The sequence below is a fragment of the Lactuca virosa genome, chromosome 6, assembly GCF_052849685.1.
Source record: "Lactuca virosa cultivar CGN04683 chromosome 6, Lactuca_virosa_CGN04683_v6, whole genome shotgun sequence".
Classification (NCBI taxonomy): domain Eukaryota; kingdom Viridiplantae; phylum Streptophyta; class Magnoliopsida; order Asterales; family Asteraceae; genus Lactuca; species Lactuca virosa.
The window spans coordinates 111822235-111894323 of record NC_136431.1 but is presented as its reverse complement, the minus strand read 5'-3'; the positions used below and the strand labels follow the sequence as shown (position 1 = coordinate 111894323).

Genomic DNA, 72089 nt, shown 5'->3' with positions numbered 1-72089 from the left:
TTCTCAGAACCGAACTCATCTCCTCAGGACCGAACCTCCTTTCAGGACCGAAGCTGTCAGGACCGAAACCTCTGCAACCGAAATGAACCGAGCCCTCGGTCCATTTCGCTTCCCATCACTTTCGGATCCGAGCCTCGCTTCCCTCCTGCCTTCGGACCCAAGCTCGCCTTCCTTCATCCCTTCGGGCCCAAGCCCCTTCCTTCGGTTCCCTTGTTGCCTCTCTCGGTCCTCAGCTATAGGAATCGAACCCTCGCAGGTTCGCTCCTATTGTCCGGTTTTCGACAACTTTCGCCTGTTAAGCCCGTTTTTGGCGTTTTTGACGGGGATTTTTCACCAAATTCATTTTTTTTATCATTTTAAACTCCCTAAACTCATATTTTATTCATTTTTCAAGGATTTATTAATTATAAATCATTATTTTACATTAAGAGAAATAGCGTAGAATGTCAAGTGGGTCAAATGTGCCCACTTGCCTCCATGTGTCATCTCCTCATTAGCCCAATCTTATCCACATCACACACACCAAGGTAAACATCCTTTCAACTTTGCAAAGTGCTCTAGCAACCTTCACTATATAAAGAAATCCCTGGAGGATTTCTTGGTTTACCTTGATCATTCCAAACTTACACACTTCTTAACCCCTCAAGAAAGCCTCTTTTTCTCTCTGCTTCCAACCACTTTGTGAAAGTGTTCTTGAGCTACTACTTCACTTTTTGGTATGTATTCCACCTAAACTCAAGTGTTATTCCATATTTTCATAACACTCTTGGATCATCTACACACATTTTAACACCAAAAATCGTTCTTAGGATCATCCAAGCTTTCACGTGTTCATCAAGTGTTCTTGACTTGATACTCCTCGTCTTCGACCTTCCACTCGTCAAGAAATCACTCAAGGTGAGTTTATATCCCTACATTTTCCAGTTTTCTTTAGTTTTCAGGGGGGGATACAAGTTTAAACACCAAAACATATTTGAAACTTAACTTGACAGCTTACAACAGAAACGTTGTGACCTGTTCACGAACTGTTTTACCCAACTTAAACTTAATATTTTTCAAAACTGTTTAATATGAAAATATTTCAGGTTTATACCTTTAAAATGACTACTTGAAAATCTCCATACGATGTTTCTACAATTTATGGTGATTTTTACAAAACTGCCTATCACAGCAGCAACAAAAATCGGACCAGGTTGTGAAGATGAACATTTTCACACTGGTTTGAGACCATCAAAAATTATGGGAAAATTTATGAATACAGTAGACTCTTTTTCTAAACTCTCCGAGTTTACGGATTCAGTTTTCGACTTACGATGATTTGTCTATAAATATTCTAAAACAGTGACAGTTAAGGGTAAAACTGTCAAAACAAGTTTAAGAGTTATTCACACTTTGTAACATGCTGAGCAAGGTGTGTAAGATTTACACTTAGTAGTTTCAATGTCATTTTTGTTGAAATACAAAGTCATGCATATCAAGGTTTCATTGAATCATAACACATCACTGATAAACTATAATAGGTATAGTTTGAACACCTCATTTAACAAAGAAACGGTAATACGATCGATTTACAAAATGGGTATTTCATTACAAACAACGTGAACTTGTTAATGACTAAATTTGTGAGACATTCACCTTTGGGGTACTCTTAAGTACCACAGAAAAGTCATGTAGTTATAATCAGAATCTCTTGGAGGGAGAGCGTGATAGTTGTGTATAGATCTATATTGGGTCTGACAAACCCGCACCTAAGCTGCTTGCAACAGCTAGACCGGCAGGTCTGGGGTGACAAATGTCATAACATTCCGACGCCTGAAGAACGTCGAGTATGAGGTCTTCGAGTTTTAGCATGGTTATAACAACTCACATGGGGAATTAACAAAACATACAGTTCACGGGGATTTAAGAATTCCACAAAAAGGAGTTTTATTTAAATATAAAACCACACATAAGTATGACGATTTACTTACATATACTAAGTCTTGGTTCAGTTAAGGCTACAACAAACCTTTTAGAAAATATTGGATTTTCTGGAAACAAACTTGTAACAAACTTTAAGGAACAACATCCATTTTTTTCATTCATAAATTGCTTATGAACTCACCAGCTTTAATGCTGATACTCTTTCAAAAACAACTTGTATTCTCAGGTATTCAGTAATACAGGTAACCACAAGATTTTTGAAGGCAAGACGCTAAGGCTCAAATTTCTTTTGAACTATTTTGACATCATATGTAATTTATTTGGAAGCGTGTATTTTTGCAACGATGTAACCTTTTAAATTATATTTATGATGGTTGTGTTTACTTTCTTCACTATGGTTATGATACTGAGCATGACGTCCTCCGCCCCCGAACATTTCCGCCGTTCCGGTTTGGGGGTGTGACAGTACCAAGGTCCAAGCTTGCATTTTTATGATCCTAAACACTCTAAACTGCCTGAAAGGATAACTCAAAACTCTGGAGTATTCGAAACTCACAAAGATCAAGATCTTGAGACAAAAAGGACATAACACTAAGCGTAATCAAGATCTAACAACGTAATCATCAAGATCTGAACTTTATACCTCGTAAAGATGCACTAAGATGCAAATAGTGCAGATCCAAAAGCTTGAGATCAACACCACAACTCCAAGGGCTTTCCTTCACCACCAAGAACACCAAAATATCACCAAAAGCTTGAAGATTTTGCATAAAAAGGTTTGGGTTTCGAGATAGAGGCTAAGAGAGGTGGAGGCTAGAGTTAAGAAAGGGTAAAAGGCCATAAAGATCTTTAAATATGGTCCAAACCCTAAAAATCAGGGTTTTCCCTTTGCGTGCGGATGCCCGACGTACATATACTTACACCCGGCTTTCATACGGGAATCCACATCCAACATGTTAAGAACCAATGTCCGGCTTACCCATCTGTTACGCCTGGTGTTGGGACCATTTTTGCAAATTTTAATGATTAAATGCAAAAATGAAAATACCTGGAAACTGGCGTTATATATATATATATATATATATATATATATATATATATATATATATATATATATATATATATATATATATACATACATATATATATATATATATATATATATATATATATATATATATATATATATAAGAAATTAGTAATGTGTAATAGAAAAACAAAAAGATAAAAAAAAAAGGGTAAAATGGTTTTTTTAAATTGTTCTGGGATGTGGCATGCAATTTTTTTAAACCACATGGATGCATCTCGTCAAATTTTCAAAAGTTGGAGTAAAAGTGGGAAACTGACCAAACGACGGGAACCACAACTATAATTTGCTTTATATTTTATGAAACAGTTATTGTCAAAATTTCAAGATATCGAATATTAGAAAACAATGTTTTACATAATTTTTATCGTTTTTTTTAATTTTTTTAACTGCATATGTAAACCTATATGAGGTTTCTCCGCCACCCTCTATCTCTGTATATACCAAATTAATAAATCAACACAAGATTAGTTCTCATCCCGTCCTCCAGCTTTTGGTGGCCTTTTAAAGGAGAATCCACCATTGTTAATCGGTGAACCATGTGAACAACGATTGTGATTTCATCCATCTAATATGAACCCATTCCGTACTAGGCTCGTACCACGCCATAAGCACAAATTTAGAACTCACTCCCAAAAGCTAGTTTGTAGGATGTGGGATCGTAACACTATCGCAGACAAGGGCTTCACTCGCAACTTTTGATGAGGGCTTAAAAAGTGATCAACCATATGTGTTTCTCCTAACGTTCCATAAATATTATGGGAAAAAATTCATTTATGTCATTGTATTATATAGTTATTAAGCTATACATTGAACCATCAAAAAATTTATACAACTTCAAGTTTATATAATTAATCAACCATTAGACAAATGAATTTAACATCAATAGAAATACTAATGAATCAATAACAATTACAACACACATTCACAAATATAATTCAAAGGTTTATCCACTTAATCAACCCTAATATCTTGTAATTTTAGGGATTGTTTGAAACACAATTCAAGAAATTAAATGAAAACACCCACTTCCATGTTGATTTTGGGGATGACATTCCTAAGCACATAAACACACTTTGAAGGGCCAATATATATGGTTTGGGCTAGGCATCCAATGTATAAATGAGTTAGGGCATTTGTGTTTGTATTTTGGAAGTCTTTTGTATATGTTTGATGTTTTCGGTCTAGGAAGCTTTCGGTTAAGGTGTGACCGAAAACCAGTTTTCGGTCCTTGTGGGTATATATAGGTTGTCAGGCTGTCAGATCTGAGAGTTGTTCATTTGTTGTTTTCGGTCCTTGAGTTGTATCAGACATTTCCTGGTGTGAATTGTATGCAAGCTCAAGTTTCACTCCATCTTCTACTGTATTTCTTCTTTATTTCTTATGCTTGATTGATCACTGGTGAAGATCCTTCCATCAAGGACCTTACAATTGGTATCAGAGCATATATGGTGTCAATCAAGTGTGTTCTTCAGCTTTTCGGTTTTCAAAGCTTTGTTCTTCACGTTCTCGGTGTCTAGAAACTTACTATTTGCTAGTGTTTTGAAGATCAGATCAGAAACTGCATCGTGTGGAATTGAAATCTGCCTGGAAATCAGTTTTTCATTGAATTCTCACTGTTTTCGGTTGGATCTTCATAAACCGAAAACATATATTCAACCAATTTCTGTCAGATCCAGTGTGTTTGGAAGCTTCTTTTGGTATTCTCATTGCGTGGAAATCAGAATCGAATCAGAAAACCAAGCTTTTCATTGAAATTTGTTAGTTTTCAGTTTGAATCTTCAGAAACCGAAAACTGTTCTTCAACCGAAATCCTTTGAATCTTCATCAACCGAAAACTGTTCTTCAACCGAAAACCACTCAACCTTCAGAAACCGAACACCGCTCATAAACCGAAATCTCTTAATCTTCATAAACCGAAAACCCCCTTTATCACCCTAAACCGAAAACCCTCTTTCAACCGAATTCATTGTTTTCGGTCATCATCTCTCAACCGAAAACCTTATCCTTTCATCATACCGAATTCCTTGATTTTCGGTCATCACTCCTCAACCGAAAACTCATTCTATTTGATCCTTTGATTTGTTTTTCAAGTTAATTTTTATTAAATAATAATAATAATAATAATAATAATAATAATAATAATAATAATAAAAAATTTAAAAAAAACAAAAAAAACAAAAACAACAAAAATTAAAAAATGGAATCTCAAAGCATGTCAGCTCACCATGAATTGGATGCCATTATGGGAACCACTTCTTGAATTCCCCGACTGTTATCTGCGGAAGGATTTCCAGAATGGAAATATCGGATTGAAAAGTACATCAAAATGGAAGATTTCAAGATTTGGCGAAGCATTCTGAGAGGTCCAATCCGCATCACAACAACATTGGAAGATGGCACAATAATGGACAAGCAAGTTGAGAATTACACTGATGATGATTTTAAGAGAGTCGAGGAACAAGAAAAGGCTCTTGCTACACTTACCATGGCATTATCTCCGGAAATTGCTCAAGGTTTCCGTGAGTATACATCAGCAAAGGCATTATGGGAAGCACTGATTGAAGTCTATGAAGGCAACGAAGACATGAAACAGAGTCGCCAAGCCATGCTGCGACAAAAGTTCAATATGTTTAACCATGTCTTGGGAGAAACACTTGAGAATCAGTTGCAAAGGTTTATCACACTTACCACAGAAATGAGCTCTGCTGGTGTTATGGTTACAAGATCTGAGATTAACAAGAAGATGCTAAACTCTCTGCCAAAATCTTGGGATATGAATGTCTCAGTGATTAAAAAGACCAAAGATTTGAACCGTTTGAGTTTGGCAGAAACAATGGCGATCATTAAGGCTTGTGATCTCGATGATAAGCAAAGGGAGATTAATCATGTTAATTCATACTCCACAGCAAATCTTGGGATCCAAACCACCAACAACACTGCTTTTTCAAGTTTCTCTACTCCTCAAGCTCCTCCAGCTCATGTTCCTCAAGTTCAATCCTATGTGACTCATCAACCTACCTCGTACATGATCCCTCAAATGCAACATCTTCAAATTCCTCAACCTCAAACTTTACCACAACAAGTTGGTTCTAGTGTTGGTTCATCCACAGCTGCACCCGTTCAATCTCATGGATTCATTTCTCAAGCTTTATCATTGAAAGAGAAGGAAGAAAATCTGGCCCTCGCCACTGGTCTGGTGAACTGTTACAATGTTTTTGTGGTCGGAGAGCTTTCCCCACAACTATCTTTTGCTGACCTAGACCAGATCCATCCAGAGGATGTAGAAGAGATGGACATCACCTGGCAAATGGCCATGGCTGTTTTCAGGGCAAAGCAGTTTTCCAAGAAAACCGGAAAGAACAATTGGAGTGTGAACTCTGACAAGAAAGTGGGGTTCAACAAAGGGAAGCTGAGATGCTACAATTGTCATGAGCCTGGGCATTTTGCAAGGGAGTGTCCAAAGTCAGACCGAAGAGAGAATTATGATCGAACCATGGTGCCGGTGACCTATGTCAACAAGGGATCTTCTTCAAGCAATCAGACTGCTAACTTGGCGATGGTGGCTCAATCCTTTGATTGGGAAGACCAAATTCAGGCTCTGAATATTTCAGGACCTGAAAGTGCACATCTTGCCCACATCAAGGATGGTGTGGAAGAAGAAACAGAGAAGGATCCTAAAGAAGAGATGATGAATCTTCAGTTTGCATTCATGGTGCAAACCACTCCAGAGCCTGTCAAACCCGAGGTTAGTGAATATGGTTGCTCTCAGTCTTGTATTAAAACTGTTAAATTTTTACGAGACCAAATTGAATTGATCAAGAGAGAGAACGAGGACCTAAATATGAGGGATATACTCTTAGGAAAAATCAAAAGCCTTTAAAAACACAATTAGAGAATAAAACAAAGGACTTTAAGAAACTACAAGAGGATTACAGCAACAAATGCGAGAACTATGATCATCTCAAAAGAAAATTTACTGCTGTGACCGCTGAACTTGACACATTGAAAAATTGTCTTGAAAATACTGAATTTATTTTTAACAAATTCGATGGGTCAAGTGAAGTAGTTGCAAAAATGATTGAGAAACAAATGCAGTGGAAGGACATTACCTGTGGAAACCAAAAGAAAGTAAGATTAGGCCTTGAGAGTGTCCCTCCTCCATTCAATCATACTTACACTGTTATTCCTCTATCTCAAGAAGAAATTAACAGAGAACCTTTCATGGTTTATGGGAAATCAGCTTCTGAACAAGCAACACGGTCTAATGATAAAATTTTGGATACTAACATTTCTACCTCAAGTGCAGATATGTCAGTAGTTCAGGGGGAGCATGAAGATGAAAAGTCTGAGTCGAATAATTCTGTGTCAAAATTTGGTGTTGAGTTTTGTGATGAGTCTATTTTAAATTCTAAAACTGATGTTTTTGTTTCTGGTGGTGTGTTATTTCCGAATGATAAAATTGAAAATAATGATGTTGTTTCTGATAAAGTTGCTAAATCTGATTCAAGTGTTTCTACATCTTCCACGTTTGCTACACAATCTAGTGTTTGTTCTTGCAAATGTGAAAATGCTAGAAAAGATAATAAACGCAAGGAATCTGACAAGAGCAGTACCATTTCTAATGATAATAAACAAATTTGTTTCAACTGTGGTACTGCTGGTCATATTGCCAGAAATTGTTTAAATTGAATGTTTGTGCATCACATGTCTAAAAGAGGAGAGAATGAGTCTAGAGGACGATCTTTAATTAGAAAATCCTCCAGAACTCGCTCTCGAGATGATAACTAGAAAACAAATCAAAACAAGAAAATGGCAGGTTTTCAAAAGAACAATCAGGTTTTCGATAAATTCACAAACAGTTTGCCAAAATCGACCCAAGCTAAGCCAAAGTTGACTTCGTCAAAGAGTAGGTCTGGATCTTCAAACTCTTCGAGTAGAAAATCCACCAGCTCAAAGCAAACTGAGAAGAAAGTTATTTCAAAACCTAATTTTCAATGGTTGCCAAAATTAAAATCTGATCAGTCATCATCCTCCTCTGTATCTGTTGAAAAAGAAAAATCAAAAGAAAAATTGAAAACTGAATCTGTGAAAGTTAAGGGTCAACCCAGGACTGTAATGACCTGGGTCCCCAAATCTAAATAATTCCGCTTATCGTGCAGGGACAGTTGCGGAGGAATGTCGTCAGACCATGGTATGTAGACAGCGGCTGCTCCCGGCACATGACTGGAGATATCTCCCAACTGCACGACATTCAGACATTTAATGGGGGATATGTCTCCTTCGCGGGCGGAGAAGGCGGAAAGATAATGCAGAAAGGAACGATGACGAACGGAGTGCTCAGTTTTGAGAATGTTAACTATGCTCCTGAGCTAAAGCACAGTCTGGTGAGCATTTCTCAAATCTGTGACAAGGGTTTCTCAACACACTTCACCGATAAAGAATGTCTAATCTTAAAGCCAGGCATTGTCATTCCGTAGGAGTGAATTCTAGTCAAATCTAAGCGGGATGGGAATGCCTATATTATCGACATAAACAGTAATGTACCCGATGAAGTTACTTGTCTCTTTTCTAGAGTCTCAGAACAAAACGCAATGTTGTGGCATCGTCGACTTGGCCATGCAAATGCAAAGAACCTGACCCAGCTTGCTAAGAATGAAATGGTCCGCGGTCTGCCTGTCAGAGATTTTATTACTTTTGAAAAATGTGTTTCCTGCGCTCAAGGCAAACACCATCGGAAACCACATCTGCCAAAGCAGGTCAACTCCATTAATCAGGTGCTCCAGTTGTTGCACATGGACTTGTTTGGTCCGGTCAATGTCCTCAGTATCAACCGAAATTCATATTGTCTCGTTGTGATAGATGATTTCTCTCGTTTCACGTGGGTTTTCTTTCTGTCCAACAAAGTTGGGATCGCTGACCTCATCAAGAAGTTCGTTGTAATGATTGAGAACCAAACCAACCACCAAGTGAAAGCGCTACGCACAGATAATGGAACAGAGTTCAAGAACGCTGTTCTTGATCATTTTTGCGCTGAGAAAGGGATCGTGCGTCAATTTAGCTCCGTTCGGACACCACAACAAAACGGTGTTGCTGAGCGGAGGAATCGAACGCTACAAGACGCAGCGAGGACGATGCTTTGTGATTCTAAACTTCCAATTTTCTTTTGGGCGGAGGCAATCAACACAGCTTGTTACGTTCAAAATCGTGTTCTGATCAACAAAGCCCAGATGAAAACCCCATATGAAATTCTCTATGGACACAAGCCATCTGTCAGCCACTTTCGAGTATTTGGCTGCCCTTGCACCCTTCTCCACTTGGAATCCAACCCAAAATTCAATGCAAAAGCTGATGATTGTTATTTTGTCGGATACGCTGCTCGTATTGCTTACCGGGTATACAACAAGAAGACGAAGCAAATTGTGGAGTCTTTCGATGTTCGCTGGCTTGAAGAGAATGAAACGGACGCTAGGGTGGGTCCTGATTGGCTATTTGACTACACATCACTATTCAAATCCTTTAGTGTGTCGTCTGATAACCAAGCTGGGTCTACCTCTGGCTCGAAGACTATCATTGAAGACGAAGATGAAGAGGTTGTCTACAGACCACCATTGGTTTCTGCTATTGATCCTCCGATGGTGTCTGCTATTCCAATCGCTTCTCCTGAGTCATCAACGCAACAATCTGCTCCAGATGCTGATGATACTCCTCTAACTCCGGTCGAAAGAGAGTTCATGAACCAAGATGCTTCCGTTGTCATTCAAAATTTGATGGACCTTCTCTTTCCCGATCAAATCGCTGATGAGTTTGTAGCAAATCCACAACACGAAGCTGGTACATCTACCGTGGACTCTTCATCAAATGAAGGAGCTATTAATATCCATACTCTTCCCGTTTCAGTCCATGACATTAGTCACGAAATCCCCTCTCGCATACAGCGTGATCATCCGATAGAAAATGTCATTGGCCAGCTGGGCGACAGAGTTCAAACGAGAAGTCAGAGTGGAGACGTCAACACATGTCTTTATTCTTGCTTCATTTCTCAAATAGAGCCCAAGAACGTCGAAATGGCTTTGAATGAGCCCAGCTGGGTGGATGTCATGCATGACAAACTGAATCAATTCGAAAAGCTCGGGGTTTGGAAGTTGGTGGAGCTACCTAAAGGCAAGAAAACTCTCGACACCAGATGGGTGTTTCGGAATAAGCAAGATGATTCGGGTGTCATTGTCCGTAATAAGGTGAGATTGGTGGTCCGTGGGTTCAGGCAAATTGAGGGTCTTGATTATACAGAAGTCTATGCTCCGGTGGCGCGCTTGGAGGCTATCCGTATCTTCCTCGCCTATGCTTCCTACATGAACTTCACCGTATACCAAATGGACGTCAAGACAGCTTTCTTGTGCGGCAAGGTGAAGGAGGAGATTTATGTTGACCAACCTCCTAGGTTTGTTAACTCAAAACTTCCCAACCATGTCTACAAGTTAGACAAGGCTTTGTATGGGCTGCATCAAGCTCCCAGAGCCTGGTATGCTACCCTCACACAGCACTTGCTCAATCATGGCTACTCACGCGGTACTATCGATCAGACCCTATTCATCAAGCATGTTGATCCACATCAAATTCGTGTACAAATCTATGTGGATGATATCATTTTTCGGTCGACGAGTCCTCAGCTATGCACAGAGTTCGAGGACATCATGAAAAAGCGGTTCGAGATGAGTTCTTTGGGGGGAAATGACCACGTTTTTGGGGCTTCAGGTCAAAAAATTTTCAGCCAGAATCCTTATTCATCAAGCCAAATATGTGGATGATATGCTCGAGAAGTTCGGGTTCAGAGACGCCAAACCTGCTTTGACGCCCATGGTGGAGAGACCACTGCTGACTCCTGATATTGAAGGCGAATCCGTAGATCAAACGTACTACAGATCGATGATCGGATCGCTGATGTATCTGACTGCAAGTCGCCCAGACATTATGTTTGCGGTCTGTCAATGCGCGCGCTACCAGGCTAATCCTAAACTGTCTCATTTTATTGCTGTTAAAAGAATTTTTCGGTACCTCAAAGGCAGCCCAAAACTGGGTCTTTGGTATCCGAAAAATTCCGAATTTGATCTTTATGCTTTTGCAGACAGCAATTATGGCGGTTGCGAGCTTGACAGGAAATCGACTTCCGGCGGATGTCAATTTCTCGGAGATAGGCTGGTGTCTTGGCAATGCAAGAAGCAGCATACTGTCTCGACCTCAAAAGCAGAAGCAGAATACGTAGCTGCATCTGCTTGTTGTTCTCAAGTCATATGGATCCAACATCAGCTGTTGGATTACGGTTTGAATTTTCAAGAAACCCCTATATTCTGTGATAACGAGGCTGCGATCCAAATTGCTAAAAATCCGGTCCAGCACTCAAAAACCAAGCACATCGACATCAAAGTTCATTTTATCCGAGATTGTTATGAGCGCTCGCTCATTCGGCTAGAACAGGTTCACACTACTAATAATGTGGCGGATCTGTTCACCAAGCCGTTTAACAAAGCTCGATTCGATGTGCTGGTAAACTTTTTGAAAATGATTCGCTTTGAGGATTAATTTTTGTTTAAGTTAGTTTAAATTTGCACATTTTAATTTCATTCTCACCCATGCACAAATTTAGGGGGAGAAATAAACAAAAACCAAACAAAAATTAGAAAATCAGAAAATCCAAAAACATTAGAAAAACAGAAAATTCAAAAATATTTATGTGAAGTGATGTGATGGGAAGTGATATGATCATGTGATAACAGGCAATTTTGGTCTGTGTAAAGTACCAAAGCTGAATTGTCTAGGCTCTGTGTTCGATGCGCTGGTAGGCACGAAAAGTTTAATGGACTTGACTAGGTACAGATGAACTTAAGGAATCTAGAGACTTGATAAATTCTGATCTAGATAGTTCCATTTAGCCTGACAATACGACGCTCAGATAGGTTGAGCAGGGAGATATACATGAGAATCCACCTGTCACATTAAAGAACCCGTATCTAGAACTGTGGTTTAACTTTTCCTCGATGTACGGATTATGTCCTTAATTCCGGTATTGACGGGGCGACTGGGGATTTTCGATAAAGTAGGTCTGTAGGAAATTATTTTCTTTCTCTCCTTCTGTTAGTCATATGTTGCCTCCTCTGTGTGATCGAAAGATCCGACCTGGATTGCAGCATATGCAACTCTATTTCTCTGCATCTTCTATCTATGCAATTCTTCCTATCTGTTAGCCACATGCTGTCTCCTTTGCGTGATTAACAATCCGACCTGGTACACAGCATATGCAACCTTCTACTTCTCAATTCCTCTGAAATTCTATTCACTCATATGTTTCATTCTCTGCGTGATTGAAAGATCCAACCTGAGTGTACAACATATGCATTCTAAATCTATCATTCCTATTAATAATAGTCTGCTCACCTAAATTAAGGAGTATCTCGGAAGTTCTTGATCATTGGGGTATGTCAGGAAGCGGGAAACATATTCTAGTACATCTAAAATTGAACAATTCTAGATTGTCTGTAGATCTCGCTGCTCAATTTAGGTGGCCAACAATATCCTTGGTCGTCGTCAGATAAATGGTCCTTAGTTGATTTTATCTAGTAACTTAGGATCAACCTGTCCTGTCACTAATAGCATTCCTAAAATTTGTCACATTTTTACGTGCTTAAGTGGACCACAATACCGGCGATCGACCAGATCTATTCATGAAAGGAGAGGTACTGATAAATTGAAAATGATTGTCTAATAACTTTGATCTCATATCACAAATGTTTATCAATTTCAAGATAGAGGATTAAAATTAGTTTGAATTAGATTTTAGTATTTTTAATTTTATTTTATTTTCATTTTTAGGATTGATAAATTTTAGAAATTGTTTATTTTATTTTTATTCTTATTTTATTTTTATCTTTTATTGGTAAAATTTAGAAAGTTTTATTTTTTATTTTATTCTATTTTATTTTAATCCTCAAAGAGTTTTATTTCTAAAAAGGTTTCGGGTATTGGACCTCACAATTTTTCGGGTGCAGCCCACCGGGTATGGATCTAGTATATAAAGAAAAAGGCTCCACCAATTTCTGTTCTTCTCTCTTTTCATTCTCTCTAACCGAAAGCCTCCAAGGATCCTCTCAACCCTCGAAAAAATTTTGTGTTATTTTCTCGAATTAACTTGATTTTCTTAAAGGTATGAAGATTCCGACCCCAGCCATGTATTTTTTATTGTGAATCGTCCGTGAAATCATGGCTAAATCGCGAAAACAAGATCTATCGGCGAGCTTTCGGTCCATCGGCTTTCGGTCCAAGCTTTCGGCTGAAAACCGGCTTTCGGTCGAGCCGGGCCGTTTTCGGTCAAGCCGGCTTGGACGGCTTTCGGTCGAAGCTGTGTTCGGTCCAATGTGGCTTTCGGTCTTCACAGTGTTCGGTCCATGAGTTTTCGGTCTAACTGCCTTGACCGAAAATCCATGTTTGACTAATAAAATTCAATTAATATGGCCAAAATTAATTGACATAATTGAGAGAATAATTGTAATTTATTATAATCAAATGTTTTCTCACCTGGCCTGTTTTGTGTAGATATAATGGCAAGTCTCAAAGTTGCAGAAAGTCACAACGTGTCCATTCTTCTTGATGATCCTCCAGTAGCACACAACGAATTCAAATCAATGATGCACGGGCTAAGGGAATGTTGCATCTTCACTGCACTAACCTGGAATCCAGTCATTTATCTGAACCTGATCAACGAATTTTGGAGATCTGCAAGCGTGAAGAATGGAGAAAATGGATCAACGATAATTGAAGCTTCTGTCAGAGGATACAAACTTGTTATCTCTGAGGAAGTCATCAGAGATATCTTGAAGATTGATGACAAAGCTACCTTCCCGACTGATATAGATCTGAGACTGGTTGATGAGTATCTCGAGAAGATGGGATACGAAGGTGTCTTTCCACCTACCCTGAAGAAGCTGTTACCTCCTTACTGGAGGTTTCTAGCCCACATTTTTGTCAACTGTGTATCTGGGAGAAAGGGTGGTTCAGACGAAATATCCTCGAGAAATACTCAGGCGATCGTTGCATTGGGTGCCGAGATTGACTTCAACTTCTCAAGGTTTATCTTGGAGGAGATGGTTTCTAATGCTAAAAAGAAGTCGAAGGATCAATTCCTGCTCTATCCAAGATTTATTCAAATCTTCATCAACAGCCTATTTCCCGATCTGGTCAAGACAGGAGAAATACTTGACTTGAAAGCCTTCGGACCAAACACTGTGACCCTAATCAAGCAGAACCGAAAGGGGAAAGTAATGTTCCAAGGGAAGTACCCTCTCGTGAAATTTGGAAAGTTTGCTGAACTGCCAGACTCTTCAGAATCCCATGGATCGTCTAAACAAATGTCAACTGATCAAGCATCGTCAGAATATGCAAATGTGAATGACGATGTTATCAATACGTCAGACAGTGAGATTGAAACTGTTGTTCCAACTGCCATTGTTGCTTCAGAGCATGATCTCACAAACGTGGCGGTTCAGAGTGACTTCAGTGAGGGAACTACAGAAGAATTCACTAAAACAAAAGGAGGAGAAGAGGATGAGTATGAGAATCTTGATCTGTCCGGTTACGACGAAGATGATGTTTCGATGCAGTTTACCGGACTTGAGCACCCTTTGTCAAATGAAAACCTCGATGACTTCCTCAACGATATCGATGATGGTGCCAATCAAACACCGGAGATAAGGGAGAAAGCTGACGATCGAGAAGTTGAGCCTCCGGTTACCGTTCAAGCGACTGATTCTTCAACTCAAAAGGACACATCATCAGGGATTCCTCCCCTTGATAATGTGGTTCCTACATCCGAGCCAATTACAAGTGATACTCAGACAGTCCTGACCTCCCAGCCCCCGATGAAAAGACGCAGAATTGATCCAAGGGTGGGAGTAATTTTTCCTGACCCAACACAAACCACAGAGACTCCTCCATCTACAACTGTTGCCCCTTCCTCATCTGTGCCTATTCAAGAAGGCCCCAGTTCTACTAATGAACCTGGTGGTTCATCTGCTGACCTGAGTTTGTCTCCTCCAAGGCCTTATCATGATGCTGCTTCTGTGAGATTAGCCATGCATTTGGCCCAGAATTTAAGTCCAACTCACTCCTCCTGCGGAAAAGGAATATCATTTGAGGAGAGTATATCTGGAGATGATGATGTCTCAGTTCCCGAGCTGAGAAAGGAGATTGGTGTGTTGAACCAGAAACTCATTGAGAAAGACCTCATGATCAGTCAGCACGACTCTCGTATTGCTGATCTTGAGGCCACCAATGCTCAGCTTATCATTCGCACCGATGATCTCGAAGCAGATAAAGCTCTGAAGACAAAACAGATCACCGATCTTCAGACGCATTTTGGTTTGTTGACCGCCAGCTATTATGATCTGAAGAAGAAGCTGGAAGAAGAATTTGGTGAAAAATTCAAATCATATGTTGATGAGCCAAGGGTCTATCTTCCCAATCAAGACGCTCCCGTAGTTCCACCTCCTACAAGAACAACCACAGTTGTCAATCGTTTTGACAAAGAACCAGCGCAGGCTCCAAATGTCGTGGCGTTAAAACGTGCTAAACTAGCCAAGTCTGCTGAAAAGGGTCAATTTTTATTCAAGAGGAGCTCGGATCAGAATGCTCCTGGGGATCAACCAAACATCACCGTTACGGATCTTGGAGATCGCTTCAGGGACGTATATGGTGATAGGTCAGGGATAATCTCATGGGGATTCCACGACACTCTGAACACATGGATCGTGAGAAGGAAGAGTGGAAATACCGAATTGTATAAAGATGCCCACGACTTCCACTCTTGGACCAGGGTTGATCTTATGGAGTTGTCTAATGCTCCTTTTTCAAATCCATCAAATGATCCCAAGGCGACACAGTTCAAGTTATTTTTGGAAGGTCAAGTGGCAAAGGGCTTTCCTTCAATGAAGACTGCAGAGTCCATTATCAAGATATACCCGAGTGTCATTGATCCCCAAACCAATCAGCCTCTTCAGTCTGTGATGTGGCCTGCTACTAATCAAGTAAAGCAGATCCCTATCCTTCAGAACCATCCAGATGGATCTCTAAAATCCATGCAATACTGGGTGTTTGATGAAACCACAGCTTCCGCTGTCATCAAACTTGAACATGGATGCATTCATCTATATGACAAGAGGGATCTGCTACAATTTGGAAGGTAGGATATTCATGATCTTTCTCATCATCAGATCAAGGTGGCTGAAGACCTTTTTGAGTCTGCTGCTAAGGAGTACACTTCAATGGTTGCTAATATTATTCAAAAGGAGATGTGGAATGGAGCTATGGGAAAGTCTGATGTGCTGCTGGTTGACAAAGACTGAATCATGCTAGCCCCAAACCAAGGGGGAGATTGAAGGGCCAATATATATGGTTTGGGCTAGGCATCCAATGTATAAATGAGTTAGGGCATTTATGTTTGTATTTTGGAAGTCTTTTGTATATGTTTGATGTTTTCGGTCTAGGAAGCTTTCGGTTAAGGTGTGACCGAAAACCAGTTTTCGGTCCTTGTGGGTATATATAGGTTGTCAGGCTGTCAGATCTGAGAGTTATTCATTTGCTGTTTTCGGTCCTTGAGTTGTATCAGACATTTCCTGGTGTGAATTGTATGCAAGCTCAATTTTCACTCCATCTTCTACTCCATTTCTTTTTTATTTCTTATGCTTGATTGATCACTGGTGAAGATCCTTCCATCAAGGACCTTACACACTTTGAATTGCTCCCATTTTCGTTTTCATGTTTACTGTTGGGTACAGTTTCATCACTATCCTTATTTAACCATGAAACATCCATAGTAGTTATTTCATCAAGCTCATCCACTGGTGGATTCGATTTCATCAAAATCATAACTAGACCCTGAAACATCCATTGTAGTTGTTTCGTTAAGCTCATCGAATGGTGGATTCGATTTCATCGGAATCATAACTAACTCCTAAAACATCCTTTGTATTTGTTTTATCAAGCTCATCCACCGGTGGGTTCTATTTTATCAAAATCAAAATCAAACCTTGAAACATCCATGGTAGTTGTTTCGCAAAGCTCATCCTCCTCCCATTTGGGATCATGATGTGAGTTTTAGAACATAAACCCACAAAACTTATCAAATTTGATATGAAAACATACGATGTATGCGGGTATGTGTTATTTTTTATGTTAGCTGTTGGAGAGAGAGAGAGAGAGAGAGAGAGAGAGAGAGAGAGAGAGTTGGGAATGGGGGTTGGGTGGGAGTTAGGAAGGTGGGAACCATCATTTATTTATAATCTGGAAAATTATAAATTGGTAAAAGGAAAAGAAACAATTAAAAGGGTAATTCAATCTTTTTATATGGACTAAGAGACCATCCGTGTCATTTTAAAAACTAAAATTTCAAAAGTCACAAGGATATAACCTATCATTTTTTACAAGTGACCAAAATGAGAAATTGACCAAACAATAAGGACCACTAATGTAGTTCACTATTATCTATATATAGAACAAATAGTTACAACTCATACCATGAACAACTCATTTAGACTACTTCAATCCTTCACGAACCTCCTTGCTGCTTCCTACCTTCATCTTTCAGCGACTCTACAATTTATACCTAGAATTACTTACTTCTACATTAACTGCATTAAAACAAATCAAATTAATTTATAACAAGTGTTCTAAATAATTTTACATTAACTACACTAAACACAAGCTTTATGTAGAAATGGCCAAACGCAGCCCTTACGGTACTGTCATGTCTTCTATTGACTTTGGACGTTCTCTTTTCCTCTTCTTTAACAGTTGGATTTCATATCCCGATTTTTCTGAGCTAATCATGAAGGTCATATCATTTTTTCACTTTATTGGGCCTCTGGATAAATCTTTGGCCACTAAATTGATAAAATTAAAAAGATGTCCTTAAAACATGGCGGGCACAGAATATTGAAAGAGAAGCAGGTGAAGCCCGATATCTTAAACAAAGGGTATGTGATTTATATTTAATTGCTAAATCGAGACCTCTTTCCGGTGTTGAACTCGAGAATCATATTGAATAGAAAAGGGAAATCCTCAAATTGGAACATCGTCAAAACTTAGACCTCAAACAAAAGCTACAATTCGTTGGGCAATTGACGGTGATGAAAATTCACGTTTTTTTCATGGTATGATCAATAAGAACCCTCAAATAACAGGATAAATGATCTTTCGATCAGCGACATTTGGTCAACTGACCCGGTGGCAATCAAGAAGGAGATATTCTCTTTCTTCAAAGATAAATTTGTGGAAAATATGATTTCCAGACCTTCCCTTTCCTGCAACTTCAATAAAACTTTATCCAAAGCCGATGCATCATTTTTTATTGAACTCTTTTGTCCCTCTAAAATCAAAGCAACGGTTTGGGATTGTGGTAGTGATCGTGCCCCTGGTCCTGATAGGTCCTCCTTTAAATTCCTCAAAAGATTCTGGTCTTCATTTGAATCTAATTTTCGTGACATACATAGGTTGCGTTTAGTTGTTGAAAAATGAGCCGTTTTCCGGAAAAATGTTCCAAGAAAAATGAGAATTTTCAAAACGCATTTAGTTCGTCTATTTTTTAAAAATTTTCACGGAAAATGAAAATTTTCCATTTTCTAAAATTATAAAGAAGTTGGAAATTTTTGGAAAACCGATAATCATTTTTTTCCATATTTTTCTAATTTCAAATTTTTTCTAAAATATAAACACGCACTCACTCCCACCCCACCCATCTCTACCTACCCCCACCTTAACACCCCCAACCCACCACACCCCTACCTACCCACACCCACCCACTCCCAAGCCCACCCCCACCCCTACAAACAAACACACATCCACCCCACAAACACATACCCACCCCCACCCCCACAAACAAACACACACTCTCATAAACACACACACACATCCACCATACTCAAACACATACACCCACCCCCACAAACACACACACACACACTCATACATACATACACACCCACAAACACACACTCACACTCACCCCCACACCCACAAACACACATCCACACACACCCACAAACACACACTCCCACCCACACCCACAAACACACATCCACACAAACACACACCCACACTCACACCCACAAACACACACCCACACCCACCCCACACCCACAAACACACACCCATACTCACACCCACACCCATCCCCACACCCATAAACACACACCCACCCACCCAACACAACTACCACAATCACCGACCTACCATCACCATCACCACCACCACTACCCCATCACCAGCACCACCGCCGCCGCCATCACCACCACTGCCACAATTTTTGCCTCCACCACTACCGCCTGTCATCACCACCACCACCGTCTCCATCATCAACACCATCACTGCCCCCGCCGCCGCCCCCAAACCACATTCATTGGCTTCGTGATTGGTGAGAGACCCAAACCACATTCATTATTGGGAGGAATATTCTGGATGATCTCCTCATGATCAACGAGTTGGTTTCATGGTTAAAAAAAGTCAAATAAGAACGCCATACTCTTCAAAGTTGACTTAAGTAAGGGATTTGACTCGCTGAATTAGACCTTTCTTGTTTCTACCATCGAGCAACTTGGATTCCCCCCTGGCTGGAACCATTGGATCATGGGCTGCCTTCAATCTTCTCGGACTTCTATCTTGGTAAATGGTGCTCCCACGAACGAGTTCACGGTGTGTAAAGGAGTCATACAATGTAATCCATTATCATCTTTTCTCTTTGTAATTGCTATGGAAGCCATCAAAGCTGTCATGCTTAAAGCCTGCAATTTGGGGATTTTTAGGGGTATTCATACTCCAAATATGGGTCCAATTATTATCACTTATTTTATGTTGATGACGCGTTGTTTGTTGGAGAATGAACATAGATTAATCTTTTAAACCTTGCTAGGATATTCTGTTGCTTTCACTTGGTGTCTGGTCTTAAGGTGAACTTCACACAAAGCAAGGTTTATGGGATTGGTGTGGCTACTTCTGATGTGGAATTTTTTTTCTCAAATCTTAAACCGTCAGTCTGCCACTTTACCTTTCACAAACCTTGTGTAACACCCTAATTTTTCAAACAAATTTTCACATTTTAAAAGCATACTTTCATTCATAAATATTATAAAAATCTCATTATATCACATATCAATCCATAGAAGCACATCCCAAGATCATAATGTATAAAAACTCCTCAAGTGTGTACTGATCATGCCGGCGCCTTCCCGCGATCCTCACTGGCACCTGAAACACATAACACAACACTGTAAGCACAAATGCTTAGTGAGTTCCCCAAAATACCACATATAACACATATTAGCCACTCGAGGCTATAACTTTGTGGGCCTACTGGCCCTAACTCTGTGGACCCTGTGGTCCTAACTCTGTGGACCCTCTGGTCCTAACTTTGTGGACCTTCCGGTCCTAACTCTGTAAACTCTGGAATACACACAACATAAATCACATAGAAATAATGCAGTGCAACACATCACATACATAGCATACAAGATACTCTGTCACATAACTCTAATTACCACTCTAGGTAAAGTATAGTGAGAAGACTCACCTCGGATAACTCGGTAAATCTCGAACTCTGAAATACTGCACTAGCCTCCGCCTAATCACATAATAATTACTCTAATTAATACAACTTCTAAAGGCTAGGCTAACCCCTCTCTATAAGTTCTCTAAGAAGGGTAAAAGACCATTCTACCCCTCTAATGGCTCATAAGTCCAAACACCGACTAAACCCTAAAAGTCAACAAAGTCAACTGTCAACATTGACCGGACTCGTCGAGTGCACTAGTGTGACTCGACGAGTACATGTGTGTCCTCTTCACCCCTGGTCCTCACTCGACTCTCTGAGTCAACCCTACACTCAACGGGTTATCACAAGTCGCAAATCGCGGGGCAACCCGAGTCGACTCGTCGAGTCCCTTATGGGCTCGGCGAGTTCCTCCCATGAAAACACTCATCTGACCTCCTGAGGTCAGATCTATTTCTCTAATCTATAGATCTGACTTCCCCATGACCAATAAACATGTAAAGGTCGAACCTTGATACACATGCAATGCTCCCAAGGCTTATTTTGGTGAAATCCCTTCTAACATGGCAACCTATGTCCATTTCCTTCATAGAACCACAAAAAGCAACATGGTTCAGGCTCTCTGGACCTCAAAAGGTCCAGATCTAGAGTTTAGCACTCAATGAGACACTATACACAACTAAACAAGCCATAAAAGGGTATAGAAAACCCTAAATTCAATGCCCTTAAGCAAAACAGAAGGATAAGATCAAATAGCAACCTCAAACTTGAAGATCCAAGCCGAAAACCCTCTGAAATGCAATCCTCTTGACCTCCCCTTGCTGGAAACACTTTCTCCTTTGCAAAATCACACCAAAAATTATCAAAAAGGCTCAAACTCTCTCACAACTCGCTCACAATCGCTAGGGTATCTCTCTCTGGACTGGTAGCCGCAAATGGAGGCCATAAAGGCCTTTAAATAGGGCTCAGGCCCTGAGATTTAGGGTTTCACTTTACAGCGCGGACTCGCCGAGTCTACGCATCGACTCGTCAAGTCCCTCATTAATCCAGACAAGAATTCGCGATCCTACTCGGCGAGTCTGAGCGCCTACTCGCCGAGTCCCTCCCTAAAACTCAAGGTAAATACTTAAAATAAGATACCTGGGAATCCGGATGTTACAATTCTCCCCCACTGGAATCAGACTTCGCCCTCGAAGTCTGGCTCAGCAAACAACTCTGGATGTTGCTCCCGCATCTCCAACTCTGGCTCCCAAGTCAGCTCGGACCCTCTCCGATGTTGCCACTGGACCTGCACCAAGGGCACCTCCTTGTTCCTCAGAACCTTGATCTTCTGATCCCGGATCGTGATTGGCCTTTCAACATAATTCAAGTTCACATTCACGTAAATATCCTCCAGTGGCACCACCGCCGACTCGTCGGCTATACACTTCCTCAACTGAGACACGTGGAAGGTATCATGAATCTGGTTCAACTCCTCAGGTAGCTCTAGACGATATGCTACCTTTTCCACCCTCGCGGTCACCCTAAACGGGCCAATATACCGGGGCCCCAGCTTGCCCCTCTTCCTGAATCGAATCACTCCTTTCCAAGGGGACACTTTCAGGAGTACGAAGTCTCCCACCTGGAACTCAAGCTCGGATCTTCGTCTATCCGCATAACTCTTCTGGCGACTCTGTGCCGTCAACAACCTCTGTCTCACCTGCTGTATCTGCTCGGTCGTCTGAAGCACTATCTCAGTGCTGTCCATCACGCGCTGCCATACCTCTCCCCAACAAATGGGAGTCCGACACCTCCTCCCGTATAACAACTCGAAGGGAGGCATACCAATACTTGAATGTTGGCTGTTGTTATAAGAAAACTCAGCCAACGGCAGATATGGGTCCCAAATTCCCCCGAAGTCCAACACACATGCTCGGAGCATGTCCTCGAGCGTCTGAATCGTCCGCTCACTCTGCCCGTCTATCTGTGGGTGGTAAGCGGTACTGAAATGCAGCCTCGTACCCAACTCCTCATGGAACTTCTTCCAGAACCTGGAAGTGAAATGTACATCTCGGTCTGACACAATCGAGATCGGTACTCAATGTCACGATACCACCTCCCTCACATACAACTCTGCCAATCTCTCTGCAGAAGAGCTCTCACTGATAGCAAGGAAGTGAGCGCTCTTTGTCAGCCGGTCGACAATCACCCAAATCGTATCGACACCCCTCACGGTCCTTGGCAATTTGGTGATAAAATCCATGGAAATATGTTCCCACTTCCACTGGGGAACCTCAAGTGGCTGCAACTTGCCGTGCAGACGCTGGTGCTCAGCCTTAACCCTGCGACAGGTCAAGCACCTCTCGACAAACCATGCTACATCCCTCTTCATACAGGGCCACCAGTAATCTTTCTTCAGATCCAAATACATCTTAGTGGCCCCAGGATGGATCGAGAACCTTGATCGGTGCGCCTCCTCCATCAAAGTGGTGTGCGTCTCGCCTGCATACGGCACCCAAATCCGACCCTGAAAAGTCATAAGCCTATGGCTATCGGTAACGAACTCAGGTACCTGTCCAATCACCCGTTCTCTCTTGCAGTTCTCCGATCTCACGGCCTCTGCCTGGGCCTCCCGAATGGTGTCCAACACCGGAGTCATCACTGTCAATCTCAAACAAACATCTCGTATCGGGGCACTCTCCGCCCTGCGACTCAGGGCATCAGCTACAACATTAGCTTTGCCCGGGTGGTACAGGATCTCATAATCGTAATCCTTTACCACGTCCAACCATCTCCTCTGGCGCATATTCAGATTGGGCTGATCCATCAAATACTTCAAGCTCTTGTGGTCCGTGTATATGGTACATCGAACCCCATATAAATAGTGACGCCAGATCTTGAGGGCGAACACCACTGCCCCCAACTCCAGATCGTGGGTGGGATACCTCGTCTCGTGAGGCTTAAGCTGCCTCGATGCATACGCTATCACATGCCCCCTCTGCATAAGTACTGCACCCAACCCTGATATCGATGCGTCACAATACACCACAAAATCCTCCATCCCTTCCGGGAGGGCTAACACCGGGGCTTCGCATAACCTCTGGCGAAGTGTCTCAAACTAGGTCTGCTGCTCCGGTCCCCATGAAAAAGCCACACCCTTCCGGGTCAAACTGGTGAGAGGCACGGCGATCTTGGAGAAATCCCTGATAAATCTCCGATAGTAGCCAGCCAATCCCAGGAAACTCCTGATCTCGGTGGGGGATCTCGGCACCCCCCAACTCATCACCGCCTCAATCTTGGTCGGATCAACCAATATCCCATTCTAGTTGACGAGGTGTCCTAAGAACTGGACCTCTCGTAACCAGAAATCGTACTTGGAGAATTTGGCGTAAAGCCTCTCCGACCTCAGAACTCCGATGATCTCCCTCAAATGCTCCTCATGCTGCTCTCTGGATCTCGAATACACCAGTATGTCGTCGATGAATACAATCACCGATCGATCCAACATCGGTCTGCACACCCTGTTCATGAGATCCATGAACGCTGTCGGTGCGTTGGTGAGCCCAAAAGGCATCACCACGAACTCGTAATGTCCATAACGAGTCCTGAACGTCGTCTTCTGGATATCCTCATCTCGCACCCTCATCTGGTGATATCCAGACCTCAAGTCTATCTTGGAGAACCAAGATGCTCCCTGCAACTGATCAAACAGATCATCAATCCTCGGCAGTGGGTAACGGTTCTTGACCGTTAACTTGTTCAACTCCTGGTAATCAATGCACATCTGGTGTGAACCATCCTTTTTCTTGACAAAAAGGATCGGCGCTCCCCACGGCGAGCTACTCGGTCGGATAAACCCCTTCCCCAGCAGCTCCTGAAGCTGTGAGGATAACTCCTGCATCTCTGGCGGCGCAAGGCGATAAGGCGCCTTGGCGATAGGCGCTGCCCCCGGAACCAAATCGATGCGGAACTCTACCTGCCTCTCGGGAGGCACGCCCGGCAACTCCTCGGGGAAAACATCCGGGAACTCACGCACTATCGGTACCTCATCGACCGACCTCGGTCTCTCTGCAGCTACTCTCGTATCCACCACATAAGCCACAAACCCACTACACCCCTGTTGTAGGCTCTGCCTCGCTCTAGCGGCCGAACAAAATGCTGACCCAGAACGGGTACCCTCGCCATAAACCGTAAGAACTCCCCCACTAGGGTCTCGTATGGTCACCATCTGTCGCTCGTAGTCGATAACCGCTCCAAACCTGCTCAACCAGTCCATGCCCACGATGACACAGACATCTCCCATCGCAATCGGTACCAAATCAATCGGAAACTCAACGCCGAAGATCTCGAGTACACATCCTCGGATCACATCAGTGGCATACACCGCTCTCTCGTCAGCTATGGAAACTCGCAAAGGTCGACTCAACGCCTCTCGACAGATACTGATGTGCTGACTAATGGCTAACGACACAAAAGACCGACTCGCACCCGAGTCAAATAACACCAAAGCAGGTACAGAACTCACAAGAAACGTACCTACGCATATCATAACATAAGCATAACACCATAATCTCAAAATAAATAGATGAAAGAACACATACCCGCCACAACATCTGGCGATGCGCGGACCTCCTCCGCTGTCAACTGGAAGGCTCTCCCGCGAGCCTTTGGTGCCTCAGCCTTCGTTGGCCGACTCTCTGCAGCTCGAACGGTAGCAGGGGCAGATCCATGTGATGCTCCCTGGGCTGACCCCCGCAACTGCGGGCACTCGGCCTTCCGGTGTCCTGTCTGGTTGCAGTGAAAACAGACTGCAAACCCCTTGGGGCAATCCTTGGCCATGTGCCCCTCCTTGCCACACTTGTAGCAAGACCCTGCTCTGCAAACCCCCTCATGACTCTTGACGCACTTGCCACAAGTGCGGCTCTTCTGGTTCCCTGATCTCGAATCGGCGGGTTTGGCCCGCTTGGCTGCCAGCTGGGACTGTGTCGGTCGCCGATCCCTCCCTTGAGACTCCGCCTCCTCCCTGGCCTGAGTCCCGAGCTCAATCTCCCTCTTCCGGGCATTTGTCTGAAGCTCGGCAAATGTCCGGTACGACGAGTTCGCCACGAACTCGCGGATGTCTCTCCTCAAAATGCTCAAATACCCACTCATGCGTGCCTGCTCGGAAGACACGTGCTCAGGGCAGAACATCGCCCTCTCATGGAACATCCTGGTGATCACTGTAACAGACTCGGTACCCTGCTTGAGGGTCAAGAACTCCTGGGCCAAACGTTCCCTTTCCACCGGGGGAACGTACTCATCACGAAACATAGCGGTGAACCTCTCCCAGGTCACCGTGGCAAGCTCTGCAGAAGAGTAGTGCGCTGTCACAAACTTCCACCAGTCCTTCGCTCCCAAGCGAAGCTGGTTCAGCGCGAACCGAACTCTCAGATGCTCCGGACAAGAACACGTATAGAAGCACCCCTCAATATCATAAATCCATCTCATCGCAGCGATCGGATCCTGCGTCCCATCAAACTCTGGTGGCTTCGTGTTGCTGAACTCTCGGTACAGCAACGAGTCACCCCCTACGGTCTCGCAGCAGCGACGGCTGTGGTGGCTGCAGCAACAGCAACATCAGTAAGAGCAGCGTAACGCTCGTCAAAAGTCTCGATCAGGGTGGTCTTGATAGACCCAAACATCTCTGGTATCTCGGCTCGGATGGCAGCAGCCACCTCCTCATGAATCAACCTACGGATCTCCTCATCACTGGTACCACTGCCTCCTGGGTGGTGGCGCGTCCCAACCATGATATCTCTGAAATACAACACAAAAGAAATCAGAGGCTCGCTCGAGTATACTCGCACTCGATACCCAACCCTACTTGCTCTTTAGTACCCTAAAGATTCTTACTTGGACTGCTCACCGATCCGGTGTTTCCAGTAGTACGGGCCCTTATACTACCTTCCACAGCGCATCGGTATTCACCCCAAATCCTCCTCCTAGGATCCCAGATCACAAGTACTCTATATCTCACTAAACTCAGGCTACTCTCCGGTAGACCACTCATAAACTCCTCGCTGCTACCTACTTACTCTCGAAGTATCTCATAGTAGCAATAACTCCTAGGCTAAGGCATCACAAATCAAGCCCACTCTAGTCCTAACCATGAATACCTAGCCTACTCTAGCATGCATAACATACCACATAATATCTCATAACACATAATGTAAGGGTATTTTGGGAAATCACCGTTCGGGCGCTGGCTGATCGTACACACTGCTCTGCTCTGCTCTTTTCAAAATCCTTTTACTCTTTTAGAAAATTTTTGTTTTATTTCGAAAAATTCCTCAAATCCTCAGTTTGAGTTCAAATGCGCTCGAAGGTGCATCCGAATCCCTCAAACCAAGGCTCTAATACCAACTTGTAACACCTTAATTTTTCAAACAATTTTTCACATTTTAAAAGCATACTTTCATTCATAAATATTATAAAAATCTCATTATATCACATATCAATCCATAGAAGCACATCCCAAGATCATAATGTATAAAAACTCCTCAAGTGTGTACTGATCATGTCGGCGCCTTCCCGCGATCCTCACTGGTACCTGAAACACATAACACAACACTGTAAGCACAAATGCTTAGTGAGTTCCCCAAAATACCACATAAAACACATATTAGCCACTCGAGGCTATAACTCTGTGGGCCTACTGGCCCTAACTCTGTGGACCCTATGGTCCTAACTCTGTGGACCCTCTGGTCCTAACTCTGTGGGCCTTCCGGTCCTAACTCTGTAAACTCTGGAATACACACAGCATAAATCACATAGAAATAATGCAGTGCAACACATCACATACATAGCATACAAGATACTCTGTCACGTAACTCTAATTGCCACTCTAGGTAAAGTATAGTGAGAAGACTCACCTCGGATAACTCGGTAAACCTCAAACTCTGAAATACTGCACTAGCCTCCGCCTAATCACATAAATAATTACTCTAATTAATACAACTTCTAAAGGCTAGGCTAACCCCTCTCTATAAGTTCTCTAAGAAGGGTAAAAGACCATTCTACCCCTCTAATGGCTCATAAGTCCAAACACCGACTAAACCCTAAAAGTCAACAAAGTCAACTGTCAACATTGACCGGACTCGTCGAGTGCACTAGTGTGACTCGACGAGTACATGTGTGTCCTCTTCGCCCCTGGTCCTCACTCGACTCGCTGAGTCAACCCTACACTCAACGGGTTATCACAAGTCGCGAATCGCGGGGCAACCCGACTCGACTCGTCGAGTCCTTTATGGGCTCGGCGAGTTCCTCCCATGAAAACACTCTTCTGACCTCCCGAGGTCAGATTTATTTCTCTAATCTATAGATCTGACTTCCCCATGACCAATAAACACGTAAAGGTCGAACCTTGCTACACATGCAATGCTCCCAAGGCTTATTTTGGTGAAATCCCTTCTAACATGGCAACCTATGTCCATTTCCTTCATATAACCACAAAAAGCAACATGGTTCAGGCTCTCTGGACCTCAAAAGGTCCAGATCTAGAGTTTAGCACTCAATGGGACACTATACACAACTAAACAAGCCATAAAAGGGTATAGAAAACCCTAAATTCAATGCCCTTAAGCAAAACAGAAGGATAGGATCAAATAGCTACCTCAAACTTGAAGATCCAAACCGAAAACCCTCTGAAATGCAATCCTCTTGACCTCCCCTTGCTGGAAACACTTTCTCCTTTGCAAAATCACACCAAAAATGATCAAAAAGGCTCAAACTCGCTCACAATCGCTAGGGTATCTCTCTCTGGACTGGTAGCCGCAAATGGAGGCCATAAAGGCCTTTAAATAGGGCTCAGGCCCTGAGATTTAGGGTTTCACTTTACAGCGCGGACTCACCGAGTCTACGCATCGACTCGTCTAGTCCCTCATTAATCCAGACAAGAATTCGCGATCCTACTCGGCGAGTCTGAGCGCCTACTCGTCGAGTCCCTCCCTAAAACTCAAGGTAAATACTTAAAATAAGATACCTGGGAATCCGGATGTTACACCTTGTCTTACCGGTTGGGTCAAACATGTCTCTTATAAAGCATTGGAAGCCAGTGAGTGATTGACAGATTGACAGGCTTCAATCCCGTCTCTCATCATAGAAATCCAAATCTCTTTCAGGGAAGGTGTCTTTTAGAATACCATTACTCTCTACCTTTCTAAAAGACACCTTCCCTTACAAACTGGAATCAAGAATTGGAGATTCATTTGAATGGATGTGGGACTGGAAAAGGCCACCATCATCAGATTTGGAGAAAATTGAATTATCTTGCTGCAACTTAATACTAGAGAACACAAATCCCACCGACTCAAGTGATAGGTGGAGATGGTTGGCTGATAGCTCGGGTTCTTTCTCGGTTAGCTCCTTATGCCGCCTATGGGAGTCATATTCATGCGTTGATCTATCATACAAGCACTTTTGAAACAATTTGGTCCCAATAAAGATTAATTTTTTGGGTTGGTGTGTGGTACGTAATCGCCTACCCTCCAAGGTAGAGATCTCTAAACGTGGGATTGTTGTACCTTCGAGTCTATGTGCTTTTTGTGGCGTGGCAGAGGAAACCAGAATTTATCTCTTCTTATAGTGTCGATGGGTAAAACAAACTTGGACTTCATTGGAGTTTTGGTGTGAAATAAGGATTGATGAGATTAATTCTCTTGAACAACTTCTATCTATCTCACACTGCTTCCTATAGTCCCCATTGCAAAATAAAATCACTCATGCGGTTATTCTAACCAATCTTTTGGTTCATTTGGCGGGCAAGAAACGATCGTGTCTTCAATTCGAGTGTAACATCGCCGGTCAAAGTTGTTGGTTGAAATAAAAGAAAATGGGTTCCCTTTGGTAAAAAACAAAGGTAGAGGGCTCTCTTTAACTTGGGAAAAATGGTGTGCATCCCCTTTCATGGTTCGATAAATGGATGGGTGGGGAGGGTTTGGGAATTCTCCGTGTTATTTGGTGATATGTTTACTGCAGCAAGTGTCGGTTTGGTGTGTGTCTCGATTCAATGGGTAGACATAATATATTAATATAGGATATTGTTGAAGTTAAACATTTTTTCTAGGGTGTGTTCTTTCGTGGTAATTGGGGTTGGGTGGATGAGGTTTACACTTGGTGTTGGTGTGTGTGTTATTGTTAATCATATCTTGCTTGATCATATTGGAGTTCTCATGCTGACCTGTTGCTGCTTTCAGTTGCTGTGTACCTCCGGTGCTGCTGATCTGTGTGTTTTTATTTCTCTTCCTTTGTGCTTTAGTTGGTTGTTTTCTTTATTATGGATTCTGCTCTAGCTTTTCCTTTTTTTTTCTTTCTTTAGTATGTTGTAATCTTTTGTGGTCCAGCTCCCCGCTGGTTGCTTCTTAATAAATTTCATTGTTCAAAAAAAATTAAATGCACTAAACAAATCAAATTTATTTATAACAAGTGTTCCAAATATATTCATTGTTTCCAAGATTAGTTTGATTAAGAATAAAATCCATAATTTCAACTTTCTCAACCGTTATTCACTTATTCTCTAGCAACCCAGATCCAAGTTAACACAAATATGCCAAAAGAGCTTTGGTGCTAAAAAAATTAGCAGTTTTGAACAGTTGTAGATAAGTAAACGCTAATAAATCATCATTCTTGAAACATATTTCTCCAAAAAAGTTCATTTTTGTAGAGTGTAGCATTTTTACAATATCAGTGATCAATTTGCAACAAAAAGTCATCGACCCATTTACTTTTATCACGATACATTGTCTAATGTGAACATAACCGAAAAGATAAACAATTATTTCAAGAAGATGAGTTCTTCGACTGGGAGTCACCACCCGAAGAATTGCTCTGTACTAGTGAACACCTGTTTGAGGGTGAATCAGTGAAAAAAAACAACATCCCCCTGAATGTTCTCATCAAATAAAGTGACAATTTGGGGGATCGGAGGCATGCTCACATCTGAAACCCCTTCAAGAATCCGTTCCACCATACTCATGGCAGGCCTACTCTCTGCCTCATCTTGGATGCACCAACACGCAACTTTGCAAATTTTTATCACTTCTTCAACACAAGCTTCCCTGTTTAACCTTGTGTCTAACAGGCTAAAGATATCACCACCCTCCATAAGAACATTGGCAACCAAACCTGGGAAGAATGTACTCCTTGAATCTTCACAATGCCTTACATTTCGCTTTCCATGGACTAATTCAAAAAGCATCATTCCATAGCTATAAACATCTGCTTTAGCTGTGACTGCAACCCCAGATATCCATTCTGGCGCTAGATACCCTATTGATCCCCTTGTAGTTGTCAAAACCCTACTAAAGTCTCGACCAACAAGCTTTGCCAGCCCAAAATCAGCGATTTTTGGTTGGAAATCAGCATCTAAAAGAATGTTATCTGGCTTTATGTCACAGTGAATTATACAGTCTCTTCACTTCTCATGAAGATAAACCAATCCTTTTGCAGTTCCAAGTGCAATCTGGTACCTTGTTTTCCAATTTATAAGAACTTGTTTTTCATGGAAAAGATGGTTATCTAGAGAACCTTTTTCCATGTAATCATACACCAATAACTTATTGTTTCCTTCTGCACAAAACCCACGAAGGCGTACAAGATGAACATGTTGGATTATACCCATTGTGCTAACTTCGCTCCTGAATTGCTTCTCTCCTTGGCTAATGCTTTCAAGCTTTTTCACTGCCACAATGGAGGAATCATGCAGTACCCCCTTAAAAACCGAGCCAAAACCGCCTCCTCCTAATTTGTCCGAGAAATTTTTGGTGGCTGTTTTTAAATCTCTGTAGGCGAACGCCATTAATGATCCCTCCATTGTCGACTTTCCATCTGAGATTCTGTTTTTTCTATAAATTAAAACCAAAATTAGACCCGCGAGAAAAACCCCACATGCAATGGAACCCACAATGACCCAATCACTCTTTTTATGATAGGGAAGATCTTTAGAAGCGACTTTGACATAGACTGGTTTCCCGCTATTATTGTCTTCCGAGAAGTTCAAGAGATCTCCATCCCAAAGTAAACACTGATTGTCGACAAAAGTGTAAGCATTGCAGGAGCAATTGTTCAAACAGATTGTACGACATTCTCCAGCACTCCCAACTGCCATAGAGTTATTTGGAGGTGGGCTCTCGGCTTTAATCATGACAAAATCAGCCGTTTCCATGTTCCCCCCACACTGCAAATCAGTTTTTCTCACACACCCACCGGAGAAATCACTCTGATCCCAATCAATCTCTGATCTAGGTTTGAAGCCAGTCAAGCAATTACAGAATTGGAATCTAGTCTGCCTGCAAATCCCAAAAGCCCCACACAAAGCATAGACATCACAACGTGTTTTAGGTTGAGACCACAACAAATTCCAGTCTTTGCCAGTCTCCATCCATGCTAGTTGCTGAACTTGACCAGAAACATCCATTACAAACCTAGTGTGGTGACGTTTGTGGACCATATCTGGAACTTGGACTCATTTAAGAGCACTAAGTTACCATTTATGATCTTTAATTCTGATTGGAATATATCAGAGATTGGTGTTTCTCGGTTAGCCACCCAAACTATGGTGGGAGGATTGGAAAAGACCTTTTTATACCAAATGCCTATGTAATAATTCGAAGTGTTACCCGCTTTGAAGAAACCCAGTTCGAACTTTTCTCTTTCTGATATGATCGTTTGGTTTCCTGAGAGAGACTGGTTTGTAGATATGGTGTTGGCTCCGGATGAGAGAGTTATGGTAAGAGAGAAACACAGGAGGACCAAAATCCTCACTAAACTGTTACTTTCAGTGGAGCACATGACTTGCACAAAATTTTAACAAGGAGGTAGATAGAGAGAAAGGGAGGTGACAAATCTCATATAATAACATGTTATCAGTATTGGCTTTTATAGAACTGATATTTGAGGGGTAAAGTTGTTAGAGCTCATGTACGATTGGTTGATAGTCATAAAGACTCTAACTTGCTAAAGCCGCATGGAATAATAGCCATACAAGTCAGTCTATACAAAAAAATTGAAACATTCAAATAACTTTAACAAAATACACAAATTGATCGACTGTGGAGCCCTTCATGATCAATTACCTACATTTCACATATATGACAAGTCATATCCATGCACCCCTTCCCTCACGTAAATGCAAAGTCAAAATTTCTACATGGTGGGACTAGACATCCCTTTCTTGATTAGGTCCAAGCAAATTTATACCTCGGACAATGGGTCATTGTTTACCATTATATGGTTTAACAATGCAACCCTCTATCATTAATCTTCAACCTTGTCGGGTTAATCGGTTCATCACCAAACAAACAAAAATAGTTTTTAGTTCTATGGATTAAATAGGAGAGTTTCCTTTTATTAAGTTTGTTTCTAGTTTTTGTGTTAGAGTCAAATTTCTTATGTTTTAGTATAAATATGGTACCTGCGTTATTTCATTAGGTGTACTTAGAAATTGTTTTTGCTTAATAAAAGAAAAGCTTAGGCACCAAGCAACTTGTATCCTTCTTAATCCCGTGTTCCGTTTTTTCCTTTCAATTTCTGTTTTCTGTTTTGCTTGTGTTTGAAGCAAGACCTACACTTCTAAACTTACATTCGGTATGGCATCCCACGGCTCGTGAAGACCTAGGGCGGCCGGTTTGAAAGTCGGTTTCAAGAAAAGTGTAGCCCTTTACACAACAGGAACCGAGATCGGTTTATATATATATATATATATATATATATATATATATATATATATATATATATATATATATATATAGGTTCAAATGTTTCTAGCAACTATTGTGTTCCTAAATACACCAATCACAATTTAGCAAATAATTAAATAATTAATTAAATCAAAATTGGTATTTCTGGTTTTTTGCACTTGCAATTAAGGAAACAAAATAAATATATGTTGACCTAATATCTCTTATTTACAACCATCGCAACTACTCAATTCTATTCCATGCGTGTATGATCTGTACTCAAAACCCTAAGCGAGTGCTCCGATCATGAATTTCTTGATATCGCTAGGTCGCGGCTAATGAAGATCGAAGAAAGCTTGGCGAATCAACTTGAAGAGGTCGCTCTGTCCGATAAATCTTCCTGAAGCCTTTGGGAAGCTTCGTATGTTGGTTTCTCTTAAGATATCCTCGAATCAACTTTAGGTTAGTCTAATAATTTCATCACCATATCATATTTTTTTCATTTAATTGATTTATGTACTTCAATCATCTACAAAAAGAATTTAAACCCCGAAAACAAGCATTGTAGAGGAGAAGCAGAAATTAGGGCTTGATTCTGGATATTCATGTTGTTGTTCCAGGGATATGTGTTTGATAAATGATAATCATTAACATTGCCATCATCTTCAACTGCTCCCGATTTTGAATTGAAAATCATAACCAAGCGCAGGGAACCATTTGGGTTATTTCTCCCTCTGCCTCTTTCTTGGCTTGATTAAAATAGTGGAGTTGGAAATCCATGTCAGGTGGTGATGGTGAAATTAGCAAATTTCAGGAAAGAATTCGTCTCTGTAAGTCCTTTATACCTCTCTCTCCTTTTGCAATTTCGATTTTTTATGATTAAATAATTTCCACAAATTTTTGATTATGGGTGTATCTGACAGCAGTTCTGCCGGAATGGAAGATCAAGTTCTAATTCTGTCATTATGGAATCTCGATTTTATGGCATGAAATCTCAAATCACTCGTTAGTATTTAAAGGTATACACTTTTTCATTGTAAATTTAGTCACATTCATGTATTTATTAATTACATATGTTGTATGTTTCATCAAATAGAGTATAAAGATATGAGCATTCGATTTTGCCCGCCAATTGTTTGCTAAAATTCTTAAAACAAATATTTCAGCCAATTTTTTTGTAATCTTTGAACTATCATATATCTCTCATACTAGCTTGGAATGATTTGAAATTTTTTTTTATGCATGTTCTCCTTTGTGTTAGCTACAAGTTAGGTTCTGAAGTCATTTTAATTGGATTAATATTGGCTGAGTTACAGTCCTTCGAACATTGGATGTTACAACTATATTTTTAGCTCTTCTACTTTGTTCAGAAAATTTTTGTGATCTTTGAACTGTCATATCTCCCACATTCTTACTTGTAATTAGATTAAGTCGATTATTTGGATCAAGTGACTCTGGGAATACTTGATCAAGTGACTCGAGTATTACATTCTGTTAGAATAAATTAAAAGTCTTTAATATCTAACACATTCTATTAGAATTTATAGTTTTATTCTTTTAGAATATAGTAAAAGTTTTAATATTTTAAAGTTGATTATGGTTTCTTTGTGGATATAGATTTTGAAGAGACTGCCACTGATATGGAAAAAGAAGAAAACATGGAGAACGAGAGTATTCTAACATAATGTATTCTACTAGAATGTATAAAGTGTTTCTTATAATAATATTCTTTGAGAATGGATTAGTGTTTTTGTTAGATTTTGATGTTTTTGTTTTTATTTTTTTTAACCATTCATAGTTTTAATCTTTAAGAATAAATGTAAGTCTTATTCTTTACGAATTAATGTAATTAGTGATTCTTAAAAAATAAAATTCGTATTCTTTAGAAAATGTTATTTTTGATAATATGTTGTATAATTCTTTAAGGATATTAATTATAAAAACTATATTGAATGAACCATATTCTGCAACAATAAAATCGAAAATATATTTACTAGTTTATGTTTGACTCTCTGTCATTCTGATAAAATAAAATCGGTTAGTATTAGAAATTATAATAGAATTAAATTTGAATTAATTTAAAAAATTCAGATTTAAAAAAATGAAATTAATTATCCCTTAAAATTCAAAATTTCCCTTTTTTAATATAGGTTAATTGACCAAAACACTCTTCTGCTGAAATTTGTGTGATTATATAGTACATGTTACCCTATTGTAATATCGTGGACCCTTAGATCATGATCATTGATTTTATTCATCTATTAGTCCAGAATTGTGCTTACGAGCACACAATAGATGTAACAAACAAAATAACATATATATATATATATATATATATATATATATATATATATATATATATAGAGAGAGAGAGAGAGAGAGAGAGAGAAAAAAAAGTTAATATTGGTTTTGGTTAACGGTTTTTATCGGTTAACGGTTTTTATCGGTTAATGGTTAATATTGGTTAATGGTACAAAATGATATAAAAATAAATAATAATTACTATAAAAACTGAAAAATATAAAATATATTGTTATAAAAAGTAAACAATTTATTATTTATAAACTTATTAATGTGATAGAAGATTATGTATCCTATTTAATTCAAAATAAATATCATTCAAATTTTAACGTTTCAAATATAATTAGAAATCATACATTTAATGTCATATTATAATAAATTAATTATTAATATTATTGGTTCGGGTTGGTTTTTAGTGGTTCAGTTTTGGATAAAAACCATAACCGAACCATATGCATTTGGTTAATCAAAAATAAAACTCGCACCACCCTTTTTAATAAAGTTTCATTTATTTATTTCGATTAATTTGATTTTAGTCTGATCACGTTGGCGTGGTGTTTTAGATCCACAAACTTCATACTTTTCTGGAAGATAAACTCTTACACTGTACATAAATTGCCAATGGGTAGTTTCAAATTCTGAAAGGAACTTCCAGGAGGGTACTTCAAACTCTGATTTCTTAATTGGATCTCTGTAATTTGAACGCAAAAGATTGGTGCAACAGTTAAAAAAAACCTAATCACTAAAGTGGGGGATTATACATGGGTTAAATTCTCAAGCCTCATTGGTGCAAATCATACACTTCTTTTTCTGCCCGTCAGGTGTTCGATAAAATGTCTAAAGGTTTTTTTTCAAGTGTTGCAGCCATTTTAGGACCCCAAAAAGATGTACAGTCTTTTCCGGGGTGGTTTCTCATTGTGCACTCCAACCTTTTGTTGGAGTGTCACACTTTACTTTGGATTTTTGCTTCTCATTCCGAGCCTCCCCTTGAGGCTTTAATAAGATTTGTTTATGTCTTTATGGCGTCTTCTCATACATATGCGAACGGCACTTGGCCGTGTCCTTTTCGGGGGTTTCATTGCTGACCGAACGGTGAAGTGGGTGGTAAGGGGATATCTCGTATGATTTCTCATATCAAGAGTTTGCACCTCTCTATGGACAAGCGTAGAGCTGTGTGCGACATGCTATTTCTTTAGACCTTGGACTGTTTATGTCAGTGGCAGCAACATTGAAGGAGTTTGGTCAATGGATATGTAGGGATTGTATGAGTCTCCATGCCCGAAGCCGCTCGTGTCGACACTCAGGTGGTCTTGTTAAATTTAATGGTGATGTTGATGACATGTGCGGACATATTGTTGGTATTCAAAAGCCGCCACCCAATGAACCGAATGCCAACATCAATGAGGGGTTGGTGTTGGATGCTCAGCTCCTTGATCTTGTGTTTAAGCTACCTATCACCACAGTCAAAAGCATCCCTCATAACTATCGTATGGCTTTCTCTCAGGCTTTGAAAGCAACCCTTTCCAAGGTTGTTGCTTATCCCGGGTCCATTGAAGCGTGGGTTACATTGTTAATTCTTCCTAGGTGTACTCTTCAGGTGTTCAGGCCCAAGAATAGACAAGAAAGTAGATCTGGGAACAGGAAGTCCTTACAACATCGTAACATCTTAAGCGCATTAGCTACTTGGGGTACAGAAGATGGTATAGCCAAGCTTGTTAAAAACTTGGTTGAAAATGCAAGGATGGAGCAACAAGGTAAAAAAGAAGAGTACATTCAGGAGGATAGAACACGGGGTGACGCCAACGTTAGACAATGTCTCTGTAAGGTTGCTGATGGGCATTTCACATCAACAGTGAAAGTATTATGTTCCTCGGGGGTTGCTCCATACGGGAATGCTACCACGAAGGCATTGGAGGATAAGCATCCACACAAACCACCACCATCCATGTCGAGTACCATATGTTCAGTACCTCCCCTTGTGGTTGATATTGACAATGTCCTTGGGGGCATTAAATCATTCCCTAAAGGAACCTCGTGTGGGAGAGATGGGTTGAGAGCTCAACACATTTCAGATGCTCTTTGTGGAGAAGGTTCAGCAATTTCCAAAGACCTCCTATGTTCTATCACATGTGTGATTAATTTATGGCTAGGGGAGATGCCCTTCGAGTTTGGCGGAATTTGTTGCCTCTGCTCCTCTTACACCGCTTCTAAAACCTGACAAGGGAATACGACCTATTGCAGTAGGAACTATATGGAGACGTTTGGTTTCCAAGCTGGCTATGAAAGGTGTTGGTAAATAAATGGCCAAGTATCTCAATGATTTTCAGTTCGGGGTCGGGGTGTCGGGTGGCGCTGAAGCCATATTACATAGCGCCAATAGGGTGTTGAGTGAACGCCACAATGACGGGTCTCTTTCCATGCTTACTGTGGACTTCTCCAATGCCTTTAACTTTGTTGATAGATCCGCATTACTTCATGACGTCAGATTGAGGTGCCCTTCTATATCCTTGTGGTTAGAATTCCTATATGGTCAAGCAGCAAGGTTATATCTAGGGGACACGCATATTTGGTTTTCTACTGGAGTTCAACAAGGAGACCCCTTGGGACCACTTCTCTTTGCCCTTGTGTTACACCCGCTCTTGCATAATATTAGAGACAATTACAAGCTTCATCTCCATGCATGGTACCTGGATGATGGCACACTTATTGGAGATTTTGAGGAGGTGGCCAAAGCCTTAGACATCATTAAGGCTATTGGCCAAAAATTGGGTCTTCAGTTGAATATCAATAAAACCGAGCTCTTTTGGCCCTCGTGTGATGGAAGGAAGCTGCGTGAGGGGCTATTCCCGGTTGGCATCGGGAGGCCGCCATTGGGGGTGAAACTTCTCGAGGGAGCTGTTAGCAGAGATGCTAGTTTCATTAGCAACTTAGCCATAAAGAGAGCTAAAGGCGCTGTGAATTTGATGCGCCTTCTTCCACAATTGTCTGACCCGAAAAGTGAGCTCCTTCTACTTCAGTCTTGTATGGGTATTGCTAAAATTTTCTTTGGGCTGAGGACGTGTCAACCCGATCACATGGAGGAGGCGGCGTTGTTATTCGATAATGGGTTACGCGGGGCGATTGAGGACATTGTGGTTTGTGGTGGTCCCTTCTTTGGCGACTTACAGTGGCGACTTGCTTTCCTACCCATTCGTTTTGGTGGTTTGGGTTTATACTCGGCAGTAGAGGCTACCTCATATGATTTTGTTGCCTCAAGGGCCCAATCTCGGGTATTGCAAGACGACATCTTACGAGATAGCGGCATTTATGGTATGGATTCTGATTATGCTTGTGCCTTAGATTCTCTTTGTAACAAGCTTCCGGACATTGGCCTTAGCAGTTTTACTACTAAGGACACCGCCCCCCTAAATCCCAGAATACACTGGCGAGTACCCTTTTTAGTAAAACTATCCAAGATATGGAAGTGAATTTCAATATGACGGCTCGGCAGAAAGCAGTTTTCCAGTGTTTACGTGCACCACATGCTCAAGATTTTCTTCTAGCTATCCCTATAGATGGGCTTGGCCAACATATGTCTCCGGTGGAGTATCATACCATCCTCAAATATCGACTCATGATTCCAATATTCTCGGCCGATGGGATATGTTGAAGGGTTTTGAGCATTCTAACACTCTTATGGTGTACATACAACCCTAGAAACCTTGGATCTATGTTTTATCTATGATACATGCAAAATTGTTTTTCCAATGTTCATAACCTATCTAGCATACATGGGGAACTTTTAAACATAAAAGATAGTAAGAAATACATACCTTTAGTTGCTTGGATTCCTTGAGAACCTTGTGAGCCTAGCACCTCAAGTGTGATGCCTCAAATGTCTCAACCAACACCAAATACACTTGGAATAACCTTGAGAGAAATGGAACACTTCTAAAATCGGCTATGCCTTCTTGTTCTCACTTAGTATGCTTAGTGGCTGATTTTGGTGAACATAAGGATGCTTATATAGTGTGTTACAATTAGGGTTACACCATGTAAACCCTAATTGTCATGACTTTTCATTTCCATGACCCATGGGTTCTATAACCACCATGGAGAATCCATGGAGCATCCTATGGGTTTTAGCCCAACTTGATAATCCATGAAGCATTAGTCCACTATATAAGTATTGATGATTTACACAATCAACCCATATATTTAATTAGACTTTTTTTGATCACTTAATTAATTCCAAATTAATTATTGATCAATACTAATTAAATAATATTATTAATATATTAGAACTTATAATATATTAATAAACCTTAAGTGTTATTTCTCTCATTTTGGTCTATCCAAATGCATGATGCCATGCAACCCAAATGGACCATGCTAATCGGGTCAAGTACATTCCAGAAATAGTTATGAACTTAGACACCTAATCCAACAGTCTCCTACTTGGATAAGTCTAATAACTATATCTGCAAGAATAACTTCAGGAACCGATCAGCAATCGTAGCTCTTTAAAGGTCTCGCGGAACTGAGATCATGCTCATACGCCATTTAAGATAAGTGATCATATAATCCTCTGTTCTTGATATCAGCCGGACAAATACATGGAACAATGTCTTACTTATTGTCCAGCAGTTTGTTTCTCGATTTTCGATTTGCTTGACATAGAACTTAATTGAACAAATCAACTTAGTTCTGACCGGGCCCGGAACATGGGTCAACACAAAATCATCGAGGGGCCCAGATATCGCTTCTAATCCAAGAAGCAATAGATAAACTTCGACTCATATGCTTGTTCTACTACTTGTTGAATCATACACAAAGGCACGTTTTATAACATCGAGTTACCAATGCGTTTTCGTACAATCAATGCATAACCAACTTATAGGCAACAAGTCATATCTCTAGGTTTGAAGACTTATATGATATTACCGTCTCACGATCACTCGAGATAAATTCCATGAAGTGATACCAGCGAGCGTGGGTTGAATCCAATACTCAGAACTTATGAGCACTCATGAGTGTTGTAGCCATGTCCAACATCTTAGACCTCTACAACCAACTTCATGACAGTCTTGATTCATATCTACTTCCAACAGGAAATTGTGGATGAAGAGGAAGAAGAAGAAGAAGAGGAACCCATGGAAGAAGAAGAAGAGTCTGAGGGGACTGATACAGAATCAGAAGTGTACAATCCCTCACCAGCCGTCCGACCTCCTGCAATCAGGAGAGGTTTTCAAGGACCAACCCCCATGTGGGGAGACTTCATTCACCAATGGAGCCGACAACAAGGAGTGCGCCCTCCATACGGGATGTGCCGAGACTTCTACGACGTTAGCAATGGAGGTTCAGCTGACAGGGCACTCCCTATCATCATGGATAAAATAGCTAACCAAATCGACCAGTCAAGGATCTCGATGACCCAAATCCGGGAAATCAATGCAACGACACAAAGCAACACTTCCGATATATGTCGCCTAGACGAACTACATGATGAGACCCGAATCCACACCGGGACACTCCAGGGCCAAATGGATGCAACCCTCGCTGAAATAAGAGAAATGAGGGAGCTACAAGTCATCCTTGAGAGGCGACTAATGGGAGCCAAACACTCAGAAGCAGAGTCTATCTCTAAGCACAGTACGCGTCGCAAGTAGTGCTTGCACAACTCCAAATATTATTATAGACTAGGACCTCGGCTAAATGTTTTACTTATATTAACTTTCGATACTGTAGACCTGTAGATAAGGTCAAATTTTCCCAACATTACGATGTTTTTTCACGCTATAGATATCTATTAAAGTATTTGCTTTGTGTGTTAATTCCTTGGATATCACTCAAATTCATAAGTTTATCTGTTATTACATAAACTACTACTATGAATCGAACGCAAATCACGGTTAAGTCGAATCTTAATACATAAAGAATCTAAAATAGTTAAACTTTTTAACACTCGACTTTCAATCATCAAAGACTTATTGTCTTTCATTGTTAATTCTTTGGCAGCAAGATGCCTCCTCGCAGATCTGGCAGACGCGTCAACAATGCAACACCAACACCACCGCCACCACCTCCACAATATGATCCCGTCATGGTACAGGCTGCTATCACTGCAACAGTGGCAGCTGATCTTACGCAAATAAACTCTAACGGTGCTGGCGGAGCTGGAAGCAGTACCAACCACTTGAATCGTGGCACTGGCCATGGTCATACCAGGGAATGCGCATACAAAGAATTTTCAAATGCAAAGCCAAAGATATTCAACGGGGTACGAGGAGTCATTACACTTATGCAATGGTTCGAGAAGACCGAAACGGTCTGCGAGATCTGTGCATGCCCGGAAACAAGCAAAGTCAAGTTCGCTGCTTGCACTTTCTCTGATCGAGCCCTCACCTGGTGGAAGGGCCATGTGAAAGCCCTATCTCTCCCAATTGCTAATGCCATAAGTTGGGAAGATCTCAAAATCTTGATGCTGGAAGAATACTGCCCGAGGGGCGAAATCCAAAAGTTAGAGCAGGTGCTGTGGAACCTAAGGATGACTGGATCGGACCTAGCCACTTACACGGCCAGGTTCAGTGATTTGTCATCCTTGTGCCCAGGAATGGTACACCCGAAACCGAAGAAGGTGGAGATATACATTTGGGGATTGTCACCCCAGATCCAAGGGCATGTCCTGGCTTCTAACCCAATCACGTTTGACAGCGCGAAGCGCTTGGCTCAACGATTGATTGATCATGGTGTTAAACAGGGTACTATTACCGCTGCTTCTGAGCCACCGAAGGAGGTAGAGGACCGAAGGAAACCCTGGAACAAGAGAAAGGGGCAAACCACACAGGAAAATCCTAAGAAACAACAAATAGTGACAGCCCACGCTGTTACTGTCCCGACCACCCCAGCACCAACAAAGCCGTACATCGGCAACCTGCCGAAGTGCAATCGATGATACTTCCATTATCACGGACCCTGCCATGAAATGCATTGCACTAGGTGCAACAGGAAGGGACACACTGTCCACTTCTGCAAGGAACCAATCCAACCGGCCGCTCCAACCACACATGTCGGAGTAGGCCGTACTTGTTACGAGTGTGGAGCAACGAGGCACTTCCGAAGGGACTGTCCGAAAGCAAACAACAGGAATACTGGTGGAGGGGGCAGAGTATTCGCAATGGGCTAAGAGGAAGCCATTGCCGATCCCACGGTGGTTACGGGTACGTTTCTCCTCGATAACTCTTATGCATGCATTCTATTTGATAGTGGAGCGGAGAGGAGTTTCGTGAGCCACAATTTTAAAAATCTACTCAAACAAACACCCCGATCATTAAGCGAAACATTCATAGTAGAAATGGCTAACGGAAAGACAGAAGACGCTAAAGAAATATACTTAAATTGTACCCTCATGCTAAACAACAATTCTTTTCCAATCAACCTTATGCCGGTTTCAATAGAAAGTTTCGACGTTATCATAGGCATGGATTGGCTGAGTTCTCATCGTGCGGACATTTTATGTTATGAAAAGGCCGTTCGGGTTAATCTGCCAAATGGCGAAACTCTCGTTATTTATGGCGATAAACCCAGTACACATCTTCGTATCATCTCTTGCGTCAAAGCTCAAAAATATTTACGCAAGGAATGTCATGCGTTCTTGGCACACGTCGTTGATGTATAGCGAGGAGTAGAAGACATCAAGAGCATGTCTGACGTCCGTGATTTCCCCGATGTCTTCCCCGAAGATCTTCCAGGAGTACCTCCTGCAAGACAAGTCGAATTCAGAATCGACTTGATCCCTGGAGTCACCCCTGTAGCCAAAGCACCGTATCGTTTATCCCCAGCAGAGATGCAAGAATTATCTAGTCAACTGAACGAACTGCTTAACAAAGGATTCATTAGACCAAGCTTCTCACCTTGGGGAGCACCAGTGCTATTCGTGAAGAAGAAAGACGGATCGTTCAGAATGTGCATCGACTACCGAGAGCTAAACAAACTCACCATTAAGAATCGGTATCCCCTGCCACGAATAGACGATTTGTTCGATCAACTCCAAGGGGCAAATTACTTTTCGAAGATCGATCTGAGATCGATATATCACCAACTACGAGTCCTGGAAAGTGATATTCCTAAGACGGCTTTCCGAACAAGATACGGTCACTACGAATTTGTAGTGATTCCTTTCAGACTAACCAATGCACCCGCCGTGTTCATGGACTTAATGAATAGGGTATGTCGTTCGTTCCTGGACCATATATGACATACTCATTTATTCAAGGAGTAAAGAAGAACATGGTCATCACCTGAGACAAGTCTTGGAGACACTACGAGTAGAGAAGCTTTACGCAAAGTTCTCAAAGTGCGAGTTTTGGATTAGGAAAGTGGACTTCCTAGGTCACGTGGTCAGCAAAGAGGGAATCAACGTGGACCCTTCCAAAATCAAGGCAATCAAGAATTGGTTAGCACCGAAGACGCCAACCGAAATTCCCAATTCCTAGGACTTGTTGGCTATTACCGTAGGTTCATACAGAATTTCTCCAGCATCGCAAAACCCCTTACCTCCCTGACGCAAAAGGGAGTAGCTTTCAACTGGGGAGAAAAGCAAGATGCTGCATTTCAAACCCTGAAACAAGCCCTATACAGCACACCCATTTTGTCTCTTCCAGAAGGGACAAAAGACTTCGTAGTATACTGTGATGCGTCCAACCAAGGGATGGGTTATGTGCTGATGCAACGAGGAAAGGTTATTGCTTACGCCTCACGTCAACTAAAAACACACGAGGTCAATTACACCACTCATGACCTAGAGCTTGGAGCAGTAGTGTTCGCTCTGAAGATTTGGAGGCACTACCTATACGAAACAAAGTGCACCATCTTCACGGACCACAAGAGCTTTCAACACATATTTGACCAGAAGGAGCTAAATATGAGACAACGACGTTGGGTCGAACTACTCAACGGCTAAGAATGTGAAATTCGTTATCATCCGGGTAAAGCCAATGTGGTGGCGGATGCCCTAAGTAGAAAGGAGTACTCTGGTCGAAGAGTGAAAGTGCTAACCATGACAATCCATTCACGCCTGTCAACGCAAATCAAGGAATCCCAACTAGAAGCCTTGAAACCAGAAAACATGACAGGTGAAGCACTTAGAGGAATGGACAAGAATCTGGAAATCAAGAGTGACGGAGTTCGTTATCTCATGAATCGAATCTGGACACCGAAATTTGGTGGATTCAGAGAGGTGGTCATGAATGAAGCTCACAAGACTCGATACTCCGTACACCCAGGTTTAGATAAGATGTATATGGATCTCAAACAACTCTATTGGTAGCCAAACATGAAAGCAAATATTGCTACCTACGTTGGCAAGTGCTTAACTTGTGCCAAGATCAAGGTAGAACACCAAAAACCCTCAGGTCTACTACAGCAGCCCGAAATACCTGAGTGGAAGTGGGAGCAGATTGCCATGGATTTCATAACCAAACTATCCAAGACGCCAGGTGGTCACGATACCATTTGGGTGATCGTCGACAGGTTAACCAAGTCTGCCCACTTCTTGCCAATCAAGGAGACTGATAAGATGGAAAGACTGACAAGGACTTACATCTGGGAAATCGTGCGACTTCACGGAGTGCCGATATCTATTATCTCGGACAGAGATAGCAGATTCACATCACGATTCTGGCAATCACTGCAGAAAGCCTTGGGAACTAGGTTAGATATGAGTACAGCCTATCACCCACAAACTGACGGACAGAGTGAGAGAACTATCCAAACCCTAGAAGACATGTTACATGCTTGTGTAATAGATTTTGGTAAAGCATGGGACATCCACTTACCGTTAGTTGATTTCTCGTATAATAACATTTATCACACTAGCATCAAGACTGCTCCTTTTGAAGCCCTCTACGGACGCAAGTGCAGATCACATCTGTGATGGGCGGAAGTGGGTGACACGCAGTTGGCGAGAGGCCTAGTCCCTGATAGCACTCTCACTGGTCCGGAAATCATTAGAGAGACGACTGAGAAGATCTTTCAAATCCGTGAATGACTGAAAGCCTCACGGGACAGGCAAAAGAGCTACGCCGACAAGAGACGAAAACCCTTGGAACTTCAGGTTGGTGATCGCGTCCTACTGAAGGTCTCACCCTGGAAGGGCATAATACGCTTTGGGAAACGTGGAAAACTAAATCCAAGGTACATTGGACCCTTCGAAGTTACTGCAAGGATTGGTCCAGTAGCTTATAGACTCCAACTACCACTCGAACTTAACAACGTACATCCTGTGTTTCACGTGTCTAATCTGAAGAAGTGTCTATCTGATGAAACCCTTGTAATTCCACTCGAGGAAATCGAATTAAACAAAAATCTTAACTTTGTGGAAGAACCCGTCGAAATCATGGATAGGGAAATCAAACGAACAAAGAAGAGTCGCATACCAATAGTGAAGGTTTCCTGGAATGCTAAGCGGGGACCTGAATTCACTTGGGAGCGAGAAGACCAGATGCAACAGAAGTACCCGCATCTCTTCCCTAGTCCATAGACACTTACTTTGTAAATAATTTTGGGACGAAATTCCCTCTAACGGGGGTATGATGTAACAACCCGATATTTCAAGTCAATGTAACGATCCAAAGTCAAGTATTGTAACCTATCTTAATATAATAGGAATAACGTAAAAAATGAAATGTTCAAAAATCTCAATGTGGATGTACTAAGTGGTAGATATCGTAACAAGGTTTTCAAAAATATAAAGAACACAAAAATCCGAGTTATAACGAAGAAGTTATGACCAATCGAAAATCCGCAACAAAACCGACAAAACACTGTTAAGCGTAAAACACGAAATTTCAATAAGATAGTTTTTAGCCTTAGGTATCTAAATGAAAGCCGTAGATATCATTAAACTGTAAACGTATATATCATAGAACGTCCAAATCTGACTTCGTATGAGGAAGTTATGATTTCCCTAAGTTTCGGATATAGCAGTAGACAGCTAAAAACTCGAAATAGAGATCGAGCGACTTTTAGCCAACGCAACCTAAACGAGAATCGAAGATCTCGACAATAGTAGTACAATGGTAAAAAGATAGACGAAACGTCGCCGCAGGCAAATCCATCATAGTACGGTTATGAAAACTCATAGGATAGACAATTATTATGGTATTATGTTTTTGCGGGAAAAGTAATATTACAGTTATTTTTACGTGAAATTACAAACTTCTTATAGTTTTGTTTACTAATAAAACTATACATAATTATTTTAAGTATGACATATTTACTTACAAGTTACAGTCTTGGGCATTTGAGACTGGTCCTCACTTTTAGGAAAATATAGGTTTTTCCTGGTTCAATACATTTATTTTATACAACATCGATTAATAACTCATTTTATAAGAAAATATCGGATTTTCTGGAAAACAAACGTAAACTTTCGAATGGCATGCGTTTACTCAAATAACTACTTATGAGCTCACCAACTTAAATGTTGACACTTTTTCTTTGAAATAACTTGTATTCTCAGGGAGTCGCTAAACCAGGTTAGCAACTGCTTTTGGGGACTAATGCTCTGGCGTTAGTAACATCTTTTGGAACATCATATTGTATTTGACTTTTGAAACATGTAATACAACAATCATGTAAACTTTTCAAATATATATTATGGTGGTGTGTACTTTCTTTACAATTCAATTGTTATGATACTGTACATGACGTCCTCCGCCCCCGAATGTTTCCGCCGTTCAGGTTTGGGAGTGTGACATAACAAGACTCATTAATGAAAATGATCTCTCTGTTGTAGCAGTGGAAACTAAAAGAATGAGTATAAGACTAACTACTCGATAAATAAGATAAAAATTGGTTGCTCTTCAAGTCTTTATCAACCATTGACACAATTCTGAAATAGATATTGATTGTTTATAATCTGCATGTAGAACGACGTCCACCTCGTAATGTTGGAGTTGCATCTTCAAAAGATTTTTCTCGGCTTCATTGAAATTTTTAGGATAAAACCTTTGTACTAATTGACATACATCACCACTTCGAAAAGGCTCTTTATAATTTTTAGGATCTAAAGTTGTTCAAAGATGGAGTAACTCCATCGAGCTATCATTGAACCGATGATCTAATTCCATTAACTAACAGTTAATCGCTTCGATGAAAATATATACTCGATAATGATGTTCAAGTTTATGATCGCTATGCTCATTGCGAGCTCGAGCCCCTCTGCTAAAGTAAGAAGAAGACAAATTAGGGATATCGATGTTGCGTTCAAGACAAAATGACTTAACATGAGAGAGAAAACTATCCCATCTTTCATCTTTCATTTTTTGCAATAGCAATTTTGTGGATGCAACTAGCCTCAATGCATTCAGTATATCTTGAGATTGTCTTTGTAAAGCTTGGCAAAGCAAATATGTGATTTCCATTATTTCTTTCTCGAGATGTAGAACAAAAATGAATTCAAATGTAGTAATAGTTGCATCTCCTGAATCTGCATCTCCTTTGATCGAACCAATGGCATCCTCAATAATATTAAGTAAAACGTCACAAATCAGAATAAACATTTTGATTAAGCTTGAAACTGATTTCAAGTGAGAACCCCATCTAGTATCCCCAGCCCGTTGTAATGCACCAATTTGATTGAGGCCTCTACTAGTCTCCAACTCACCAATAGATTTAAAATATGCCATTTGTTTGGCTTGTGCATCTTTTAGTTGGTCGGAGCGCTTGGAAGAACCACCACCAACAATGATAACAAAAGCTAATTTAGTAAAAAACTTTTGCACTGCAATAACTCCTTGTGAAGCTGCCATTAATGCTAATTGCAATTGATGAGCATAACAATAAACATAATATGCAGATGGACAATCCTTTGAAATCATTGCTTGCAACCCTTTGAAATTACCTCGCATATTGCTTGCACCATCATACCCTTGGTCACGAATCGACTTAAAATCGAGATTGCTATGTGTCAATAGGAAATATATTCTATCCTTTAGAGTTTGTGATGTAGTGTCAGGAACATGAACAAGTCCAAAGAAGCGCTCCATACTAACCCCATCTTTATTCACGAATCTCAAAACAATAGACATTTGTTCTCTGTTAGACTCATTGCGTGCTTCGTCAACAAGTAAAAAAAATTTCCACCATCAATCTCCTCACAAATCATTCGTCTCACCCTATTAGAGATAAGGTTTAAAATATCCTTTTGAATTGTAGGTGATGTATATGATGCATGTTTAGGAGCAGTGCGAAACAATTCTTCCATCTAATTATTAAAAGAACAAATTGCCTCCAACATTTCAAGGAAATTTCCTTTGTTAATGGAATCTCGTCTTTCATTATGACCTCTAAATGCAATTTCTTGAAAAGTACACCAACGAACTACGTAGATAATAGCTTTCAATCTCAATCTATTCTTCTTACGATCTTCATCTGGTAATTTCTCAAACGTATTTCGTATATCTTGAGTATCATTTAACAAATCATCATATGATTTTTGTGCAACATTGTGAAAAAATGTACACTTAGTTCCCATATTCTGCAAAAAACACATTTTTTCCCACCTACTTTCTTCCAATTTTGAAATCCATCTATAATTGAAGCACGTTGGCCGTAGCATCCCATTCCAAAAGGTTTCTGAAAAAGGAAACATGGAAAACAAAATGCAGCATCTGAACTCTGTGAATATTCAAGCCATGGAAATTGCTTGAAACAAGAACCTTGAAAGCTACATTTATGGTCTTTTGGTCCAGATTTTGGATATGCAGAAAGTATTGGTTGAAATGGACCATGATTCATATAAGCTCGCAGAACTGTGTCTCGTTGATTGATTGGATAATTGTAAATTTGGATATGCAAATTAGGATCTTGTTCTGGTGTATTAAGATCAACATCATTCAGTTCAAGACAAGGTTTTTAGGGTTGATTCGCAGTCACATGATCACTATCATTAGGAGTATTTGCATCTATAACATTTGGGGATGGCTCTACGGATACTTGAGAAGAATTTTCATTTTTTCTTTTTAAAAATCCATCAAGTGTTGATTGTTTTTCATTTTGGTTTACTCTAAATGGCATAATTAATAAATAGTTAACAAATAACTAAAAAATTAATAATATAAAAAGTAACATTAACATATGATTATATATATTTTAACATATGATTATGTATATTTTAACAAATAATCGGACTTCGCTACTCTTGTTAAAAGCTTTTACATAAATAAACAATAAATACTCTAAAAGCTTTTATGAGGAACAAATAAGATGGTTATGTATATTTTAAAAAAAAAATAATCCAATTCTACCACTATGTTAAAAGCTTTTATATAAACAAACAATAAATATTCTAAAGGGAAACAAATAATATATAATATTATACAATTAAAAATTATAGCATTTTAATTTGACAGCTAATGCCTATATCTCTCCTAAGTTTCAAACAGTATAATATTATAGAGAGAGAAAGACAAAGAAAGTATGAAAGAGAATTAGAGAACCAAGAAGCTTACAGATCTTCTCGATATAAGACATTGGAGAGTCGCACACTCGCAATGTGTGGTCGGAGATCGATTTGTCAGTAGCCGGAGTAACAGAAATCAACAAGGGCGGTTGTCGATCAGAGACCAGAACTACTCAGTGGGTACGTTTTCTGGCAGTGGGTTTTTTCCCGTGTAAACTCAGGCAGTGGGTTTTTAGTGTGAACTCCAGCAGAGATGAGCACTCCGACAGTGGGTATGACTTCTGGTAGAAGCAAATTGATGATCTCTTATTTAGTTAATAAGTTTGGATGTTAAATTTGTTGTTTAGTGTTTCTTTTATAGAGTTTTAGTTTCCTAAAATTAGTATCCTAATTCTATTAGATTTGTTATTGTTTTTTTTCAGCAAATTTATGTCTTCTGTTAGAACGGATTTACGTGTCTAATAATCAATAATAACCGATTTGCTGATTATGCATAGTTTTTTAAATATTTTTTTTCAGTCACATTTATATCCTGCTTGTATACCATAATAAACCGAGGGGGGCAAGAAGTTTATTAAACAATAAATCTATTATTAAATATATAATATAGGTATTAGAATGCCAAAAATTAAGGGGGCCGTGCCCCCCCCCCCCAAATTGAAAAACATGGCGAAATTAATAAAATTAAGACAGAATATACCTGAATGATGCGTCGGAATGGATTGACGATGGATTGATTGTCTGGGTTTGATATGTTTATATGAATATACGGATATGTCTGGATAGGGTTCTGTTATTCAGAAATAGACGAGCTATTTCAACAGAAGAAGATTGAGAACAACTCAAATCTTAAACACTCAAATTTAGCTTGTCTATTCCATATGGGCAAAGGCCCTATTTATAGGCTCAAAGGAGCCGAGTACAATAATTGAGTTGCAATCGTTTGATTGCAATATGACAAACCTATTTACATTATAGCCCCCTAGACTATTGAGGGACTTACATACTTTATGTTACATCAAATAATATAATACACACTTAATAATTATTCTATCTAAACTTCCTACCGACACATAAATTATATAAACAATAACAAATCCTTTCCATATTGAAAGGCCACATGTCTTCAATAATGTGTCTTTAATAATAATGGCTTTTTATGTCATTGCTTACGTCATTCCTCCCGCCTCCGAAAAGACATATTTTTGAATAATGTTTGCTTGTGTCATGGCTGACGTTAATCTTCCATGAATGGTGCTTCTTTCATAATCGAGTAGGAATGTTTTTAACTGTTTTTCTATGATGGCTTCCATTCTCTTGTCAATGTGTCTGCTATATGATTGTTGGCGCTTTTGATATACTTGAGATATGGATGAAATTGATGTAATTGTAATTGCCATCGGATTAATCGTCCTCGACAGTAATCTTCTTGTAACTTATACCGCCAAAAGCCAAGTAAATACTTGGAATCTGTGCGTAATTCGAATCTGGTTTGGAGTAGCTCGACTTTCCATTTTTTCAATGTTCTGAGACATGCTAGTGTTTCTCGTTCATGTGTGCTGTAATTTTGCTCCGTTTGGGAAAATGTTCCCGATATATACTTGCATAGTTTTTGCTCGTATTTATCTGTTTTTAATACTTCAGATGATACATCTGTATCAATGTATGCTTTTGGTGATATTTTCATATCACTGTATACTTTATCATTATTTACTTCAGATGGTATTTTCATACCAATGTGTGCTTTATCATTGTATACTTTTGATGAGTTAGATATGAGGTTTCCCTCACTATCTAATCTCAATAATACTTTTCCCCGTATAATTGCTTTTAGGCATCCTGCCCAAGTGTCTTGTGATGCATCTGTTTCTACGATTAAGAAATCGTCGGTTTTTGCATTATATAAAGTAGGGAGAACTTGAATCTTTTGTTTTATATTTTGTACCAAAATAGTATCTGTATTGGTCCAAGACCAAGGTATTTTTTCTGATATTTTCTTTTGTAAAACTTTTCTTTCTTTCGCTAAATTTTTCAAAAATCCTTGTTCTGCAATATAATTTAGACAACCAAGAAATCGTTGTATTTGTTTTCTATTTTCAAGTTTATTAGGAAACATATTTAACTTTTCTCGTATATTGTCTGTTAACGATAATTGACCATTTTCTCCAATTTTTAAACCGAGATATTCAACTGTAGTTTGAAAAAGTTTTGATTTCTTTTTTGATAAAACTAAACCCTTTTCTTTAATTCTTTGTAAAACCTTGATGACTGCATCAATGTGTGTTTGTTCGTTTCCTTTTGTAAAAACAATTATATCATCAATATATGCAAGACAAATATGATCTAAACCATTTAAGGTTTCATCCATGAATCGCTGATATATTGCTGGTGCCTGTTTTAAACCGAATGGAAGAACATTCCATTCATAACGCTTCTGAGGAGGACATGAAAAAGCGGTTAGTGGTTTCGTATTTTCATGTAAGCGTAATTGCCAATATCCGGATTTTGCATCAAATGTACTAAAATGTGTATTTCCTTTTATTTTTTCTAAAATATATTCTTTTCGTGGTAATTTATATGAATCTCCTATAGTAGCATCATTCATCTTTTTATAATTAATTACCATTCTTCGTTTGCCTCGTTTTATTTCATTATTATTATCTACATAGAATGCAGGTGTGCAGAATGAGGACTCTTGCTAGGTCGAATGATTCCTTTTTCTAATAGTTCAGTGCATTCCTGTTTAAATTCAGAAACATCTTTTATACTATATGGAATTTTATTTGGAACATTTATTTCATCATTAGGGTTTTTTAATAATATTATTATTTCTTGATTATTTCTATTTTTTAAATGATCTAGTGGATTTTAGCTGCATACTTCTTCAAGTTGTTTTTCAGCAATTTCTTTAGCAAATGTTAGTAATATGCGTAATTGAAAACCAACCTTTTGTTTGATTATTTTAATAAGATCATAATGTTTGATAATTGCAGTTTTTATAAAACCTTTTGTTGGATGATTGAGACTTATATCGTCATTTGTTTGTATAAATGGTTGATATAATTTAAGGAAATTATTTCCTATAACTAAATCTATTCCTGAATCATGTTGATATATAGTTGGAGTTTTAAATGATGTTTTTTCAATTACTATATCTATATCTTTTCCTACGAACCAAATTTTGTGAATTGATTTATCAGCAATTGTTATTTTTAATGGTTTTTCTAATTTTTCCCAATTTTTTAATATCTTTTTTCTTCCAAAACATAAAGTAGCCCCTGTATCTATATATGAAACTAATTCTTTATCTTGTATTTTGGTTGTAATAAAGGTACTGTTTGGGTTAATATTTGTTTTTCTTTTACTCATTTTAGGATTAGTTTATAAATTTTATATTAGCAAGTTGTGTTTGTTAGAGTGGTTGAAACATTGCGTATTGTTTTTAGATTTCGATTTTGTGATTTTTTGTTTTTATAAATTAGTTCGTGTACTTCAGATTCTTTTTCTTTTAAATGTTTTGTGGATTTTTCTAAATCTTTCCATAATTTTTTAAGTAGATCAACTTTATATTTATTATCGTAACTACAATATACTTGAGTTTTATTACTCATAATTTTTATTTTACCATGTGAAAGGTTGTTTAATAGTAAGTGGTTTTTCTTTAAGTAGCTGTTTTTCATTAAGTGGTTCTTCTTTAATAGTTTTTATTTTTAAATATTTTTCAAGTAGAATTTTCTGTTGAGTTAAATTTTGTAATAATTCAGGAATTTGTTTTAATACAATTAAACTTTCTACTTCTATAATATTATTTAATTTTTGACTAATTATGTTTAATTTTTCTCCTACTGATTTATCTTCTTCAGGATTAAGACCGATGTTATATATTGTTCCTTGTGGTAAATTTTGCGGTATTTCTATAATCATTTCTTTATCTGGTATACATGGTTTCGTATTTTGATATGATCCTTCAAGTGTTTTAAAATATTTTAGAGAATTACTAGATGATTCTGTCATATTCTTAAACTTAATGATCTAATCATTCTTTAATATCTTCTAGCTTTTCATCGTTATTTTCATTAGATGTTGAAGGCTGACATTCTGAAATAGAAGATCTACCTATTATAGTTGAAAATGGAGGTTCTATAATTGGACTTCTTTTTATTAACGGAGTAGTTATTATTGGTTGAAAATTAGTTTCATTGAATATTCTATTATTAGTCATATTTGGTGATTCAAGGGATAATAAAGGGGTAAATAATTTATCTATATAAATTCTATCTTCTGTTTTAAATGTAATACTATGATGAGAATTTGTTAATGCATAATTTATTTGATATGTAATAGTAAATGGATGATTACATTTTATCATAAAATTTTGTCTTAATAATTTATATCGTACAGTAATACTATTACTTAAATTTTTATCTTTAAGACTTAATCCTAATTGAATATTAATATCAAATTTTATTTTTCCGTCAATTAAATTACCTTCTCCTTTTGCAATAATACTTTCTTGGTTATTAATTATACGATCATCTCTGATTTCTAATTCTATTGGTGTATTTAAATTACTTACAGTACTTTTTAAGATTATTTGAATAGTTGATATATGAATATAAGCAATTTTTATTCTATCTGTTTCTTTAATATGAGATAATCTATTTCTAATTTGTTGTTTATTTATTATGGGTATAGTAATATTTCCTTGAGTTAATTCTATAGGTATTGCTTGTTCTCCTATAATTTTTCCATAATATATAATATTTTTTCTAGAAAAGAAATTTTTAAATGTGTTATATCTAAAATTGTGTCTTTCGGATAGTGTGAAATTTGATTTTCTTATAGCGTCTTTATTGATGTTATTTTTATTAATTAAAGCATCAAAAGTGTATCCAGATTCATTTTCTTCGTTATTAATAACTATTGGTGAGTTTTCTATTTCTTGAGACATATTTATAGTATTAAATCTTCTTACGATAAATATTTTAATTGTTGATAACCTTTTTAAATATGAATATTTAAAAACAATGGTTATTTATTATCATGTTTATGATGTTTATCATGTTTATGATGCTTATCATGTTTATGATGCTGCATATGCATATATTCTTATTAACGATAGATTGAATATGCAAACTAATAATAAGAATAATAAGAACGTTACTTAGCTCTGATACCAAATTGAAAAACATGGCGGAATTAATAAAATTAAGACAGAATATACCTGAATGATGCGTCGGAATGGATTGACGATGGATTGATTGTCTGGGTTTGATATGTTTATATGAATATATGGATATGTCTGGATAGGGTTCTGCTATTCAGAAATAGACGAACTATTTCAACAGAAGAAGATTGAGAACAACTCAAATCTTAAACACTCAAATTTAGCTTGTCTATTCCATATGGGCAAAGGCCCTATTTATAGGCTCAAAGGAGCCGAGTACAATAATTGAGTTGCAATCGTTTGATTGCAATATGACAAACCTATTTACATTATAGCCCCCTAGACTATTGAGGGACTTACACACTTTATGTTACATCAAATAATATAATACACACTTAATAATTACTCTATCTAAACTTCCTACCGACACATAAATTATATAAACAATAACAAATCCTTTCCATATTGAAAGGCCACATGTCTTCAATAATGTGTCTTTAATAATAATGGTTTTTTATGTCATTGCTTACGTCGACACATTATTGAAGACATGTGGCCTTTCAATATGGAAAGGAATTTGTAATTATTTATGGTTTGGTCTTTTATAATTATTGTATGCAAAGTGTCGGTAGCATAGTAAAATAAAGTATGTAAGACCTTCAATACTCTAGGGGGCATTAATGTAAATAGGTTTGTCATATTGCAACAACCGATTGCAGTTCTATTATTGTACTCAGCTCCTTTGAGCCTATAAATAGGGTCTTTGCCCATATGGAATAAACAAGCTAAATTTGAGTGTTTAAGATTTGAGTTGTTCTCAATCTTCTTCTGTTGAAATAGCTCGTCTATTTCTGAATAGCAGAACCCTATCCAGACATATCCATATATTCATATAAACATATCAAACCCAGACAATCAATCCATCGTCAATCTATTCCGACGCATCATTCAGGTATATTCTGTCTTAATTTTATTAATTCCGCCATGTTTTTCAATTTGGTATCAGAGCTAAGTAACGTTCTTATTATTCTTATTATTAGTTTGCATATTCAATCTATCGTTAATAAGAATATATGCATATGCAGCATCATAAACATGATAAGCATCATAAACATGATAATAAATAACCATTGTTTTTAAATATTCATATTTAAAAAAGTTATCAACAATTATAATATTTATCGTAAGAAGATTTAATACCATAAATATGTCTCAAGATATTTTCAATTGTTAGATTACTTTTATTTCTTCATGATAGTATCATTTCGAGTTGTTTTAACTATTAATTCTACAAAATTTGAAATTTTTATTAAAATAATACTCGTTCTTAATAATCAAATTAATTAAATTCATGCTTGAAATATATATTTATGTCTAACAAAATTTTGATGAATTGTATTCCTAATAGAAATATTATTTTAAGAATACATCAAATCCAAGAATCTATAAATAATTCTAAGAAAAATCTCAAGGATTCTTACAAACCTAATAATCAAGGTACGATTTTAAACAATAACCATATTCATGATGTTAGATATTTCATAAGAACTAGTATTAAAATCCGTTACAAGCAAATACGTCGTCTAAAAACAAAACTATTTGTATTTTAAAACGTATGTCTTTTAAAACATTATTATAATTACCACTACTATTTTTTAATAAAATTTTAATCGTAATTTTAAAACCAAAACGAAACTAAACCATTATTATTATAAAATTATAATCATGAGTTTTTCAAGCCTAGATACAAATAAACAAGAATTAAAATTTTTTCGTAAAACATTGAAACAATCTAAAAAATTTCTTTTAGACTTAAAAATAGATTCTGACATATCAATGATAAATTGTATATCTAATATTGAAGCAATACATATAATAAATAATAGTATAAATTGGAAACAAGAACAAATAAAAAACCTTGAAGATAAAATAACAAAATTAATTTGTTAAATATGATAGAAAAAACAACTACTTCACTAGAAAAAAGAAACTAAAAATTTTATTTTTAATACACACAATATATGGAAACTTTACAAGAAAAAGTAGAAACACTAACTAAATTATTTGCAGCACTAGAAATTCCATCTGAAACTCAAGAAAATAATATAGAAATAGAAAATAATTCAGATGATAATGACGCAGAAGTAATATATGATTTTTCTTCAGATGATGAAAACCCTTATTCAAATCCATATAGAGATTCACAAAACAATTTTGGATTAAAACGAAAACAATCATATGTTGAAGATGATTATCAAAGTCAATATATTTATGGACCACCTTCATTATATGGATATGTCGGGATAGGGTTCTGCTATTCAGAAATAGACGAGCTATTTCAACAGAAGAAGATTGAGAACAACTCAAATCTTAAACACTCAAATTTAGCTTGTCTATTCCATATGGGCAAAGGCCCTATTTATAGGCTCAAAGGAGCCGAGTACAATAATTGAGTTGCAATCGTTTGATTGCAATATGACAAACCTATTTACATTATAGCCCCCTAGACTATTGAGGGACTTACATACTTTATGTTACATCAAATAATATAATACACACTTAATAATTATTCTATCTAAACTTCCTACCGACACATAAATTATATAAACAATAACAAATCCTTTCCATATTGAAAGGCCACATGTCTTCAATAATGTGTCTTTAATAATAATGGATTTTTATGTCATTGCTTACGTCATTCCTCCCGCCTCCGAAAAGACATATTTTTGAATAATGTTTGCTTGTGTCATGGCTGACGTTAATCTTCCATGAATGGTGCTTCTTTCATAATCGAGTAGGAATGTTTTTAACTGTTTTTCTATGATGGCTTCCATTCTCTTGTCAATGTGTCTGCTATATGATTGTTGGCGCTTTTGATATACTTGAGATATGGATGAAATTGATGTAATTGTAATTGCCACCGGATCAATCGTCCTCGACAGTAATCTTCTTGTAACTTATACCGCCAAAAGCCAAGTAGATACTTGGAATCTGTGCGTAATTCGAATATGGTTTGAAGTAGCTCGACTTTCCATTTTTTCAATGTTCTGAGACATGCTAGTGTTTCTCGTTCATGTGTGCTGTAATTTTGCTCCGTTTGGGAAAATGTTCCCGATATATACTTGCATAGTTTTTGCTCGTATTTATCTGTTTTTAATACATCAGATGATACATCTGTATTTGTGTATGCTTTTGGTGATATTTTCATATCACTGTATACTTTATCATTGTTTACTTCGGATGGTATTTTCATACCAATGTATGCTTTATCATTGTATACTTTTGATGAGTTAGATATGAGGTTTCCCTAACTATCTAGACCCAATAATACTTTTCCATGTATAATTGCTTTTAGGCATCCTGCCCAAGTGTCTTGTGATGCATCTGTTTCTACAATTAGGAAATCGTCGGTTTTTGCATTATATAAAGTAGGGAGAACTTGAATCTTTTGTTTTATATTTTGTACCAAAATAGTATCTGTATTGGTCCAAGACCAAGGTATTTTTTCTGATATTTTCTTTTGTAAAACTTTTCTTTCTTTTGCTAAATTTTTCAAAAATCCTTGTTCTGCAATATAATTTAAACAACCAAGAAATCGTTGTATTTGTTTTCTATTTTCAAGTTTATTAGGAAACATATTTAATTTTTCGCGTATATTGTCTGTTAATGATAATTGACCATTTTCTCCAATTTTTAAACCAAGATATTCAACTGTAGATTGAAAAAGTTTTGATTTCTTTTTTGATAAAACTAAACCCTTTTCTTTAATTCTTTGTAAAACCTTGATGACTGCATCAATGTGTGTTTGTTCGTTTCCTTTTGTAAAAACAATTATATCATCAATATATGCAAGACAAATATGATCTAAACCATTTAAGGTTTCATCCATGAATCGCTGATATATTGCTGGTGCCTGTTTTAAACCGAATGGAAGAACATTCCATTCATAACGCTTCTGAGGAGGACATGAAAAAGCGGTTAGTGGTTTCGTATTTTCATGTAAGCGTAATTGCCAATATCCGGATTTTGCATCAAATGTACTAAAATGTGTATTTCCTTTTATTTTTTCTAAAATATATTCTTTTCGTGGTAATTTATATGAATCTCCTATAGTAGCATCATTCATCTTTTTATAATTAATTACCATTCTTCGTTTGCCTCGTTTTATTTCATTATTATTATCTACATAGAATGCAGGTGCAGAATGAGGACTCTTGCTAGGTCGAATGATTCCTTTTTCTAATAGTTCAGTGCATTCCTGTTTAAATTCAGAAACATCTTTTATACTATATGGAATTTTATTTGGAACATTTATTTCATCATTAGGGTTTTTTAATAATATTATTATTTCTTGATTATTTCTATTTTTTAAATGATCTAGTGGATTTTAGCTGCATACTTCTTCAAGTTGTTTTTCAGCAATTTCTTTAGCAAATGTTAGTAATATGCGTAATTGAAAACCAACCTTTTGTTTGATTATTTTAATAAGATCATAATGTTTGATAATTGCAGTTTTTATAAAACCTTTTGTTGGATGATTGAGACTTATATCGTCATTTGTTTGTATAAATGGTTGATATAATTTAAGGAAATTATTTCCTATAACTAAATCTATTCCTGAATCATGTTGATATATAGTTGGAGTTTTAAATGGTGTTTTTTCAATTACTATATCTATATCTTTTCCTACGAACCAAATTTTGTGAATTGATTTATCAGCAATTGTTATTTTTAATGGTTTTTCTAATTTTTCCCAATTTTTTAATATCTTTTTTCTTCCAAAACATAAAGTAGCCCCTGTATCTATATATGAAACTAATTCTTTATCTTGTATTTTGGTTGTAATAAAGGTACTGTTTGGGTTAATATTTGTTTTTCTTTTACTCATTTTAGGATTAGTTTATAAATTTTATATTAGCAAGTTGTGTTTGTTAGAGTGGTTGAAACATTGCGTATTGTTTTTAGATTTCGATTTTGTGATTTTTTGTTTTTATAAATTAGTTCGTGTACTTCAGATTCTTTTTCTTTTAAATGTTTTGTGGATTTTTCTAAATCTTTCCATAATTTTTTAAGTAGATCAACTTTATATTTATTATCGTAACTACAATATACTTGAGTTTTATTACTCATAATTTTTATTTTACCATGTGAAAGGTTGTTTAATAGTAAGTGGTTTTTCTTTAAGTAGCTGTTTTTCATTAAGTGGTTCTTCTTTAATAGTTTTTATTTTTAAATATTTTTCAAGTAGAATTTTCTGTTGAGTTAAATTTTGTAATAATTCAGGAATTTGTTTTAATACAATTAAACTTTCTACTTCTATAATATTATTTAATTTTTGACTAATTATGTTTAATTTTTCTCCTACTGATTTATCTTCTTCAGGATTAAGACCGATGTTATATATTGTTCCTTGTGGTAAATTTTGCGGTATTTCTATAATCATTTCTTTATCTGGTATACATGGTTTCGTATTTTGATATGATCCTTCAAGTGTTTTAAAATATTTTAGAGAATTACTAGATGATTCTGTCATATTCTTAAACTTAATGATCTAATCATTCTTTAATATCTTCTAGCTTTTCATCGTTATTTTCATTAGATGTTGAAGGCTGACATTCTGAAATAGAAGATCTACCTATTATAGTTGAAAATGGAGGTTCTATAATTGGACTTCTTTTTATTAACGGAGTAGTTATTATTGGTTGAAAATTAGTTTCATTGAATATTCTATTATTAGTCATATTTGGTGATTCAAGGGATAATAAAGGGGTAAATAATTTATCTATATAAATTCTATCTTCTGTTTTAAATGTAATACTATGATGAGAATTTGTTAATGCATAATTTATTTGATATGTAATAGTAAATGGATGATTACATTTTATCATAAAATTTTGTCTTAATAATTTATATCGTACAGTAATACTATTACTTAAATTTTTATCTTTAAGACTTAATCCTAATTGAATATTAATATCAAATTTTATTTTTCCGTCAATTAAATTACCTTCTCCTTTTGCAATAATACTTTCTTGGTTATTAATTATACGATCATCTCTGATTTCTAATTCTATTGGTGTATTTAAATTACTTACAGTACTTTTTAAGATTATTTGAATAGTTGATATATGAATATAAGCAATTTTTATTCTATCTGTTTCTTTAATATGAGATAATCTATTTCTAATTTGTTGTTTATTTATTATGGGTATAGTAATATTTCCTTGAGTTAATTCTATAGGTATTGCTTGTTCTCCTATAATTTTTCCATAATATATAATATTTTTTCTAGAAAAGAAATTTTTAAATGTGTTATATCTAAAATTGTGTCTTTCGGATAGTGTGAAATTTGATTTTCTTATAGCGTCTTTATTGATGTTATTTTTATTAATTAAAGCATCAAAAGTGTATCCAGATTCATTTTCTTCGTTATTAATAACTATTGGTGAGTTTTCTATTTCTTGAGACATATTTATAGTATTAAATCTTCTTACGATAAATATTTTAATTGTTGATAACCTTTTTAAATATGAATATTTAAAAACAATGGTTATTTATTATCATGTTTATGATGTTTATCATGTTTATGATGCTTATCATGTTTATGATGCTGCATATGCATATATTCTTATTAACGATAGATTGAATATGCAAACTAATAATAAGAATAATAAGAACGTTACTTAGCTCTGATACCAAATTGAAAAACATGGCGGAATTAATAAAATTAAGACAGAATATACCTGAATGATGCGTCGGAATGGATTGACGATGGATTGATTGTCTGGGTTTGATATGTTTATATGAATATATGGATATGTCTGGATAGGGTTCTGCTATTCAGAAATAGACGAACTATTTCAACAGAAGAAGATTGAGAACAACTCAAATCTTAAACACTCAAATTTAGCTTGTCTATTCCATATGGGCAAAGGCCCTATTTATAGGCTCAAAGGAGCCGAGTACAATAATTGAGTTGCAATCGTTTGATTGCAATATGACAAACCTATTTACATTATAGCCCCCTAGACTATTGAGGGACTTACACACTTTATGTTACATCAAATAATATAATACACACTTAATAATTATTCTATCTAAACTTCCTACCGACACATAAATTATATAAACAATAACAAATCCTTTCCATATTGAAAGGCCACATGTCTTCAATAATGTGTCTTTAATAATAATGGTTTTTTATGTCATTGCTTACGTCGACACATTATTGAAGACATGTGGCCTTTCAATATGGAAAGGAATTTGTAATTATTTATGGTTTGGTCTTTTATAATTATTGTATGCAAAGTGTCGGTAGCATAGTAAAATAAAGTATGTAAGACCTTCAATACTCTAGGGGGCATTAATGTAAATAGGTTTGTCATATTGCAACAACCGATTGCAGTTCTATTATTGTACTCAGCTCCTTTGAGCCTATAAATAGGGTCTTTGCCCATATGGAATAAACAAGCTAAATTTGAGTGTTTAAGATTTGAGTTGTTCTCAATCTTCTTCTGTTGAAATAGCTCGTCTATTTCTGAATAGCAGAACCCTATCCAGACATATCCATATATTCATATAAACATATCAAACCCAGACAATCAATCCATCGTCAATCTATTCCGACGCATCATTCAGGTATATTCTGTCTTAATTTTATTAATTCCGCCATGTTTTTCAATTTGGTATCAGAGCTAAGTAACGTTCTTATTATTCTTATTATTAGTTTGCATATTCAATCTATCGTTAATAAGAATATATGCATATGCAGCATCATAAACATGATAAACATCATAAACATGATAATAAATAACCATTGTTTTTAAATATTCATATTTAAAAAAGTTATCAACAATTATAATATTTATCGTAAGAAGATTTAATACCATAAATATGTCTCAAGATATTTTCAATTGTTAGATTACTTTTATTTCTTCATGATAGTATCATTTCGAGTTGTTTTAACTATTAATTCTACAAAATTTGAAATTTTTATTAAAATAATACTCGTTCTTAATAATCAAATTAATTAAATTCATGCTTGAAATATATATTTATGTCTAACAAAATTTTGATGAATTGTATTCCTAATAGAAATATTATTTTAAGAATACATCAAATCCAAGAATCTATAAATAATTCTAAGAAAAATCTCAAGGATTCTTACAAACCTAATAATCAAGGTACGATTTTAAACAATAACCATATTCATGATGTTAGATATTTCATAAGAACTAGTATTAAAATCCGTTACAAGCAAATACGTCGTCTAAAAACAAAACTATTTGTATTTTAAAACGTATGTCTTTTAAAACATTATTATAATTACCACTACTATTTTTTAATAAAATTTTAATCGTAATTTTAAAACCAAAACGAAACTAAACCATTATTATTATAAAATTATAATCATGAGTTTTTCAAGCCTAGATACAAATAAACAAGAATTAAAATTTTTTCGTAAAACATTGAAACAATCTAAAAATTTTCTTTTAGACTTAAAAATAGATTCTGACATATCAATGATAAATTGTATATCTAATATTGAAGCAATACATATAATAAATAATAGTATAAATTGGAAACAAGAACAAATAAAAAACCTTGAAGATAAAATAACAAAATTAATTTGTTAAATATGATAGAAAAAACAACTACTTCACTAGAAAAAAGAAACTAAAAATTTTATTTTTAATACACACAATATATGGAAACTTTACAAGAAAAAGTAGAAACACTAACTAAATTATTTGCAGCACTAGAAATTCCATCTGAAACTCAAGAAAATAATATAGAAATAGAAAATAATTCAGATGATAATGACGCAGAAGTAATATATGATTTTTCTTCAGATGATGAAAACCCTTATTCAAATCCATATAGAGATTCACAAAACAATTTTGGATTAAAACGAAAACAATCATATGTTGAAGATGATTATCAAAGTCAATATATTTATGGACCACCTTCATTATATGGATATGTCGGGATAGGGTTCTGCTATTCAGAAATAGACGAGCTATTTCAACAGAAGAAGATTGAGAACAAATTAAATCTTAAACACTCAAATTTAGCTTGTCTATTCCATATGGGCAAAGGCCCTATTTATAGGCTCAAAGGAGCCGAGTACAATAATTGAGTTGCAATCGTTTGATTGCAATATGACAAACCTATTTACATTATAGCCCCCTAGACTATTGAGGGACTTACATACTTTATGTTACATCAAATAATATAATACACACTTAATAATTATTCTATCTAAACTTCCTACCGACACATAAATTATATAAACAATAACAAATCCTTTCCATATTGAAAGGCCACATGTCTTCAATAATGTGTCTTTAATAATAATGGATTTTTATGTCATTGCTTACGTCATTCCTCCCGCCTCCGAAAAGACATATTTTTGAATAATGTTTGCTTGTGTCATGGCTGACGTTAATCTTCCATGAATGGTGCTTCTTTCATAATCGAGTAGGAATGTTTTTAACTGTTTTTCTATGATGGCTTCCATTCTCTTGTCAATGTGTCTGCTATATGATTGTTGGCGCTTTTGATATACTTGAGATATGGATGAAATTGATGTAATTGTAATTGCCACCGGATCAATCGTCCTCGACAGTAATCTTCTTGTAACTTATACCGCCAAAAGCCAAGTAAATACTTGGAATCTGTGCGTAATTCGAATCTGGTTTGGAGTAGCTCGACTTTCCATTTTTTCAATGTTCTGAGACATGCTAGTGTTTCTCGTTCATGTGTGCTGTAATTTTGCTCCGTTTGGGAAAATGTTCCCGATATATACTTGCATAGTTTTTGCTCGTATTTATCTGTTTTTAATACTTCAGATGATACATCTGTATCAATGTATGCTTTTGGTGATATTTTCATATCACTGTATACTTTATCATTATTTACTTCAGATGGTATTTTCATACCAATGTGTGCTTTATCATTGTATACTTTTGATGAGTTAGATATGAGGTTTCCCTCACTATCTAATCTCAATAATACTTTTCCCCGTATAATTGCTTTTAGGCATCCTGCCCAAGTGTCTTGTGATGCATCTGTTTCTACGATTAAGAAATCGTCGGTTTTTGCATTATATAAAGTAGGGAGAACTTGAATCTTTTGTTTTATATTTTGTACCAAAATAGTATCTGTATTGGTCCAAGACCAAGGTATTTTTTCTGATATTTTCTTTTGTAAAACTTTTCTTTCTTTCGCTAAATTTTTCAAAAATCCTTGTTCTGCAATATAATTTAGACAACCAAGAAATCGTTGTATTTGTTTTCTATTTTCAAGTTTATTAGGAAACATATTTAATTTTTCTCGTATATTGTCTGTTAACGATAATTGACCATTTTCTCCAATTTTTAAACCGAGATATTCAACTGTAGTTTGAAAAAGTTTTGATTTCTTTTTTGATAAAACTAAACCCTTTTCTTTAATTCTTTGTAAAACCTTGATGACTGCATCAATGTGTGTTTGTTCGTTTCCTTTTGTAAAAACAATTATATCATCAATATATGCAAGACAAATATGATCTAAACCATTTAAGGTTTCATCCATGAATCGCTGATATATTGCTGGTGCCTGTTTTAAACCGAATGGAAGAACATTCCATTCATAACGCTTCTGAGGAGGACATGAAAAAGCGGTTAGTGGTTTCGTATTTTCATGTAAGCGTAATTGCCAATATCCGGATTTTGCATCAAATGTACTAAAATGTGTATTTCCTTTTATTTTTTCTAAAATATATTCTTTTCGTGGTAATTTATATGAATCTCCTATAGTAGCATCATTCATCTTTTTATAATTAATTACCATTCTTCGTTTGCCTCGTTTTATTTCATTATTATTATCTACATAGAATGCAGGTGCAGAATGAGGACTCTTGCTAGATCGAATGATTCCTTTTTCTAATAGTTCAGTGCATTCCTGTTTAAATTCAGAAACATCTTTTATACTATATGGAATTTTATTTGGAACATTTATTTCATCATTAGGGTTTTTTAATAATATTATTATTTCTTGATTATTTCTATTTTTTAAATGATCTAGTGGATTTTAGCTGCATACTTCTTCAAGTTGTTTTTCAGCAATTTCTTTAGCAAATGTTAGTAATATGCGTAATTGAAAACCAACCTTTTGTTTGATTATTTTAATAAGATCATAATGTTTGATAATTGCAGTTTTTATAAAACCTTTTGTTGGATGATTGAGACTTATATCGTCATTTGTTTGTATAAATGGTTGATATAATTTAAGGAAATTATTTCCTATAACTAAATCTATTCCTGAATCATGTTGATATATAGTTGGAGTTTTAAATGATGTTTTTTCAATTACTATATCTATATCTTTTCCTACGAACCAAATTTTGTGAATTGATTTATCAGCAATTGTTATTTTTAATGGTTTTTCTAATTTTTCCCAATTTTTTAATATCTTTTTTCTTCCAAAACATAAAGTAGCCCCTGTATCTATATATGAAACTAATTCTTTATCTTGTATTTTGGTTGTAATAAAGGTACTGTTTGGGTTAATATTTGTTTTTCTTTTACTCATTTTAGGATTAGTTTATAAATTTTATATTAGCAAGTTGTGTTTGTTAGAGTGGTTGAAACATTGCGTATTGTTTTTAGATTTCGATTTTGTGATTTTTTGTTTTTATAAATTAGTTCGTGTACTTCAGATTCTTTTTCTTTTAAATGTTTTGTGGATTTTTCTAAATCTTTCCATAATTTTTTAAGTAGATCAACTTTATATTTATTATCGTAACTACAATATACTTGAGTTTTATTACTCATAATTTTTATTTTACCATGTGAAAGGTTGTTTAATAGTAAGTGGTTTTTCTTTAAGTAGCTGTTTTTCATTAAGTGGTTCTTCTTTAATAGTTTTTATTTTTAAATATTTTTCAAGTAGAATTTTCTGTTGAGTTAAATTTTGTAATAATTCAGGAATTTGTTTTAATACAATTAAACTTTCTACTTCTATAATATTATTTAATTTTTGACTAATTATGTTTAATTTTTCTCCTACTGATTTATCTTCTTCAGGATTAAGACCGATGTTATATATTGTTCCTTGTGGTAAATTTTGCGGTATTTCTATAATCATTTCTTTATCTGGTATACATGGTTTCGTATTTTGATATGATCCTTCAAGTGTTTTAAAATATTTTAGAGAATTACTAGATGATTCTGTCATATTCTTAAACTTAATGATCTAATCATTCTTTAATATCTTCTAGCTTTTCATCGTTATTTTCATTAGATGTTGAAGGCTGACATTCTGAAATAGAAGATCTACCTATTATAGTTGAAAATGGAGGTTCTATAATTGGACTTCTTTTTATTAACGGAGTAGTTATTATTGGTTGAAAATTAGTTTCATTGAATATTCTATTATTAGTCATATTTGGTGATTCAAGGGATAATAAAGGGGTAAATAATTTATCTATATAAATTCTATCTTCTGTTTTAAATGTAATACTATGATGAGAATTTGTTAATGCATAATTTATTTGATATGTAATAGTAAATGGATGATTACCTTTTATCATAAAATTTTGTCTTAATAATTTATATCGTACAGTAATACTATTACTTAAATTTTTATCTTTAAGACTTAATCCTAATTGAATATTAATATCAAATTTTATTTTTCCGTCAATTAAATTACCTTCTCCTTTTGCAATAATACTTTCTTGGTTATTAATTATACGATCATCTCTGATTTCTAATTCTATTGGTGTATTTAAATTACTTACAGTACTTTTTAAGATTATTTGAATAGTTGATATATGAATATAAGCAATTTTTATTCTATCTGTTTCTTTAATATGAGATAATCTATTTCTAATTTGTTGTTTATTTATTATGGGTATAGTAATATTTCCTTGAGTTAATTCTATAGGTATTGCTTGTTCTCCTATAATTTTTCCATAATATATAATATTTTTTCTAGAAAAGAAATTTTTAAATGTGTTATATCTAAAATTGTGTCTTTCGGATAGTGTGAAATTTGATTTTCTTATAGCGTCTTTATTGATGTTATTTTTATTAATTAAAGCATCAAAAGTGTATCCAGATTCATTTTCTTCGTTATTAATAACTATTGGTGAGTTTTCTATTTCTTGAGACATATTTATAGTATTAAATCTTCTTACGATAAATATTTTAATTGTTGATAACCTTTTTAAATATGAATATTTAAAAACAATGGTTATTTATTATCATGTTTATGATGTTTATCATGTTTATGATGCTTATCATGTTTATGATGCTGCATATGCATATATTCTTATTAACGATAGATTGAATATGCAAACTAATAATAAGAATAATAAGAACGTTACTTAGCTCTGATACCAAATTGAAAAACATGGCGGAATTAATAAAATTAAGACAGAATATACCTGAATGATGCGTCGGAATGGATTGACGATGGATTGATTGTCTGGGTTTGATATGTTTATATGAATATATGGATATGTCTGGATAGGGTTCTGCTATTCAGAAATAGACGAACTATTTCAACAGAAGAAGATTGAGAACAACTCAAATCTTAAACACTCAAATTTAGCTTGTCTATTCCATATGGGCAAAGGCCCTATTTATAGGCTCAAAGGAGCCGAGTACAATAATTGAGTTGCAATCGTTTGATTGCAATATGACAAACCTATTTACATTATAGCCCCCTAGACTATTGAGGGACTTACACACTTTATGTTACATCAAATAATATAATACACACTTAATAATTATTCTATCTAAACTTCCTACCGACACATAAATTATATAAACAATAACAAATCCTTTCCATATTGAAAGGCCACATGTCTTCAATAATGCCCCTCCTAGCTCGTCTCTGTCGGTTAGGTATCAAAAAACACGTTTAGTCCTTAATTTTAAAAATTAACTCGGAATGTCCCTATGTTTTTATTTCCTTTCACGGTTAGTCCCTATCACTGTTACCCGTTAATGGTTTTCATTTAAGTGTCCCAAAAGCACGTTTAGTCCCTCGTTTTTGTTTAAATTTATCATTTCAGTCCCTCATTTCTTTTTAAAAGACTATATTGCCATATTTTATTTTTTTCATTTATTTATACTTTATCAATTAAATTAGATTAATTATAAATTTTAAAAATCTCTCTCTCTCTCTCTCTCTCTTATTTTCTCTCTATTCACTGTTCTCTTTCTCAATTCGAGCAACTATCTCATATCATAGTCGACAACCATCTTCTTTCACCGTCGGCACCTTCACTAACCACCACCCGTCAACACCAAATTTGATACTATAACCAAAATCTGAATCTCAAACCTAAATCTGATACTAACTAGAATCTGGAACTTATAACAAACACCAAATCCTAATCTAAAACCTTTAATCAACACTAATTTTCGAGATGAAGTCCCTAATCCTAAAACCAGTCATGAAATCCCTACATCAATGTAAAATCCCAGAGGTACTGAGATGTAGAATCGAAACCCTAGATTTGTGTCTTATCTTCTTTCTCAGCTCTTGCAACCATCACTTATCATCATCAGAGAAAAAAGCAAAGTTGTTGAAATATAGATTTGCGAATGGAGTATAGATATGAAATCTAGATGTAAAAGGGTTGTTGATGGCATGCCTTAAATCACATATTTGAACAGAGAAGACAAAAGATGACGAAAATGAAGGGAGTTGTTATTGGCATACCCTAAATGACAGATTCGAACGAAGTTATTGTTAGAATATAGATTTTCGTCTCTCTTTCCCTCTCTTTTTGTATCATACCAGCACACACATACAAGGTATGTGTGTTTTTTGTTTCTTTTCTATCATGAAATTAACATCGTTGACGATTAGTGGTCTGGCGGTGGTGGTCCAATAGTAGTTGTGATGTTGGTGCTTTTTGGGAGTTGATCTTAAAGAAAAAAGAGGGACAAAGATATATTATGTTAGAATTTTAGGGTGGGTAGGTGGCTCGGATCAAATTTAAGGTTAATACAAAATAAATTAATTAGATTAAAAATAAAATAATGAGGGCAATATAGTATGTTGATACATGAAAGTGACCCTCATCAACTAAATGGGTTGTTGATCGATTTAAGTGTCTCTCATTTCATCTTCCTTGTAATTTTCTCAACATTGAAATACAAGTCTCTTTATCTCCATTATCTTATACTGTGTTGTTCATCACCTACTAACCTATGTTTGAATGCAAATCATGTTACAATTCAACAAGTATCTTCAAGATTGTGTATATTTATTGGTGTATTTTGTTGCTATGTTTCGTTTATAATTACATGAACTTATTATTATTGAGCCTCTCTAAGATCCATGAGATTAACTTAAATTCCACACCCTAATCTCTCTAATCATATGTTCTTCTCTCAACATAGTCATTTTATGTCTGGTAAAGGATAAAACATGCAAATTTAAACTAATGGTGGTGATGGGTGGTGGTTGGAGAAGGTGTCGACGGTGAAAGGAGATGGTTGCCAGTGATGATATGAGGTGGTTGCCCGAATTGAGAAAAATGATAGGGAATAAAGAGAAAATGAGAGAGAGAGAGAGAGAGAGAGATGAAAATGATATAAAATTTATAAAAAATTATAATTAATCTAATTTAATTGATAAATTATTATTAACCGAAGAAAAAAAAATAAAAAATAATGGCAATATAGTATTTTAAAAAAGAAACGAGGGACTGAAATGATAAATTTAAAAGAAACAAGGGACTAAACGTGCATTTGGGGTACTTAAACGGAAACCACTAACGGCTAACGGTGATAGGGACTAACCGTGCAAGGAAATGGAAATATAAGGACGGGCCGAGTTAATTTTTGAAAATAATGACTAAACGTGCTTTTTGGTACTTAATTGATGGACGATTTGTGTAATTTACTCTAGTTTTTCTCTTGGGGGTCGTCTTATACTCCTCAAACCAGTTTCTTGGAATTTTCCTATTTTTCGGATTCAAATAGCGTTTTTGAAACTTTTGGAAAACACATGAATGACATATTCTCATGAGAAGTGTTGAGCGGGGCAAACTGGATATCTGCACATAGCCTAATTTTTTTATTATATATTATATATATTTTTACTTATAAATAAAAACTTATAATAACGATAATAGTCCTTTTTTCTAGCTCGTCTTGAGCTGTTGAGGATATTTAATTCCTCAGGACTAGCCCTACATGCATATGCATATTCTGAGGAGAAAATGTAGAATAAAGTAAATAACCTGGATTTTATCCTATTAGATAAAATTAAAATTATACGAGGTTTTGGGATTGGGAGCTTGTTGGGTTTGAGCGGGGCAAACTGGATATCTGCACATAGCCTAATTTTTTTATTATATATTATATATATTTTTACTTATAAATAAAAACTTATAATAACGATAATGATCCTTTTTTCTAGCTCGTCTTGAGCTGTTGAGGATATTTAATTCCTCAGGACTAGCCCTACATGCATATGCATATTCTGAGGAGAAAATGTAGAATAAAGTAAATAACCTGGATTTTATCCTATCAGATAAAATTAAAATTATACGAGGTTTTGGGATTGGGAGCTTGTTGGGTTTGGGCTCTTTTATCGAAATGGAGATGGTGTTAAGCAATAAAGTCATAGTTTAAAAGTAAATCGTCAAAGAATTATCGATCTTCCTCATGTGCTCTCTCTCCTCTTCTCCAACTCTATTGCTCACCTAGCACATAACATAAGAATAATACATTAGGTATCGATAAGCCTACTGAGTAATATAATAGAGTACAACTAACTATTATGAACTTCAATAAATCCACTCTCAAACAATACTTCAATATTTACTCTGTTTTGTACCCTTAATAAAAATAACCTACAGTATAGTTATTACTCACAAACAC

At 36.9% G+C, this 72089-nt stretch overlaps 1 protein-coding gene and 1 pseudogene across 1 annotated transcript; both read right to left on the bottom strand.

Annotated features, from left to right (window-relative positions):
• Positions 1–30261: 30261 nt before the first annotated feature.
• On the bottom strand, positions 30262–32205 carry LOC145122647 (G-type lectin S-receptor-like serine/threonine-protein kinase At2g19130 pseudogene; annotated as a pseudogene).
• Positions 32206–47703: 15498 nt separating this feature from the next.
• LOC145121858 (uncharacterized) lies at positions 47704–48660 on the bottom strand. Its single transcript, XM_079057551.1, has one exon. The coding sequence runs from the start codon at positions 48658–48660 to the stop codon at positions 47704–47706; it is 957 nt and encodes a 318-aa protein (XP_078913677.1).
• Positions 48661–72089: the final 23429 nt, after the last annotated feature.

Excerpts from the sequence above, each read along its gene's own strand:
- LOC145121858 (XM_079057551.1), bottom strand. The coding sequence starts at position 48,660 with ATGTCTATTGTTTTGAGATTCGTGAATAAAGATGGGGTTAGTATGGAG.